Consider the following 72,089-nt stretch of genomic DNA (forward strand, 5'->3'; position numbering starts at 1 on the left):
CATTGAACAGCAAATCACTAGGTCTCCATGGCTCCCATTCCTAGAGCTCGCTGCCCTGCCAAAGCCTCTTCCAGAGAATAAGCACAGCACCCGGCCCTGGAGAGGCGTTGTGCCCTGACTGAGACTATGCCCACTTGGTCCATCAGTCCCTTTGGCATCAAGCCATCGGTCCGCTTAAATCCAGTCCCTTTGGCATTAAGGCAGCCGGTGCCCTTACCTGTATTTGATGGCATCAACAGAGCAACAGCAACATTTGGCAAAGAGAGAGCACTCAAGGGGATGAAAGAAGGGCAACCTGGAGAGATGTTCTTTTTATCCCCACTCAGACCTATCAGAATGTATACTACATCTAGGAGCACAATGAATCAGGGACAGCCCAAGGTATTGCAGCTGCGGAGGTGAGGCACAAAATGCTGCCTTGCCCCACACTCCCTGGTGAGGGCCAGACCCTTTTCAAAGCTGACCCTTCCAAACATTGAAAGTGAATGGGGAATTGGGAAGGGTGCTACGGTAGCAGTCTCTTTTCCTGTCCTCATTCTTCTTGGATATGAGGAAAGGTGCTCCTTGCAAAATCTGCATGGGTCAGATTGGTCCCAAAGAGTTGCTCTGATATTGTAGAACTGGAAAAGGTGCAGAAGAGGGCGACCAAGATGATCAGGGGCCTAGAGAACCTTCCTTATGAAGCTAGGCTACAGCATCTGGGGCTCTTTACCTTGGGAAAGAGGCGACGAAGGGGAGACATAAAATTATGATGTATAAAGTTATGAATTGTATAATTTATAAATTAAGGTGTATAAAATTATGCATGGAGTGGAGAGGGTGGACAGGGAGAAGTTTTTCTCCCTGTCTCACAACACTAGAACCAGGGGTCACCCCATGACACTGAAGTTCAGGAAATTTAGGACCGACAAGAGGAAGTACTTTTTCACACAGTGTACAATTAATCTGTGGAATTCTTTGTCATGGAACGTGATGATGGCCACCAGCTTGGATAGCTTTAAAAGGGCCTTAGACAAATTCATGGTGGACAGTTCTATCAATGGTTACTAATCTGATGGCTGTGGGTCACTTCCAGCCTCAGAGGCACGATGCCTCTCAATACCAGTTGCAGGGGAGCAACAGCAGGAAAGAGGGCATGCACATATCTCTTGGCTGTGGGCTCCCCAGAGGCATCTGGTGGGCCACTGTGTGAAACAGGATGTTAGACAGGCCTCGGGCACACTGCTGGTGCCCCAGTAATCTGCCACCTGAGGCAACTGCCTCACTTTGCCTCTTGAAAGGGCCACCCCTGCAGTGAAACCAAGGCTGAGCCAAGTATCGTTGGGCAATGACAATAAGGATGGTTGTCACAGTGTCCCAGAATTGGTTTGTGGGCCAAATGAGGTTATTGGCCACTTCCTCTGGGTAATGCAGGAGTTGACTCCAAAAGAGAAGTATCAGACTTAAGCAAGGAGATCTGAGCTTCATTTTGAGATCCTACTGAGGGCCAGTGTTCCCCATAAGAGGGATCCCCTGATGTTGTTGACTACAACTCCCATCATCCCCAGTTGCAATGGCCTTTGGTTGGGGATTATGGGAGTTGTAGTCCACAACATGTGGGGATCCCTTTTACAGGGAACACTTTACTCTTTAAAGTGTAAAGTCAGGCTTACTTTAAAGAGTAAACCCTGTTGCTCTTTATTTCTTCCCCGAGAGAGAAGTCTCTTGTGTCTCTTCTGAGCAGGTTCAGCAATAAGAAGGTGCTCCTAATCCCATTCACAGATGCAACTTCACTGAGCCACAGTGGAAAGGCAAAGTCAAAAACAGCAAATAAATCTCTTCAGCATAAGGGAGGTGCTCTCGTATTACGGGGTGCTGCAGTACTAAGGAGCAGAGAAAAGGCTTGAAACACACATTGATTAGAGCAGAACAAACACTGCCAGCCCCCAGCTATCAGCTCCATTGGCAGACAGCTCTCAGGCTCCCAGCTGCTCACTCCAGCTTGGTAAATGTGCCAGCATGCATCACTGTGAGCCCTAATGGATAGAGCAAATGGAAACTTGCCTGTCTGGGACAAATTGCAAATCGTATTATGGGACCACGTCCAGATCTCCAACATACTAATCGTTCCCCAGCTCAATTAGACAGTGACATATACACACGGCCCCAATGGTCCCCAAGCGAAGGCTTAAACAGTCGGAAGCTGCCGCTGGCTAATTTGCATGGGAGCAGAACAGGAGGGTGGCTCTCTCAGCTGTGCAATGAAAGGGTGGGAGGGTTTGGGAACTGTCAGTCCACACCTCTAATTGCCCAGGACGAAAAGCATTGGCACGAGGCCTAAGGGGCATGCACAACCAACGGGACCAGGAGGATGGAAATAATTACTGGGATAGAGAGGGAAATGGTGAGGACTTCAGAGATGTTCCGTATGATCTGATGTATGAAATTAATGTAGAAAACTGTGAAATGGAATTTCCATAACACAAAGCCACATAACAACGTCTCACTTCATCAAATTTCAGAGGGAACCTCTGAAGCCAAAAAATCATAGTGTGGAGGAGAATATTAATTGAAATGTAAATGTCAAGGGGGAAACTAGAATTTGTGAATGTCTGGAGCAGAGATATTCTCCTCAGGTTGTGACCACTGAGAGGGATAGGCTCACGATCAGAAAACAATCCTAGCACTGGTAAAACGCATACGGGCTGTTCTCACGACCCTAAACAGGGCAGGAAGAGCACTCCTAATTGGCGGCTGTGTGTTTGCAAAGATCAAGGTAGGAGAAGGGGGGAGTGATTATATGGGAGCCGGGAGCTGGGTAGGATGGCTTTTTGTCCACCCTTGATACATTGCTGGAGAGAGAATGTGGGTTGGCCCCACCCATCTGAACTAGTTCTCAGCAACCACACCATCACTCCCCCCTACTCCTACCTCAATCTTTGCATTCACACAACTGCTGATAGGGAGCACACACCGCTCTCCTTCTTGGGGTGGGCACTCCTCCTACCCTCTTTAGGGTCAACATAGGAAGCTGCCATATACTGAGTCAGACCATTGGTCTATCTAGCTTAGTATTGTCTACACAGACTGGCAGCAGCTTCTCCAAGGTTTCAGGCAGGAATCTCTCTCAGCCCTATCTTGGAGAAGCCAGGGAGGGAACTTGAAACCTTCTGCTCTTCCCAGAGCAGCTCCATCTCCTGAGGGGAATATGTTACAGTGCTTACATGTGGTCTCCCATTCAAATGCAACCAGGGCAGAACCTGCTTAGGGTATGTAGGGTTTAAAAAACAAAACCAAATAGTACAGATGAAGGAGGAAGAACTCCAAAATATGGTCTAGTCCGCAATCTGCATAAGAACATAAGAACATAAGAATAGCCCTGCTGGATCAGGCCCAAGGCCCGTGTCCAGCATCCTGTTTCACACAGTGGCCCACCAGAGGCCACTGGAAGCCTACAGGCAGGAGTTGAGGGCGTGCCCTTTCTCCTGCTGTTACTCCCCTGCAACTCAGAGGCATCCTGCCTTTGAAGATGGAGGTGGCCTATAGCCCTCCAGCTGGTCATAATAATCAAATATCTTTTTAATCAAAAATATAAATTAGATCATAGACTAAACAATGTTGATCCCCAATCTATGAATCCACTACACAGAAGGATATATCACATGTAGTCATAAATGCATCCCATATGCTCCATATATATCCAATTTGTAAGCTCCACTCCCAAACATGAAAATTAAAGCCATATACTAAAATATATGAATGAATAGAAAGTCATTTTTGTTGTAAATTCCTAGAAGAATCCCAAAGGATTCTTCTCATAGAGTTCCAAAGAAAAATATTAGCTCCAAGGGAATTCTTCACAATTCGTTATCATAGATGAACAACTAGATGTTCCTCTTGAAGCTTGACATATCATAATATAGTCCAAGGAGATTCTAAGTAATCGTTTACCATAAGCCAGATGTGTTTCGACTATAGTGTTGTCTTCACCAGTGGCATTAACTTAAAAAATCAAACTCGTATTCCAGTGCAATTCTATCACTTAAAAGTATTTAATGTTTAAATGTCATTATAAAAGAACGACATCAGCAAACATCTTTCCCTCTTATAACTTATATGTCAGGGAGCTAGATCACTCTAGTCCATGTCTATAGAACACTGAGCACCCAAGTGGGAACCTGGCGATGGAGAACTTGCGTGCAAATGAGCAGTTTGCACAACAGAGAGTATACAATCTAACAACAAAGCAGGAAATGCAGGTGTGTTCTCAGATCCTTTGCAGGTCCTCTGCCTCAGGACTCCACAAATAAACGCTCACCAAGGACCTCCGCTTTGTCTGAAGGCAGGGGCAGTGTCAAAGGTAGCTGGGTTGTACAATGGCCAAGGACTAACATCTATTAGAGGAACCAGCCAGGCTGGCTGTCCCTTTTCTTCCCACTCCAGTATCCATAGCAGCATTGTGTGAGTCAGCCATGAGACTTGTGCTGATGCTGTTCTCAGCAACCATGCACAGGAGAAGAAGGCAATGGGGAGCATATAGTCACCTTTTTTGGTAAACATCAAGCATCCCACTGCACTCACTGAACTTACTTACTCTTCTGACCCATCCCTTCTTGGAGGATCAAAGCATGGGAGCAAAACATGGTATGGCAAAGCAATACATAGCAGTAAAACATATGGTAGCTGGAGATGGAATTCCAGGGCTGCTCCTTACATTGAGTACCAACAGTGTATTGTCTCATTAGCAGCATTAAGTGAATGCACACTCCCTGGGAGAAGTGAGTGCACACTCACCTGGCTGAGGTATCCCACATGCCTCAGCCAGGTGAGTGTGCACTCACTTCTCCCAGGGAGTGTGCATTCACTTAATGCTGCTAATGAGAAAATGAAGCCATTCTTACCTCAGATCTTTTCATGAAGGGATGTGCAATGGGAAGGGATAGTAGGTTCTCCACTACAATATGGCTGTTAAGCCTGACAATCCGTATCCTGAGGCAAACCCCAAGACCAGTTCCATGGAATCAGGGATGAAGTTGAACAAGGGTGCGGGGAGTAGGGACAGATGTCCCTGGGCCCGGTCTACCGGCTGGGTGACACCTTGCTTTTTACTCTTCTCCTCCCAGGAGGGGAGCAACAGCAGAAGAGGGGGCATGCCTTCATCTCCTGGTTATGTGGCTTCCCAGGGCCTCTGGTGGGCCTCTGGGTGAAACAGGGTGCTGGAGCAGATAGGCCTTAGGCCTGATCCAGCAAGGCTCTTCTTGTCCCACTCCAGCCTTGCTACTCCCCTGCCTAGAATGATTTGTTCCCCAACAGCAGTGTTATACTAGCTTAAGGGGAGGTTTTGATTGGGGGAACAGCTACTAGGGGGGAGGGGTCCAACGGAGGGGGCTGCAGGGGTTGCCTGCAGCTGCTTCTAAGCCTCTCTCTTTTTTTTTAATTCAGGAGATCTAATGGCAGCTCTCTTGTGTCAGGTTTAGCTTGGCCCCCACAGTAGATAGTACTGGGACAGATGGACCAATGCTCTGAATCAATATATGGCAGTGTCATATAAAGCCTTCACTGGAGGGCTTATAAAGGGATCAGTTCATTTGGACATGGGCTGACGATTCTAATGGACTTTGAAGGGAGATCATGCCCTTCTTGAGCCTCAGCACATAGCACCCGAGAGCCCTTCTAGCCTACCATGAGACAGGAGGAATGCACAGCAGTGGCTCTTTTGGTGGTCTTTCAGCTTTCTTCCAGCACTCGCCATATGTGCAGCTGACAGTTTAGCAATATGTTCGTGCTAGCAAATGCTGCAGTCAGATGTGTCACAGAGCAACCCCCTCCATTAATATTTCAGTACCAGGCAGCAGCAGCAGCAGCCCTCCAACAAAGCTTCAGCCCAGATAGACACATAGTCCTGGCCTCTGGGGCTGCACGGCTATGATTGCAATGGAGTCAGGCACAGGAAGTTCATTCTAACACAGAGACTATCAGGAACACTGGACAATAAAACGGGAAATAAAGGCTCTTGAGCACTTGTTTGTAGTCGGCACGATCCAGGCCCTACTTTATCCCCTGCCAGGGGCTTCAGGTGCAACTGCACACAGGGCTGATTCTCATGAGCAAAATCAGGGCTGGAGAGGGTCACCCAGCCAGGCTCCAAGGTCTCTGCGCACTCCCAAGAAATGGTTGTGTGTCGGCAAACATCACAGTAGGAGGTGGAGGAGGAAGTGATAGTATCTAGCCGTGATCTGGGTAGGGTGGCAGCAGGGGTACCAGCCTTGGACCAGACCTCTGATCCAAGGTCTGGTCCTCCACCTGGGCAGGGCTCCAAATGTCCCCCCAGGGGCCTCGACACTTCCCGTAGCATTGGTGCCGGCCCAAACTGCACCGCCACAACCGGCGGGGTGGCCACGTGTGTGGGCGGCCATGTGTTTGCCTGGCAAGAACCACTGCAGGGCCCCCACCAGCCAGCCCCAATCTCTCTTCCACCGGGGGGGGGGGCATGGCCAGCTGGTTCTGACCAATCCAGTGCTGGGGATCACTGGATCCCTGAGGGAGGAGAGCACACACGAGGGGGCTGAAAGTTTTCTGCTCTGCATTCTTGGCCTTGGCGTAGTGGGCTGCACAGGAACTGGAAACTTGCCTTTAAGGAGGCTTGCTTACTCTCAGGTAACTGTGTAGTGGATTGCACCCTAAATCAGTAGTCCTTTGCATGTGTCTCATGTTTGTGCTCAGAATGCAGTGGTGGTGGTGGTGGCTGTAGCAGCAGGCAGCAGCATGGATTCATCCCAGCTTCTTCAGACACCTTTTTCCAGAGAGGAGGTGGAACCTAGTCTTTCGGGGCGCTGGATTCATTGAGGAGGGAGAGTGTGGGGCTGGGCGGGGGCGGGAGCACACAACAGGGACTTGTGCTTCTTCCATGCAGTTAAGCGGTAGATTGGTGCCCCCAACCCCAGGCACAGGCAGCAGGCTCTCCTTGGTCCCTTCCCAATGCTCACTTATTTATTTATTTACTTGTTTATTATTATTGTGTTTATATCCTGGTCTTCCTCCAAGGAGCCCAGAGCGGTGTACTACATACTTAAGTTTCTCTTTCACAACAACCCTGTGATGTAGGTTAGGCTGAGACAGAAGTGACTGGCCCAGAGTCACCCAGCTAGTTTCATGGCTGAATGGGGATCTGAACTCCGCTCTCCCCAGTCCTAGTCCAGCACTCTAACTACTACACCACGCTGGCTCACTCTTTATTTATGTATTTGAAATACTTATACCCCACTCCTCCAGTACACTACTGCTCGGGGTGGCTCACAACAATAAAATAGATACAATATACAATAAAGGTAATAAAATTAACCAAATTAAGTAAACAAGTTAAAAATTCAGGCTAAAAACCACAATCAGTATTAAGTTGCAAATTAAACATTATTTTAAAAGCTAAAAATTAAGAGTTATGAAAACTAAAGAATCTACCAGATATAACCAAAGATGGAGCATTAAAAAAGCCTCTTTTAAAAGATGTGTTTTTAGTTATTTTTAAAAAAACACTGAGAGGGGGAGCATGGTGAAGCTCGTCAGGGAGGGTGTTCCAAAGCCGAGGGGCCTCAACCGAAAAGGCCCTGTCTCTAGTCCCTGCCAAATGGATCTATGTTAGTGGTGGAGCCATGAGCAGGGCCTGAGACAATGAGCATAGGGCCCTGGCAGGTTCATATGGGTGAATATGGTCCGACAGGTACCCCGGCCCCAAGCTGTGTAGAGCTTTAAAGGTCAAGACTAGTACCTTGAATCTAGCCTGGAAGTGGACTGGTAACCAATGAAGCTGCTACAGGATAGGTGTGATACACTTGAAGCGACTTGTGCCCACGAGTATCCTTCTGGACCTTCTGGAGCAGCATTCTGGACCAGCTGAAACTTCCAAACAGTCTTCAAGGGCAGCCCCATGTAGAGCGCATTGAAGTAGTCCAATCTGGATGTTACCAACACATGAGTGACTGAGGTAAGCTCCGCCAGCACGTGGGGATCTGTTCCGGAGATCTCTGATCCCTTTCTTGGAGATAGAGGAGGGATGCCTTGCATAGGAGGCTGCAGGGCTTAGCCTTAATAGGAGGAGGGTGCACTCCCCAGTGGCGACCTCTGTAAGAGAAATGGGTGGGTGGTTAGGTGGTGTGTATGTATGTCAGAGAGAGAGAGAGAGAGAGAGAGAGAGAGATTCACAGGCACATAACCCTCTCTCTGGCGGGGAGTGTGTGTGTGGGTTTTATTTATTTATTTATTTATTTACAGAGTCAGACAGGTGTTATTGACTGGTTTGTTTTATCCAGATATCGAGTCCTTCCCAAGGACCTGGGATGCCAGAATTTTATTGTCAATGTTGCTGTTGTTCTAGATATCGTCGCAGAATATAGGCTGTTCCCAGTAAAGTTGCTTTTTGTAATTGGCTGATGGTGATTTCTGTGGCCCCTATGGTGTTGAGGTGCTCTTCAAGGTCTTTTGGAACCGCACCGTGGGTGGTTAGGTGGGGTGTGTGTGTGTGTGTGTGAGAGAGAGAGAGAGAGAGAGAGAGAGAGAGAGAGAGAGAGAGAGAGAGAGAGAGAGAGATTCACAGGCACATAACCCTCTCTCTGGGGGGGAGTGTGTGTGTGGGGGTATTATTATTATTATTATTATTATTATTATTATTAATTCGATTTCTATAACGCCCTTCAAAAAATGGCTCCACGCGGTTTACATAGAGAAATAACAAACAAACAAGATGGAACCCTGTCCCCAAAGGGCTCACATTCTAAAAAAAAACATAAGATAGACACCAGCAACAGTCATTGGAGGTACTGTGCTGGGGGTGGATTGGGCCAGTTACTCTCCCCCTGCTAAATAAAGAGAAACACCACGGTAAAAGGTGCCTCTTTGCCCAGTTAGCAGGGGTTATCCTTATCTTGCGGGGGGGGGGTGGCCTTTAGGTCCAGCCTCCCAAATTACCTTGGTGGACCTCTGGGTGGCAGCAGCAGCCAACCCACATTGTGTGCCCAGCCCTGTATGGAGGGTGGAGGAAAAGCACCTCCTGCACCTCCTGCCCAAACTGAGGCTGGCACACAATCACTTCCCCTTCTCCCTACTCTGAAGTTTGCTGACACATGACCATTTCTCAGGAGCACACACAGGACCTGGAGCCTAGCTGGACATTCCTCCTACCCTGATTTTGCTCTTGAGAACCAGCCTACAATGTGGCAGATCAATGATCAGAATATCCTGCGATTTAAAAAATAACTAGCTGATCAGGCACAGAGCCTCGGTGCCCCTAGTTCTCCCTGTCTCCCCCACCTTCAGGCCTATTTCATTCTCTCCCCAGCCCCAATTTATTCTCCCCCTGCACCAGCTCATTCTCCCTCCTCAGCTGGCTGGCCTGGCTGCCACTTGTGCTCTGTGGCTGGCCGCCACTTCCCCTCCTCCGCTGCCTCCTTCTGCCTGCTGCCATTTCCTCCCCCATCCCTGTGGCTAATCGACAGCTGCTCATGAACTCTCGTGAGAGCTGCCACACATGGGATTAGCCACGGGTACGTCTTAGATAAATAAATATAGAGATAATAGCAGCAGTGGGATAGGGGAATCAGTCAAGCACATGGCAATGGGGGAGGGGATCAGATCTCCCCCCTCTGCCATTTTCTCAAATGCCCCCCCCCCCGCTATTTGCCCCAGAGATAGTTGCTGTTTGCCTAAAAAGTGGAAACTTCCAGGTATCACAGGGGAACTTGTAATTTTTCCCACCAGGAAGCAAATAACTGCTTGGGGGGTGATTTTAATGAGGAAAAGAGCATTGTGGAAAGGGTTAAATGCACTCCCCCCTCACCACAGTCCCAGTCCAATCCACCCTGCACAGCTGCTCTTCTTTTCTTTTTTTAATTGCAGGAGGAATGTATCACAGGTTCTTCTGTGTTAAATCTAGTTGGGCTCTTAAAACTCAGCATTTTTTATTTTATTTTTTTACTTCAAGCATTACTAGAGGAGAAGCTGGGAGGGAGGCAATCTATCATTTTCCTCTACTAGCTCATTGTGACCCTTCCTGACCAGGGTGCACCTCCCCAGGGCCAAAACAGTGACCTTGAGCTGCCCACACTGTGCCCTTACCTGAAGTGAAATTGGCCTTTGGGCCCCTTTCTGGACACAAGGGGAAGAAGTATGTACTGATGTCATCCCTCCTTCTTTCCCCCTCCATCGCTGGCTACCAAATCAGACCTTCCTCATCTACTGAGCGGGATGAATGCAACTGACGGTGATTCATCCCTGCATATGTCGTGGGCTCGAGACGTTTTGTGTTTTGATTGTTTCTTGAATTACTAGTGAATATTTTATTGTAGGGATCAGGAGACTGTCACATTTCTATTATCACTCTTTAGTCATTTCCTCGGCATCCTTGGCAAGCTTCAGAGCCCATCAAAGAATGACAAATGACATTAAGTATAGGGATCACTTCACTGCACCCACTGCTGAAATGAAATCTCGCTGAGTGTGGGAAGGAGCAGGCACAGAACAACCCACCACAGGCTCACTGTGCTTCCTAGGACCAAACTATACAAGATGCAGAACTCCCAATGTCTCTCTTTTTTCCAAAAAGCAAGAAGTGAGGGTTTCCATTTGGGCTATAGTGCAGGCAGAGGGGGCAATTCCCCATGTTTGTTTGTTTAACACATTTTTATACCACCCTATACGCAAGTCCCTGGGTGGTTCACAATCTAAAAACACAACAATTAAAACATTAACACAATTAAAACTGTTCAAAATATAGATAAAACTCTAAAATCTAAAACTTTAAAACGATCAACTAAAAGCCGAACTAAACAGGTATGTTTTCAGGTCCTTCTTAAAAACATCCAGAGAAGGGGAGGCTCTAATTTCGTTAGGGAGCATGTTCCAAAGTCCCAGGGCAATCCAAGAAAAGGCCTGATTCTGAGTCACCACCAACCAAGCCAGTGGCAACCACAACTGGACCTCCCCAGATGATCTTAATAGGCAGCAGGGTGCATGAAGAAGACGGCATTCTCTTAAATACCGTGGACCCAAACCATTCAGGGCTTTTATAGGTAATAACCAGCACTTTGTTTTTATCCCAGAAACTTATTGGCAGCCAGTGTAGTTCTTTTAAAATTGATGTAATATGATCTCTTTGTGTAGCCCCAGAGACCAACATGGCTGCTGCATTCTGTAGCAACTGCAGTTTCCAGACTACATACAAAGGCAGCCCAACATAGAGAGCATTTCAGTAGTCCAGTCTGGATGTTATCAGCATATGCAACACTGTTTTAAGGTCAAAAATGGATGTAGCTGGCATATCAGCTAATCCTGGCCACTGCCTCAAACTGAGAGACCACGAAGAAGTTTGGGTCCAGAAGTACTCTCAGACTACATACCTGCTCTTTCTGGAGGAGTGTAACTCCATCCAGTACAGGCAGATCTAAGCCACTCCCTAAGTTCCAACCTCCCACAATCAGTACCTCCATTTTGCTTGGATTCAGCCTCAGTTTGTTCTCCCTCATCCAGTCCATTACCACCTCCAGGTAGGCATTTAGGGAAGTGAGGCCATTTCCTGATGAAGTTGACATGGATAAATAGATTTGGGTGTCATCAGCATATTGTTAATACCCTGCACCAAATCCCCTGATGATCTCTCCCAGTGGTTTCATGTAGATGTTAAAATGCATTGGAGATAGAATGGAGCGGGACCCCATACAATAGTTTTGAAGAACAACTATCTCCAAGAAACACCATCTGGAACCTATCCAATAGGGAGGACCTGAACTCTTGCAAAACAGTGTGTCCCATTCCCAACTCCTTCAGGCATTCCAGGAGGATAACTTGGTCAATGGTATCGAAAGCCTCCAAGAGATCCAAGAGGACCAGCAGGGTCACACTCCCCTAATCAATTCCTAATTGGAGATCATCCAATTAATCAGGGATGTTGTTGCTCTGACTCAGATTTCCCTCTTAGCCGCAGAGGTGGAAATCATGGGCACAACATTTGTGCTTGTAAGTTTTCCATCCTTTCACTAATTGCGGGAGGGGGAAAATTTGGATCTGGGGTGAGACAAGGAGGAAAGGGTTAAACCTCCTTCCCCTTGCCACAGCCCTGATCCAAATTGGAGCCCCATTTGGATATTTTATGAAAAATGAGAAAGACACGAGTTTCAGTCATAGAACCCGCACATTATGCTTCATTTGGACCTTTGGCTTGTTTCACAAAAGATGCATTTTCAATGTGTTGAAAATTACATGAATCCCACATGATGAGCTACATGCAGTGGCTGACATCATCTACAGCCACCGGTGGGAGAGAAGGGCTGTTCTTGTGATAGTAAGCTTGAATTGTCCCATTTGCTAAGCAGGGTCCACCTTGGTTTGCATTTGAATGGGAGACTACCTGTATGAGCACTGTAAGGTATTCCCCTTAGGGGATGGAACCACTCTGGGAAGATCACCTGCATGCAGAAGGTCCCAGTTTCCCTCCCTGGCTTCTCCAAGATAGGTCTGCACCTCTCCAAGGCCCTGCCTGCATCTTGGAGAAGACACTGCCAGTCGATATAGACAATACCAAGCTAGATAGACCAATGGTCTGACTCAATATAAGGCAGCTTCTTACGTTCCCATGTTCTTATGTCCACAAGAAGCCTCCAGCATCCCTGCACTGAAGGCTTCTTTGCACAGCAGTCAAGGCACAGGGAGCGGAGCAATTTTCACATCTCTCCCCTCCCTCCAAAAGTCCCTTCCACTCATATAAATTTGTTCCTGAATGTCACACAGCTCTCAAGAACAGATGTATACAAGAGGAAAGGGGGTTCGCAGGGAGGGGAGAGATATGAAATAACTCCCCTCAGTACCCAGACTGCTAAGCAAAGAAGCCTGCGGTAAAGGCTCCGTGCAGACCCACAGCCCTCCTTCTATTGTGGAAGCTGGATTTATGAGTGTTTATATGTGAACTGAGATCTAGAAAGTGTGTTTTCCAAGAAACCCCTTCCAGGAAAGGGTTCCTAAAGTCAGTGGGTGGGACTAGAAGTTTGGGGCCTGAAGATGAGCAAGCCAGAGTGGAATGTATTACTCAGTTGGCCAAGCAAAGACAAAAGGCCAGGTTCCTAGTGTTTATATCAGTACTGAACAATGCAAAAGCTTTCAGGGGCCAATGCTGCAAACTGGTATCATCTTCTGTGCGAGGACTGAGTGTACAAAGTCCATGGTAGTTTGCAAGGCTGGCTGAACCACCACCTAGTGGAGAAAGGTACAAGCTGCCGTGATGGAATGGGGTACAGTGGCAAAAATCCTCTTTGACTATGGGCAGCAAAGAGGTTAATCCGCCCATGCTGGCCAGCCTGTCAAGCGGCTGTCAAACTGCTCAGCCGCTCAGGGACAGCAGCGACAAGCACAAACATCCGAAGTAGAAGCACAAGCAGGGCACCCCATCACGGTGCGGGGAAGGGAGAGTCCAAAGGCAGACCCAAGCAGGGAAGCTAGAGCAGCCAGCTATTTTTCACACAGAAAGTGTGAGGAAGGGGGATCCAGCCCCTTCCCCAGGTGGGAAGATTTGCTCCCACAGTCTTCTTCATGAGAAGAACCATCTGTGGGGCATGAATACAAAATGTATGAGTTGGTACTCATGTTGTACAAGCTGGTGCTCTCATTGCATGCTGCAACTTTAGCCCATAACCTCACGGACCACTCTCTCACAAGAGTGGAAGGCTAAGGGGAGTGAGGGAGGATGCTTCATTCAGGAAAGCTGCAGGGATGGGCACTTGGGCAAGTGCTTTTCTGGTCTTGGCAGCCGCCTCCAAGCCACTGTCGAACACTGCGCCCTGCCAACCCACCCACCAATGTGGAGATGTGCATCCCAATGGGCGACTCAGCCATCCCGGGGTGGCTGGAGCTCTCTACTCCCGGGAATCATCGTGCCTCCAGATCTACATACGCCGCACCGCAATGCCAGCCCTGGCTGGGAGTTTTGAATGGCTGGAAGGGTCCGCTCCACAGCCCACTCTCCGCACCGTCCATGCAAATGGTTTTTGTGGGGGTGTTTTTTGCAGGGTCTGGAAGGCAGACCCCCAGAAGGGATTCCAGAGCAACCAAGTTCTATTTTTCACCAAAAAAGAGTGGATCTCCAAGCTGCTTTCGACTCTATACCTAGAGAGCTATTATGGGCCAAAATCGCAACAACATCTATTGATAGAAGACTTTTATTTCTGATAAAACAACTCTATGCTGACTCCTCTATTTGAGTCAGGTTTGACCTGAAAAGGGCCCTGATAGACTCCATTGTCACGTCTAGAGGAGTCAAGCAAGGTTGTCTTTTGGCCCCAGCCCTCTTTAATTTATTCATTAATGACCTGGCCTCTGAGTTGAATAAGGTAGACGCTCACTCCCCTAAGCTGGCAGACCATCGGGTTCCGGTACTCCTATATGCTGATGATTCGATCCTCTTGTCCCAGACTCGAATTGGTCTCCTCAGACTTTTGAAAGTGTTTGCCCAATATTGTAATGATAACCTTCTTTCCATTAACTTTGCTAAATCTAAGGTGTTGGTGTTCTCGAACGCCAGGAAGGTTTACAGCTGGAGTATCAACCATATTAAGATCGACCAGGTTTTTAAGTTTAAATATCTTGGTATTTATTTCCAATCAAACCTTAATTGGAAATCACAACGTTTGCATGTGATCCATACTGCACATTCCACATTATATGCTTTTCTCCGTTTTTTCTTCACTGGGGTGGCCAGTACATACCTATGGCTCTCAGGGTGTTCCGAGTCAAAATTATAGCTCTAATGCTCTTTGGGGTTCCACTATGGATTCAGGGGATACAGTCGGAGATGGATTCTATTCAGTCCAGATTTCTCAGAGCTATTTTTAGAGTGCCGAAATGTGTTTCCTATGGTGCTTTGTGTCTGGAGTCAGGCTCCTATTCCATTGCCTGTCCGGCTTGGGAGCTTACACTAACTCACTGGCTTAATTTTTGCCTTGGGTCTCAGGGTTAATTGTATATTCAATTTATGTGGAGGGACAACTTCCCTAACCCTTGGTTATCTGTGGTTACCAAAAAAGTGCTGAGTTTGGGGCTTTCCCCCTCCAGTTTATTGTCCCTGTGTTTTACCAGCGCCAAGGCGATTATGATCCAAATTCTTGAGACACTGAGTATCAACACCTTGTCTCCTTAGCGAATAGATGATGTTCTCCCATATATCTTGGTATTTCCCTCCCTATTCGAAATCATCCTGCCAAATATCTTTCCATGCTTCATCTGGTTAAACTGAGGTCAGCCTTTGCAAGAGCTAGGCTGAATGTCCTACCCTCTGCCTTGCTCCTTAGAAGGTTTTATAAGGATTCCCCAGTTTCGGGGCTATGTTCTTGTGGAGAGGACTGCTTAGAAACAGTTGCTCATGTGCTTTTGTACTGCCCTCTGTTCCGCGACTCAAGGAAAGAATTATTGACCCCTCTATTTGATAAGTTCCCAGGCGGGCCTGACTCCTTTAATCTTAATTTATGTCTTGCTGATGTTAATGTGGGTATTACTAAACTGGTTGCTAAATTTTTATATGGGGCTATGAAACTGACCTCTCGTCATGATTTTTTATGAGGCTGATTGTGTATCTTTTAGTTATTTTATGCTGTTTTTTTGATCTATGGTAATTGTCTAGGGTTTTAATTTTGTTTGGCATACGGCTGTAAATAAAATGATTGATTGATTGATTGACCAAGAAAGAGTGGGGAAGATGTTCGCTCCCTGAATTTCACTCATGAGTAGGGCAGTCAACAGATGAAGTCACTGTGGCAGCAATGGTTCGGAGTGCGAGACAATCGCCTGTTTGCCCATGGGCTGCACTCTCATGCTATGGCGGATTAGGAATATAAGAACATAAGAACAGCCCTGCTGGATCAGGCCCAAGGCCCATCTAGTCCAGCATCCTGTTTCGCACAGTGGCCCACCAGATGCTGCTGGAAGCCTACAGGCAGGAGTTGAGGGCGTGCCCTCTTTCCTGCCATTACTCCCTGCAACTGGTTCTCAGAGCCATCCTGCCTTTGAGACTGGAGGTGGCCCACAGCCCTCCGACTAGTAGCCATTGATGGACCTCTCCTCCATGTAGTTATCCAAACCCCTCTTAAAGCCATCCAGGTTGTTGGCTGTCACTACGTCCTGTGGCAGAGAGTTCCACAAGTGGATCATGTGTTGTGTGAAAAAGTACTCCCATTTGTTGGTCCTAGACCTCCTAGCAATCAATTTCATGGAGTGACCCCTGGTTCTAGTGTTGTGTGAGAGGGAAAAGAATTTCTCTCTCTCCACTTTCTCCAAACCATGCATGATTTTATAGACCTCTATCATGTCTCCCCGCAATTGTCTTTTTTCTAAACTAAAAAGCCCCAGGTGTTGTAGTCTTGCCTCATAAGGAAGGTGCTCTAGGCCCCTGATCATCTTGGTTGCCCTCTTCTGCACCTTCTCCAGTTCAACAATGTCCTTTTTAAGATGTGGTGACCAGAATTGTATGCAGTACTCCAAGTGTGGTCACATCATAGTTTTGTATAAGGGCATTATAATATTAGCCGTTTCATTTTCAGTCCCCTTCCTAATGATCCCTAGCATTGGATTTGCCTTTTTCACAGCTGCTGCACACTGAGTTGACACTTTCAACGAGCTGTCTTCCACGACCCCAAGATCTCTCTCCTGGTCAGTCACCAACAGCTCGGATCCCATCAGCATACACTTAAAGTTGGGGTTTTTCGCCCCAATGTGCATCACTTTACACTTGCTAACACTGAACTGCATTTGCCATTTTGTCACCCACTCCCCCAGTTTGGAGAGATCGTTTTGGAGCTGCTCACAATCTGTTTTGGATTTCACTACCTGGAAGAGTTTGCTATCATCTGCAAATCTGGCCACCTTGCTACTTACCCCTGCATCTAGATCATTGATGAATAAATTAAAAAGCACCGGTCCCAGTACAGATCCCTGGGGGACCCCACTTCTTACTTCCCTCCATTGTGAAAACTCTCCATTTATACCTACCCTCTGTTTCCTGTCTTTCAACCGGATTAATGTAGTAGCAAATGCAGCATTTGCTACGGGCCCCGCATTTTCAAGAGCCCCGCACGCCCGGCTTCCAACTGGAAATTAAAGTTAAAACTTTGCCTGTTTTAGTTGGTCCATGTTAGATAAAATATCCCTTTTCTGCTAAATGTGCCTTTTAAGAGAAGGCCCAGCACAGCATTTGTCCAGTGGCTGTTGCCGGTGCCTACCAAATTTTTCTTTTTAGAGTGTGAGCCCCTTGGAGACAGAGAATCATCTATCCACTCTTTATTTTTATATGTAAACCACTTTGAGAATTTTAATTGAAAAATGGTATATAAATGTTCATTATTGTTGTAGTAAGTGTGAGTTTGTGGCTTGGTCTCCCATACTCCGAAATATAGCAAATGAAAAAATTGAATTACTTTACTATGTAAGTAAATAATTTATGTTTTAATATTTATGTGCGTTTTAAAAAAATTTAGGGCCCCTTTATAACATATGCTACAGGCCCTGCACTAGCTTAATCCGGCCCTGCTCTCATGAGAGTGGCAGACTACGGGGAGAGAGGGAAGAGGCTCCATACAGGAAAGCTGCAGGGACAGGCCCTCAGGCAAGTGCAGTCCTGGTCTTGGTGACTGCCACCAGGCCACTGTCAAACCCTGAGCCCTGTCAACCCATCCGCCAATGTGGAGATGTGCACCCCTACCCACACACCCCAAAGGGCGATGCAGCCATTCCAGGATTGTTGGAAACCGAGGCTCTCTACTCCCGGGAATCACCACGCATCGAGTTCTACATGCAAGCGTCGAAATGCTGGCCCTGGCCTGGGAATTTTGAATGGCTGGAAGGATCAGCTCCACAGCCTACTGCCTGCACCATCCATGCAGATGGTTTGTGTGGAGGTGCTATTGGAAGGGTCTGAAAGGGAAATACCCAGAAGGGAACCCAGAGCAGCCAAGTTTTATTTTTCACCTAGAAAGTGTGGAGAAGGGGGTCCCAGCCTCTTCCCCTTTGTGTGTGTGAGGGGGGTTCATACCCATAGAGACTAGCTCATGAGGAGGAAAGGTCACTGAGGACAGTCTTGGGTCAGCTGAGATCCTTTTTCAAGGAAACCACTGCCCAACCCAGGGCTCGATGGCAAGGCATGAGAGGCATGAGAGTGGCTGGACAGCTCATGAGAGGGACCATCAGAGTAGAGAGCAAAGAAGTAATGTGCATAGCTGATTAAAGAGGACAATACATCCCCTTCTCTACCTAACACCTCCCTCATGAGAGTATCAGGCATGCATGCTCTGAATAGAGCAAGGATGCTTTCTGGGTCACAGCCTTGGGGGTGGTGTTATCCTGGAGAACACATTCCTGGTTTTGGGGACCGCGGACAAGCTGCTGCGATAACGTCTCCCCTGCCTGCCCACACATCCATGGGCACAGGTATACTCTTTCCAGAACCCCAAAATGGCCACCCCAATCTCCAGCGGTGTCCTGAGAATGGGGGCTCCCCTCTTCCATCCATCCCCATGCCTGCAGATCTGCATATAACGGGAGGGCGGACCAGGAACTGGGAGTTCTAAATGCTAAGTGGGCAAAGAGACACCTTTTTAACATGGTGATTCTCTTTATTTAGCAGTGGGGAAGTAACTGGCCCTATCCATCCCCAGCACAGTATCTCTAGTGACTGTTGCTGGTGTCTATTTTATGTTTCTTTTTAGATTGTGAGCCCTTTGGGGACAGGGATCCACCTTATTACTTCTCTATGTAAACCGCTTTGGAAACTTTTGTTGAAAAGCAGTATATAAATATTTGTTGTTGTTGTTGAATGGATGGATGGAAAGGTCCATGCCTGTATTCAGCCCTCCACCAACACCATACACGCACCAGGTGAGGGGAAAGGGGGCATCTAGATGTCCTTTAGGTGCTTACAGGTACTCACAGAGGAAGCGTGTGGGAAGGTTTCAGGGGATTTGCTCTATTCTTCACAAAGATAGGTTGGAGAATTGGGGCCCAGTCACTTTCAGGGGGGCTGTTAGAACCCCTGGTTACTCATGAGCAAGACCTTGGTTACTCTTCATCAAAATATGATGATGAGCGTGGTCCCTAAATGGCCACGTGGACTACACCCGCTCTGAAGAGTGTCAGTCCATGGGTGCTCTGAGTACAGCTGTGTAGGGAAGTGGTGGGCAGGGGTATTTATTATTTTATTTATTTATTGTCTTATTTATTAAACTTCTATACCGCCCAAACTTTAGTCTCTGGGTGGTTAACATAAAAGCAATTAAAACACATATAAAAGTTAAAACAATGCAACAATTTAAAAACAGCCATAAAATTAAAAACAGACAATTTTTAAAAGCTGGGAAAGCTTGGGTGAAAAGATGGGTTTTCAGGTGTTTTTAAAAAATTGCCAGAGATGGGGAGGATCGTATCTCAGCAGGGAGCACACTCCACAATCTCGGGGCAGCAACCTAGAAGGCCCGTTTCTGTGTAGCCACCAGACGAGTTGATGGTAACTGGAGATGGGCCTCCTCAGATGACCTCAGTGGGCGGTGTGAGTCATAGTGAAGAAGATACTCTCTTAAATACCCAGGGCCTAAGCCGTTTAGGGCTTTATAAGTTACAGCTAGCTATTTGTATTTTACCTGGAAACCTATTGGCAGCCAGTGAAGCTCCATCAGCAGAGGAGTAATGTGGTCTCTCCGAGATGACCCAGAGACCAGCCTGGCTTCCGCATTCTGAACCAACTGGAGTTTCTGGACTACATACAAAGGCAGCCCCACGTAGAGCGCATTACAAAAGTCAAGTCTGGACGTCACAAATGTACCACTGTTTTGAGGTCATTGATCTTGAGAAACTGGCGCAGCTGGCATATCAGCCGAAGCTGATAGAAAGCACCCCTGGCCACCGCCTCAACCTGAGAAATCAAGGAGAGGTGTGGATCCAGAAGTACTCCCAGACTGCGAACCTGATCCTTTTGGGAAGTGTGACCCCATCTAGAACAGGCAGATCAAAATTGTCTCTAGAGTTCTGACCCCGCACAATAAGTACCTCCGTCTTATCTGGATTCAGCTTCCATTTATTCTCCCTCATCCAGCCCATTACTGCTTCCAGGAAGGCATTTAGAGAGGATATGCCAGCCCCTGAAGAAGTTGGCATGGAGATGTAGATCCTGGTGTCATCAATGTACTGGTAATACCCAGCTCCAAATCTCCTGATGATCTCTCCCAGCAGTTTCATGTAGATGTTAAAAAGCATCTCAGAGACTGCTTTCCTTCTCCTGGGAACAGCAGATGAGGTGCCTGGGAAACCAGCCCCCTGCCTGGCTATTCGCACCTGTGCACAGGTGCGCCATTGCCAGCGGCCCCTGCAGTCTATCCAGCTGCCCTGGGGTCGGGGGAGCAGAGGAAAGTGCCCTTTCCCTAGATTCCCCATGCCTGCTCTGCCTGCTCATCTGCATGCAGTGCACAGATGGACCAGGCCCGGATCTTTAAAATTTGACTGGATGTACTGTCCCGTGGGCCCACCCTATGGCTGTGTGCGCAACCAGACTATGGCACACAGGGAGTGGAGATGTCCTCTGGGTTATGTGCAAGGCTGAAGAGTAATTTGGGGAGAGGGATGTTTCCCCTTATTTTTCAACAAAGATAGTCAGAGGTCCCACTAGAGAGAGGCCTCCTGGTGGTTAAGTGGGTGGCTCAGCTTGTGAGGGGGATCATGCCTTAGCAGGCACAGGCATATCACCAATAGACTGGCCCTCTCATAAGAGTGTTAGCCTATTGGGCAGCAAGCTGCTTGTAGTGGCTTAGTGATGGGTATAGCTGGAGTGCTCTGCCATACCCTCCCACACTGACAGCAATATTCCATCCCCCTCAGCCCCCGCTGGGAACTGGAGTTTGCATGGTGCTTTTGGGATGTAGGACCACCTGGGGGAGGCAGTTCCATGGCTGCCAGAGGTGGTGCTGGCTGGGTATTTAAAAGGCTTGCAATGCACTTCCCCTGCTGAGAGCAGGCGGGACACTCTAAAAATGCATGACCTTGCTCAGCACACCCCACTGGAAATCGTAGCCAAGCACAACCCAGCAGCTGACGCAGTGATGCTTTGCCCACAGTTTGGCCACGGAGCTGCCTGGGATCGGGCTGGGAGGCCGAGTGGCAGGAAAGGGCTCCCCTCTCTTTCTACTTCAGTTAGGCTAACAGCAATTAACTGTACATCTGCAGCACAAATTGGAGTTAGGAATTATAACTCTGGTTAGCGTTAATTGCAGTTAATGTGTATGTCTGAATGCGGTCGGAATGTTAAACGAGATTCTAGACAGTTTTCAGTGGACCAGAAGCTCAAAGTTTCCTTCCTTGTAGGCACATGCACATAAGTTATGCGCTCTCAGAGAAACACTTGTTGATTGTGTGGAACTATGTGAACTTTTTAAAAGAGCAAATAATTTACAAAACAATGCCATGCTGTGTGAACAAAGAAACGGAGGGAATGTTCAAGCCATGGCATTGCAGCATCTTTATTCTCTGCAACTTCAATTATGCACGTGGTACCAAACCACAGTTCCTAGGGGGCAATGCAATAGTGTGCATGTGCAGGAAAGCTCTCAGAAAACAGATTAGCTTTTTGTGAATTCCCACTGAGAAAGCTAGTAAATACTGAGCCAATTTCAAGTCAAACCAAGAAGAAGTCACCCACTGCTTCATGCAACAGTAAGCAAACAACAACAGGCCAGGTATGGGCACTCCCCGAATTACAAGCACCCGAGTTGCAAAACATCTATATATAGAAAGCACCATAACATATTAAATTCATGAAGTCTCCAACTTACAAATGCCAACTCACACGCACAAACAAGTTGTCCCTCTTGGGAACTACATGCGTTTCGAATTATGAACATCTGACTTACAAATGAACTTTTGGAACATAGTGTGTTTGTAAGTTGGGGACTTCCTGTATTCAAGCACAACTATTTTCACCATTTGGCCTACTCTGGTATTAAGCTGGGCAGTGTTGTTTAATTTCAGAGTTAAGTGCTGAATCTCAGTACTATCTACAAATAAGATAGTGTTTCTCTTTATATATGGGGGCTGGGTTTGTGGATTCTCAGTGTTAAGGAAAACCCACTTTGTTGATATTCCAAAGCACTTTCAGTCCCAATACTCCACGGCTGAGCCCTGGCATTGAAAACAATTTTTCGGGACTGAATCCTGGCTTCATTCACTCCTTCCTCCATTCAGAACATGACTGTGACTCCTTTCCAAGGCTCAAGGAAGCTTATGAGAAATAAAAGATTGAAATATGTTAAAACACATTTATAACATCCAATAGAAAAAAACAAACACAGTATCTTCCAAAAAAATCAGCTCAAAAAGTACCAGCTGGCAGGACCAACGGCTAGTGAAAACAACATGGCAGCCAAGTCCTCCAAAAAGTCAGTAGTGAGAAAGACCTATGAACTTCTGTGAGGAGGAGAACATTTCACCGTCTCAAGGAAATTCCTCAGCCTGTAAAGGCCTTGTTTCTGGGCCAGGCCAGTTCTTATGCAGAGCTGGGGTATCAAGTAGGGCCTGGTTACATGACCATAGCGGATGTGGGGGTTCATATAAGGAGAGGCAGTTTCCATGGGGCCTAGGTTGTGAAAAGAAAAATTGGCACCCCCAAAGAAGCCCAAAAGCATATTGGTGTAATGTCCCCAGAATCAGTGCCTCCCCGTGGTTGTAGCCACCTTCAGTGGAGGCTAGAACCATTGATGGGTGGGGGGTGCAAATGCCCAGGGCCATGGGTCTCCAGGGGTGGCCAATGACCTCTTCCTGCTGCCCCCTGTCCACTCCAAAGGCATGGAGATACTTCATTCCATCAAGAACAGACAACCCCTTTAAGGCAGACTGCACCTGCTCCCTGTCATCATCAGGCCATGCCAACACAGCCAGCATGGAGTTGCAACCAAGCCTCAACAGATAGGCACTGCCCTGTGAAAACAATCCAGCGGTGGTGGCAGCTGATCATGGCCAGGCAAGGGGCCAGGTGGTAGGCTGAGAAGGTAATTGGTGGGCAGCCCCATCCTCAAACCTTGCTCCAAGGCTGCCTCCAACCTTCCTACCCCCTTCCCACCCCCCCATCTGTAGCTGAAGCAAAAGACTCAGGGGATGAGCCAGAGTAGGAAGCCCCCATGACCCATACCTCAGGAGCCCCCACACTGCCATAATTCTATTCACTAGAGGAAACCCGGGGGCAAGCTCCAGCAACCTGTTGTATTCTATCTTGCAATCTTTTAGGTTTTGTTGATTAGAAGTTTGTCCCCATGTGGATCCTGTAGAGCAGGGTTTCTCAATGTGTGGGTCCCCAGATGTGATTGGACTTCAGCTCCCATAATCCCCAGCCCCAGTGGCCTTTGGTAGGAATTATGGGAGTTGAAGTCCAATTACATCTGGGGACCCACACGTTGAGAATCCCTGCTGTAGAGAGTGTGGGGGATGGCATCGGTAATAAAAGGGAGAGAAAGGAGAAGGAAAAAATGGAGTTGTTTCTGAATAAAGCTTAGTTAATCAAACATAAAATTGCTTTGTGTTTACAAAGGAAGCAGCTATAAAACATTTGGAGATGAGATTTTGAACCACCTATGCGTGTGAGCCTGCAAAACTTGCGAAGGTTCCTGCATCTTTATTTCATTGCATTCCTGGGCCTACAATCCTGAACTGCTGCATTCTACTACTGCTGCTGCTGATTGTTTCTCCAGCTTCCTGACCTGCACAACCCTTGAAGGTACTTTTTCCTTATCCATCCTGGACTCTGTGGTTCACTAGATGCCCACTGCAGCATGGCTCAGATCCCACCACCATCTTTTTTTCTTGTCCATCCCTGGAGAACCTGCTTTCCCTGGAAACAACTGAGGTCCTGTTTCTGCAATTATCTCCTTACTACACAGACCCCTGACTTTACTCCAGCAAAGCAGAAGGCTATATTGCTTCACAGGATATTTAAGTGTATGGCAAAAGCATTGAGGAGCATGATGCTAAACTGACAAAAGTCTTAAGAAAACTCTGGCAACACGGACTAACTATCTCTGCAGAGCAATGTCAGTTTTCCACAACACATTGATGTACCTTGGATACACAATGAGGCTATTCCCACGATCAACAGAAAGTGGGCTAAGGGAGCTTAGCCTGCTTTCTGTTGATCATAGGAACCACTGGACCCGTGGGCAAGCCCGGTACTCCCAAGGCAGCTAGCCCGCCTAAAACACCCTCCCCTTAAATGAGGTTAATGGAGTGAGCCTTCCATTGACCTCATTTTGTTGCTCGTGTGTCACCGCGGCTCATGGCAACACACGAGTAGATCGGGAGTCTCTCCAGGATGCCCCGCGCTCTCATGGTTGCATATAAATGGTTGCATATAAATGGAAGACTAGAAGTGTGAGCACTGTAAGATATTCCCCTCAGGGGATGGAGCTGCTCTGGGAAGAGCAGAAGTTTCCAAATTCCCTCCCTGGCTTCTCCAAGATAGGGCTGAGAGAGTTTCCTGCCTGCAACCTTGGAGAAGCCGCTGCCAGTCTGTGAAGACAATACTGAGCTAGATAGACCAATGGTCTGACTCAGTATATGGCAGCTTCCTTTGTTTCCTATGTTGTGTAGGCAAAAAGAAAAAGGAGGGAAAGGAGGAGAAAAACTGAGTTGTTTCTGAATAAAGCTTACTTAAACAAGCATAAGATTGCTTTGTGTTTACGAGGGAAGCAGCTATAAAACACATCCCCTCCATCATAACCAGAGCCCTGAGAAGTAACATGGAATTGAACCCTGAGGAGCAGGGAGCACATGGGTCAGAGGAGACAGCCCCAGTCTTAGCCATAAGCCTGGCACTAGGGTGGAGCCTGCCAGCGGGTAGACCCTGCTACCAGGGTCTCCATAACTGCCACTCACTAAACATGAGCCTGAGCCCCTTAGTGAACAGTTCTCTTCTTCACCAAATCCCTCGCTCTTCCCCAAGCCTGCAGAACACTACTGACAACAGGCCAGGAGGGACTTGATGGAGCGAAGAAATGCCAAGCCTGAGGACTGCCCCTTTAAATATCTCTGCTCTTCAGACAGAGAGGCAGAACCTGGGAAGATCAGTCTGGACCTGCACACCTCCACATGGGCGAGCGGGCTGGCGGGGCATAGGGTTTGACAGCAGATTGGCAGCAGTCGCCGAGACCAGGACAGCACTCACCCAAGTACCCCTCCCTGCGGCTTTGCTGCATGGAGCATCCGCGCTCGGTATCAAGTCCCCATAGGCCGCCACTCTCTCTCATGAGTGAGCAGTCCATGGGCTAATGGGCTAAATTGGCAGCATGCAACGGGAGTCCCACCTAGTACAACTAGAGTGCCACCGCGTGAATTTGCAGTTAGTCCTCCCAGATGGCTCTTCTCATGAGTAAGCCTAGGGACTGATAAGTCCCAAGGGGAAGTGGCTGGGCCCCCCTTCCCCAACCTGTATGTGGAAAAAATAGAACGTTGCTGATACACCTCCCCTGTTTGGGTCTGCCTCTTATACCTGACCCCGGATGCCACTTGGAGTGTTTATACTTGTGAACATACATCACTGTTGCTCTCTTCTTGGGGAGCAAAGCACTTAGTGCCCGTCCTGTCATCCCGTGCCCTTTCCCTACCGCTTGCCAGGTGGAGGGAGCAAGGGACAGGGTGGGAAGTGGGGATGCCACCACGTGACAATGCAGCTTGACAGGCTAAGTCCTGGATGGGGCATGCAGCGTCCCGGTAGCCTGGCAACTCCATTGCTGCATAGCTGACAGGAAGGGTGGGGCTTATTCTCTGAGAGGTCGCCAGCGAGAAGTGCTGAAGGCTTGGAGCAGTCACATCCTCGGGCGGGTCTGCACCACTGCCTCTATGATTGCGGTTTAAATTAAAAATCAGCACAAAACCGCAATTATAGCTGCACCAGGAATCAAACATAACGCTTCAGCGGCCCAACCTTAGGTCTCGGCAGCAAACCCTAGAGATAACTGAAGCTTAAATTTGGAGTTTGCCAAGGCAAACGGTAGGTTGCTTTCCACTCATAACTGCAGTTTCACACATTCGAATGTACTTGAGTTCCAACCTTGGCCACTTTTAACTCCAGTTTGGCGTTATGTCTGAATGCAGCCATAGGAGCTATTCTGACGATCAGTGGAAAGCGGGATAAAGGTGCTTAGCCCACTTTCCACTGATTGTGAGACTCACTGGGCTAGCAGCCGAGCCCGGTTGAGTCAAAGCGCCTCACCCGTTGATGTAGCCCTCCCCTAAGCCCTGGTTACTGAGTGCTCCGCTAACCCGGGCTTCCCGATCATGAGTTGCTGTGACTACTCATGAGTAAACCCCCGGAGGGGAGGCAAAAAGCCACCCCCCAGCTCCGGGAGTCTCTCCAGCATGCCCTGTGCGCTTGCACAGGGCATGATGGAGCTTCTGGGGGTCAATCGACCCTTGCTCCCCCCAGCACCTGTTGGCTCCGTTATGGAGCCGGCGGTCGTGTGGGCAGCCGGTTTGGCTGCCCAGAGCAGACTGTCTGCTTGTGTGAAGGGAGAGCGGGCTAAGCCCGCTCACCCCGCCCACCCTTACAAAGCGGGTCTCTCTGATCGTGAGACCTGCCTCGTTGTCTGTGGTTGTCCCTGGCTGACATGATGAGGAAAATTACTCAGAGTAGTCCCATGCCCACTGAAACTAAAAGGACGTGTTAAAAATAGTTAGGTTCTACTTTGAGTAATTTTCGTCATCATGTCAGCCAGTGAGTCTCCTCCTACCTAAGTTCTCTGGTACACCAAAGGACTCAGAGGGTCTGTCTCAGTTTATGTCGGGCTTTGCAGAAACAGGCACAGTAGGGAAGACGTTGCTACTTCTGCCTTTTTCAAGAGCCCTGTGTGATGAGAAACAAGACCCAGCCTCTCCCCCAAATCCTCAGACATCTTCAAAGGGTTTGGGAGAAGGACATTATATTCTTTCACTTCACACCAGTCTTCAGAGAAGGAAAGAAGCGATGCAAGCCCCTCCACCCACTCCCCCTGCCCTTCTCCATTGCCTCTGGGTACCTCTCAGGCTGCTTCTGCTTTCTGCAGAGTCAGCACTGAGTGAGAGACTGATCCATCCCCTCCCCTGAGAGAACTCACAGAGAACTCCTCGGGGGCGGTGGGGGTTGGGGGTTTGATGCTAACCAGAAAGGGAGGCATTGTTTCCCTTGGCAACCTGGTGACTGAACTTGTGACTTTCTGGTTTCTTGCCAGAACTGCTCCTACCACCCTCCTGTGGCATCTGGTAACCGCAGGGACTAGTAACCTCCAGCACGACCATGTAGGGCGGCTGTTCTATCAGCTGCTATGGATTGGGTAACCCGGCACATATTTCACATGCAGTCTGTTCAAGGCCCAGGTGTTTGCTGGCATTGCTCACTGCTTTCGTTCCTGGCTTTCCTCCTGCCTCTGCCAGAAATGCTGATAGAGTCACAACTGAAGCTGCAGCAGTAGCAGTAGTAGCAGCAGCCTTCCGGACTCAAGCAAGTTCATCCTCAGATGAACTGTCCTGCCAGCTTCCCATTTCACCCTAATGTGCACATGGTCACTGCTCAGCTCTGAGGAGAATTGCTGCCTCTCCAGCACTCCCAGGCACTGGGCATCTTGGACAAATGATACAGTCTCTGCCGCGGTGCATTCAATCAATTGCAGCAGCCCCCCCCCAATCCTGCCAGATGCCCCCATGCCCTGTTAGAGGGAAGAGACATCATTTCCTAGCAGCTGGGGGCCGCAGGGGAATATGCACACTGAAGAGTAATGATGAACACTAAAGGACAGTACAGAGCTCTGGTGCCTAGGACTAAGAGTTATTATTCATATAGCACAATTAGCGGGCATGGTACATTACATACAGTTGTAGCATAAGCAAGAAAAGACACAAGATGCTTACAATCCAAATTTTGACAGGGTGTGCGTGGACAGACAACAGAAGGAAGAGAAAGGCAAGGGTAACAAAGGGATGGGAAAGGCAGGGAGAGCCAGGTACGAGAGATGGGTTAAAAGGATGGAAACAAGCATGTACAACAACCCAGGTTTTGTTTCAGTTGGTGAGGTGGGCTGAAGGTTTAAGCTAAAGTAAAGACTTTGCAGAAGGGGTGGAGGAGATCTGTAGGAAGAGTGAGCAGTGGTGCCACACAGGTGTTTGGGGAGTTTGAAATCTGAGATTGACATTTGAGTGGTTTTCCTCATTATGTCAGCCAGTGTCTATGGACACTGGCTGGCTGGACTATTTATGGACTATGGCATTTTGTGAAGGAGAACCCTGTGCCAACATGACACCTCCAGGTATTCTAACCGGTGGACCAGCTCAGGCTGCACAGTTTGGCTGTGAGAGTCAGATGTGCAACCGACATTCACCCAAACCTCTTTCCTTCACACCCAGCCAGACACTCATGACAAAGTCTTATACTGTTATGAGAAAGAGTTGAGGTGTTTATGATATACCACAACTGCCATACCTGGGTTAGGCTGACCAGCAATAACCCAGCACAGAGCTGGGTCTGATCCTCATCCATGCTCAGCCCTGAAAACAGATTGAAATGGGCCTCTCAGCACTATAAGCAGTGCACTGATGCACCATATGCACTGGCGCAGAATATAATTGGGACACACACTAAGTGGGATCAGTTTGTAGGCAGTGATGGCACCGGGCAGGGGTTGGGATGGAGAAGGGCAAAGAAAGGACTAAGTGCATGTCTTGGTTGGCAAGCTGTGCCCCATGTGTCAGATTTCTGAAACAGAAATGGGAGGCAAGTGGAGGGACAACTACTTGTCTGATGGGTAACTTGACCACCTTTTGGAACCGCCTTTTTGGTAGAGTTTGCTCTGCAGATACCACACAGCTGCCTACACTACTTTTTCTCTACCTTCACTTTACTTTCCTAGTTAGTTCTTTCTTGCTCCCGCTGTAACACAGATCCCTGGACCCAGCAGATCTGCTGGTTGCTATGGCAATAGCCACAGTCCCAAAATTCAGGAAGAAAGGAGACCCTCCATGGGCTTTAGTTTAGCAAGCAATCTTCCTCCCATTGATACAATTGCTGGAGAAGGACAGTGACAGTCTGATCCTTCTTGAATCTGCCCAGCGGAACCACTGAGAATCTGGCAAGAACTTAGTCCAAACCGCAGGTTATTTTCCAGGGATAAAAACTAATAACAAAATCCCTAATTTAAATTTATACAGGGTCATCAATTACCACAGCAGTATCTGGAAATGCTGCTGGCAGTGTCAAATTGCCAGTCATGATGATTTTATTGGGATTTCATAATTTCTGGATTATTATGCAGACAGGAAATTTCCTTTCATTAATTAAAGAAACAAGCTAACAAATTAATCATGTTGCTCTCTTTCCAGGTCCCCAGTTGTGTCCTGCTCAGCTTGCAAGAGACCCAACAGCTCAGAACCTCAGCCTTATTCAGGCGTTCAAAAACCACCTTCAATGAATGTGTGGAAGGAGGTAACATCACCCCTGCTCTCCTTGCTTCTGACCTCCATGTATTCATTGCTCCTCTGTGAATGTAGTCTACGCTCACAAAGGAACTCCCTCCACCCCCGCTTGATGTACCTCCTTTTTGCCCAATCTGGAATCTTACATTTTGCAGTCTCTCGGATAGTTTCTAGTGCCCTAGGCAAAGTATAACTTTGTGACCCCTCCCATATTCAGTTAAAATTATATTCTGTAATGTACAGTTATTCAGTAAAATAATTTTAACTGAACATTGGGGCGGGGGGGGGAGCAAAGTCATATACTTGATAGCTGGGACTGGTTGAGGAAGGTGGAGTGGTAAGGAAGGAAATTATGCCTTTTAAAATCTGTAAGACCACCACCGCCACCCTATGCCACTACCCAGACATTTGAAGGATCAGCCCGGCACCCCACAAATATTGGTGCCCTAGGTGACCACCTAGGTTTGCCTAGTGGATGGGCCAGCCCAGGGACAGGGGCAGAAACAGCAGGCACAATCCTGCTTCCCCTCCATGCTTTCATTGTATGTGGTTCCCAAACATCTGAAAAAGGCTCTTGTGATCTCAGTGAGAATTTCAGGGCCATTAGCAACTGAGGACTTAGAGCTGTTTCCAGACCTGCATCAGGGCCAGGATCAAGCAATTGTTGTTCTCCAACAGACCTGACTGAGCACTGAGCTTCACTGCATCCCGCACCATACAGTCTAGAGTCAACCTACATCTTCACAAAAAGCATATAGGACATCCTCCTGGAACTCTAACGCTACAGTACGAAAGCAGAGGATTACAAGTTTGAATGCATTCTCACATTTAAGATAAACAATTCTTCCTTGCACATAGAAAGCTAGCTTGTCAGATGGGTGGTGAAGCTATCCTTCTCCCTGACATGTTATTTCCATCAGCAAGCTGTTTTTGACATGGTAAAGGTAAAATGTGCCATCGAGTCGATTTCGACTCCTGGCTTTCTTTGGTAGAATACAGGAGGGGTTTACCATTGCCTCCTCCCACTCAGTATGAGATGATGCCTTTCAGCATCTTCCTATATTGCTACTGCCTGATATAGTACCAGCAGAGATTCGAACCAGCAACCTTCTGCTTGTTAGTCAAGCATTTCCCCGCAAACGCCACCTGCATTCTACCAAAGAAAACCATATGGCTCTGTGGTCACCAAGAGTTGACGACGACTCAATGGTGCACTTTACCTTACCTTTTTGACATGTAAAGTAAAGTGTGCCATGAAGTCGATTTCGACTCCTGGTGCCAACAGAGCCCTGTGGTTTTCTTTGGTAGAATACAGGAGCGGTTTACCATTGCCACCTCCCATGCAGTATGAGATGATGCCTTTCAGCATTTTCCTATATTGCTGCTGCCCGATATAGGTGTTTCAGCAGGAATTCGTTCGAACCGGCAACCTACTGCTTGTTAGTCATGCATTTTCCCACTGCGCCACTTAAGTATTAAATTAGGAGAACTTTACTGCATGCTTTTTGGGAAAGTATAGACCAGTCAGTTAGGGTATAGATTGCTCTGTTCCTTGTGAGTTGAATCCATAACTCACTATGTAATTATTTTCCATTGCTTTGTACCACAAATGGAACTATTCACACAACTATTCAGGAAGGCGGGAGGGCAGACAGGGGGAAAGGCTGCAAAACCTTTCCTTCCCCGCAGACAATCCTTGCTGGACATTGCTGGGAGTGTGGAGCCTGGGCTAGACTGCTCGTGAGAACAGCTTCCTTGTCTCTGCATCTTCCTACTGTAAGGCTGCAATCCAAAACACACTTACTAGGGAGTTAAGCTCCACTGAAGGCAGTGTTATGAATATTATGTCTACGGCATGCAGACAATGCTAAGCATATCTTGTGTTCTTGTGCTTTCCATGCTACAACATAATTCCAGCTTGTTCTATTCTAAATGCAGCAGTCTGTCAATTCAAAATTGGAAAATGATGAAGTTGGCATGTACTCCAAAGGCCGCCTAATGCAATTGACTGATGTAAGGAAAGTCACCCTACATGCAAAACATCCCTGCTGGGTCCTTGGCCACCTAACCTTGAAAACCTCCAAGGAGATTTGTCGAGGATATTTCATTGTTGGCCTGCTTTTATAGTTTGACTTTTTATTAGGTATATCTTAAATCTAATGTTTAAGCTAAATTTAATTTCCTGTCCTTTAAATGAATTGCAACTAATGTTCTTCTGTCCTCAGTGAATACAATGAATAACTGTATTCTTTCTGATGTCTCTCTAAGCAGCTGAAAATGGCCTTTCCCTTCATTTTCTTTTGTCCTGGCTAAACGTATCCCATTGCTTCAGTCTTTCCTCATATGACAAACCTTCTACAGTGGACCCTTCATCGCCCACATAGTTTTCCTCTGAATCCTTTCCAGTTTGTTGACAGCCTTCCTGAGTAATTAATTCAGAGGCTGTTCTATCAAAAGACATTGTCCTTTAGTGCTACAGCATTACATTGATGTTGAGGCAAGTAAGATGCTGATGCCTGGGATGGGGGCAAACTCTGACTATACAACATGTGAAGGGTGAATCAGGAGGGCACTTACCATGACACACAGGTGCCTGTCAGTAGCAGCTGAGACAGCAGGCGTGTCTGTCTGATCTCCCACCCCCCAACATCCATGCAGCTGGCAGGGCAAGCTGACAATGAAAAGTAGGCAAGGAACATGGGCCTCATGAGTGCTCTCCAGCTCCATATCTCAACCAATGTAGAAGGCTGCAGCACACACCTAATTAGGGTTAATGTGGCTCGAAAGGATTTCAGCACCATTAGCATTATTGAGGCGGGAAGTGCATGGCACCACCAGGGACAATTGGGGTAATCTTGGACATGGACCACTTGGCTAATCTACTTCTTGTCAAAGCCGAGCATTGACTTTCTGTGAAGGTGCCCAGCCTGTGAAGGTGCCCAGCCTATTCATCCCCATCATTTCTCTTTTGAAGCCTGCAAGCCAGATACGTTATCCTAGCCAGGATCCACAGGAACAACCAGCAGACATCAAGCACTGCTCTGTTCCCCTGCAATGCCTGGCTAAGCCAGACCATGGAGACACAGGCACTGGGTGCGGGAAGCTCTTCTCAATTAAGGGCTCTTGGTCCAGCTGCTTTCCCTGGAGGGCATCTCCGACCCTCCTCTTGCATCCTGCAGGGAAGCTAAGGTCAAAGCCTCAACAATGCCCTGGAGGCTTTCACCAGCTGCTGGAGCTGGAGGCATTGGCAGTCAGCAGCTAAGGGACAATGTCCCCTGTTTTACTCATGCAGCAGTACATTGTGGCAGTCCAGTGGCAGCAAAGAAAAGGAGAACAACAGTCAGGACGAAAACCTCTGCTAACTGGGCAAAGAGTGTTAGAGGTTGTTAATTTTTACTCCCAGTAGGTAAAACAGCAGAGCACTAAGGAATGAGCACACACTCCAATTACAGAGTAGGTAGCAGAGGATGGTTTAGTTGTTGCAGCTATTTAGAGAAAGCACATGGAGAGCTTTATAGAACTAAATACTAAGTATTGATTGGTTAAGTACACTTGGATAGGAAAGACCTAAACCTAATCTAAAGGACTGCATAATGAATAGGTAAGGAGGGAGAGATATGTTTCCATCTTCTCTCTAGGAGGAAAGGAAGGATTGTGACACAGGAAGTGCGGAAGAGTCAGATCAGGGGTCATAGAGTAGAGACAGGTAGAACAGTCAGGGAGACCCTGACTCACTATCTCTACTCCCAATGTCACTCCCTAGTGCTCATTAGGATAGTTGGTGCAAAAGGTCGATGCACTGGAACTCCACCTCCAACAAAGAGAACCGCCATTCAAGTGGTGGTTCTCTTATACTGAATGGGGGTGGGGGGGACTGCTTCTCAGGGCTGACCTTAGGGCATGGCAAGCAGGACGACTGCCCCGGGCCCCACTCTTTTCACCCCCATTAGAATTAACTGGAAGGGGGGCCCACACTGGCTGATTTGCCCCGGGCCCCACATCCTGCCAGGACTCTCTAAGGACTCTCCTTGCTGCTCCTGTTCATCCCAGCACAGTGTCTTTTCCAGTGGCTGTTTGCGGGTGTCTCTCTTGGGTCTTTTTATTTTGTTTTTAGATTGTGAGCTGAGCTCCTTTGGGACAGGGAACCATTATTTCATTTCTTTTGCTGTGTGCTTTAGGAACTCTTTTTGTTGTTTTTGAAAAGTGCTACATAAGTGTTAACAGCAAGAGGGCTCAGAAATACAACAATGAGATAACACTGTGCACTGGATGTATATCTCTCATGGAATTAGTGAGCAACGGCATTCTATCCAAATCTATCCAGGCCTTCAGTCTTGACTCTACAGGGCACAGAGAGCAAGTTATCCTAGGAAATCCTTAACTCTAGAAGGAATTCTCTTATTCCATCCCTATCCGAGCAGCTGGACTCCTGTTTCCCTGACTCAGTTCTCATGCAGTATAACAGCATAAGCCCAATGTTTTAAAATACCCTGAGCTCCTTGGAGGAACAGTGAGATTAAAATTTTAATAATACACCCACCCATCTCCCTGGGGACTTATACGTTGTCTCTATATATCCTATAAAGGTTTTCCAGCAGGCAGTGACTGGAACAAGGTAGCAGTTACATAGGAACATAGGAAGCTGCCATATACTGAGTCAGACTATTGGTCTATCTAGCTCAGTATTGTCTTCACAGACTGGCAGCGGCTTCTCCAAGGTTGCAGGCAGGAATCTCTGTCAACCCCATCTTTGAGAAGCCAGGGAGGGAACTTGAAACCTTCTGCTCTTCCCAGAGCGGCTCCATCCCTTAAGGAGAATATCTTAACAATGCTCACACATGTAGTCTCCCATTTATATGCAACCTGGGCGAACCCAGCTTAGCTAAGGGGACAAGTCATGCTTGCTACCACAAGACCAGCTCTCCTCAGTTCCTGTGAGATCTGTGCTGAAAGTGCCAATGTAACTGTAGAAAGCCCAGAACTGCTTCAGATGATTCTGCAATGTGATCCTGAAAGAGGAAGAGGGATCCTGCAGGCATGGAGATCAGGAAGCCCAATATGTTTCCAGGCAAAGTACAAAGTGCTGGTTATTACCTGCTTTAAAACACTGAATGGAGATCATCAGGAGGGGTCCATCTTTGGGTGCCATCAATTCATCTGGTGACAACCTGGGATCAGGCCTTCTCGATCGGGCCTTCTCTGGAGGTTGTGGGACACACCCTGTGGATATATGAGGATTATCTTCCTTGGAGGCCTTCAGGAGAGCCTTAAAGACCCATCTTTTTAGCCTGGCTTTTAATGCTATATAGTTTTAGTTTTAATTTTAATCTGGTTTAAATTGTGTGTTTTTAAAAATAAAATAAAAATTGAATTGTTTTATTATGTGTTTTTTATTTTATTATAAACTGCCCTGAGCCCCTTTAGGAAGAGAATGAATAAATTGAACAAACAAACAAATAATATAAAAGGGTGCCTTCCCAGCCACACATAGAAGAGGAAAAGCCTCAAACTGAAATCATTTGCTGCATCTTCTCTCCATGGGTGTGTGACTTCAAATACCCCTCAGCACAAGCAAGAAGGAATTGCTATCTCGTTGATCCAGCCAAGTTCACAACCCCCGAAGGCATGGACGGTCTGATCCCATCCTATTTTTATGTTTCATCTCATTCCCATTGGCATCTCAGTGCCCAGGCTGCTTCAACTTGAGAGGGAAAGCCTTAACAGTACGCTGACACAGCTAAAAGGTTAATGGAGGATCTCCTATGTGCTTCCTGACAAAAGGAAAACTCTCTTCCCTCCCTGAGAGCTGAATCGTGGACTCACTTGCTATATCATACTCATGTATTTTGAAAGTTCCTGGTCCCTAGGAACTTACAATGGCCAAGACTCCTTATGGGATTAAGCTGGTCTGGCAGTAGTGTCCCCTTTGCTAAGCAGGGTTTGCTTTGGTTTGCATTTGAATGAGTGACTACATGTCACTCATTCAAATGCAGAGAGCCAGCGTGGTGTAGTGGTTAGAGTGCTGGACTAGGACCGGGAAGACCCGAGTTCAAATCCCCATTCAGCCATGATACTAGCTGGGTGACTCTGGGCCAGTCACTTCTCTCTCAGCCCAACCTACTTCACAGGGTTGTTGTGAGGAGAAACTCAAGTATGTAGTACACCACTCTGGGCTCCTTGGAGGAAGAGCGGGATATAAATGTAAAATAATAATAATAATAATAATAATAATAATAATAATAATAATAGCATTAGAAGAGGCATTTTCCAAGGGGACTCACTATCCCCTCTGTTGTTTGTAATCGCCATGACCCCGCTTTCACAAATACTAAACAAAAACAGGCCTCAGATACCAAATATCTAAAACATCAAGTAAAATCAGCCATCTGCTGTACATGGACGATCTGAAGTTGTATGGAGAGTCCCAGTCAGAAATCAAATCACTGCTAAACACCGTCCGTATATTCAGTAGTGATATAGCAATGAAGTTAGGACAAGACAAGTGTGCTGCATTAATAATGAACAGAGGGAAAATAACAAAAACAGAACTGCCCAATGGAAGCAAGATCAAGAACCTGGAAGAGAAAGAACATTACAAATACTTGGGCATTCTCCAGGCTGATAACATCAAACACACACTGAAGTTAAAAGAAAAATAGGAAGTGAATACATCAGGAGAGTTAGAAAAATCCTAAAGTCCAAACTCAATGGCGGGAACACCATACAAGCCATAAACACCTGGGCTATACCTGTTATCAGATACACTGCAGGAATAATAGACTGGACCCAGGCAGAGCTAGAGACGCTAGATCGTAAGACCAGGAAAATCATGACCATCAATCATGCTCTGCACCCCCGCAGTGATGTCAATAGGCTATACCTCCCTCGCAGCTCAGGTGGAAGAGGAATGCTGCAAGTCCATCAAACAGTAAAGGAGGAGAAAAGAGGCCTTGAAGAATATATCATGGACAGTGAAGAAGATGCACTTCAAATGGTCAATAATGCGAAACTATTCAACACCAATGAAACAAAGCAGGCCTACAAGAAAGAACAAGTCAAGAACCGAGCAGAAAAATGGAAAAACAAGCCACTGCATGGTCAATATTTGCACAATATAAGTGGAAAATCAGACATCACCAAGACCTGGCAAAGGCTTAAGAATGGCAACTTGAAGAAAGAAACAGAGGGTTTAATACTGGCTGCACAAGAACAGGCACTAAGAACAAATGCAGTAAGAGCAAAAGTCGAAAAATCAACCACAAACAGCAAGTGCCATCTTTGTAAAGAAGCAGATGAAACCGTGGACCACCTAATCAGCTGTTGTAAAAAGATCGCACAGACTGACTACAAACAAAGGCATGACAAAGTAGCAGGGATGATACACTGGAAAATCTGCAAAAAAATACAGCTACCTGTAGCCAAAGATTGGTGGGACCATAAAATTGAAAAAGTTGAAGAAAATGATGATGTAAAAATATTATGGGACTTCCGACTACAAACAGACACACATCTGCCACACAATACACCAGATATAACTGTAGTCGAGAAGAAAGAAAAACTAGTCAAAATAATCGACATAGCAATACCAGGGGATAGCAGAATAGAAGAAAAAGAAATAGAAAAAATCACCAAATACAAAGATCTACAAATTGAAATTGAAAGGCTGTTGCAGAAAAAGACCAAAATAATCCCAGTGGTAATTGGCGTCCTGGGTGCAGTTCCAAAAGACCTTGAAGAGCACCTCAACACCATAGGGGCCACAGAAATCACCATCAGCCAATTACAAAAAGCAGCTTTACTGGGAACAGCCTATATTCTGCGACAATATCTATAACAACAGCAACATTGACAATAAAATTCTGGCATCCCAGGTCCTTGGGAAGGACTCGATGTCTGGATAAAACAAACCAGTCAATAATACCTGTCTGACTTTGTAAAATAAAAATAATAATGTGAACGCTGTCTGCTGTAAGATATTCCCCTAAAGGGATGAAGCTGTAGCTCAGTAGGAGTGCATCTGCTTTGCATGCCAAAAGACTCAGTACCTGTCCTATTCAGGTAGGGGTAGGAAAGACTCCAGTCTGAAACCACGGAGAGCCACTGACAGTTATTGTAGACAACACTGAGCCGAATGGACCAAGGGTCCAAGCAACCTTCCTGTGTTCCTCCTATATGTGCAGAGATTCTATTCCGAGGTCCCATTTTGTCTGGATTGTATTAGCTGCCTTCACAGAAAGTGTCACCAGTTGCTGTTTGCATTGCCACTGCCAGAAATCATTTTAGTCAAATCCCTTCCATGCATGTTCCTGCATCCCTTCCTGCCAGCCACTTTAGTTAAATCCCTTCCAATGCCAAAGCAGGCATTAATGATGATCCCTTGACGTGCACCTGCAAGCCTTAGGCAAACACTGTCTGTATATGCAAGAGAGCCTCAGGGTCTGGCTCAGCACAGTGTGGCTCCTAGAGCAGAGAGGAGAGCCGTACTGCTCGCCAGTTCAGTGGGCTTCTGCATCGCTCCGCTGACAAACACAACAAGCCAAAAGGACTCCTTGCATGGTTATGGCAAACACCACAGAAATTAAGTGAGTGAACCACTTTTTCTCTATGGAGCTAGTAGCAAGGCATGATGGGGAAATTAGTGTGTTAGAACAGGCATTCCTTCCTGTTCAACTCCAGATGTTGCTGAACTACAACTCCCATCATCCTCAGCCACAATAAAATGTAGCGGGGGTGATGGGAGTTGCACTTCAGCAACATCTGGAGTTCCACAGGTTGGGAACCCCTGTGTTAGAAGAATGAGGGCATGCTGTACAGCTGCAAAGCAAGGAGGGTGTATTTTAAAGTGGAGCAGCAGGAGGAGGTGGGAAAGGGGCGCTGAGCACTTACCCTGCCAGCCACTTTTGCCCCTGCAACCCCTCCTCCCCAGGTGCATTTCTCCCAGCCAGAATCTGAGGACTGAAGTAAGCTCAGTCACGAGAAATAAAACAGGGGGCGGGAGCAGTTTCAGGGGCAAAAGCAGCAGGCAGGGGAAGGGGTCAGCTGTATCCTATTTACAGTTATCTTTTGCAGTTTGTTTGTTTGGACATTGCCCAAGGGGGATGCTGTAGAGAGTGTGGGGGGAGGAGTCAGAAAGGAAAAGGGAAGGGAAGGAGAAGGAGAAAATGGAGCTGAATAAACCTTTAGTTAAATCCACGCAAGCTTTCCTTGTGTGTATGAGGGAAGCAGCTCTAAAACAGGTCCCATGGACCTCTCTCTCTCCCCCTCTCCTGACCATCACTCTTCTATTTCAAATTGTCCCATCCTGCTTTACAGCTGTGTGGCTTAAACCAACACAAGCCATGTCACTGTCACTTCTAGTTAGTCCCTTGGTCAGGATGAGCATCGTTGCTACATTTCTGGGGGTCAAGTTGCTGTTAAAGGCATGGAGAACACTGGCAACTCTAAGATGGTATCCATTGTGGCAGGGTGTCATGTCCTGTCTCACTGATGGGCTGCTCTTCCTATGTGCCCTCACCATGGTTTATGCACATGTAGGCCAAGAACAGGGCAGCCCTGCTCCTCCTCCACACACTGGGCAGGCAGAGAGCTCTTAGCTAAGTGTTGATGGATGGCGCTGCCAGCCCAGGAAGTAGATCGCTGCCCTGTTGCTGCGGGCAGCCGCCTGCTTCATAAAGTATCCATACTTGCATCTCTGCAAAAGGAAGACAGACGTGGCACTGGGGGTGTGGAGTGTGTGCCCTTTCCATGCTCTTGCACACCACACAGATGCACCATGCCATGGCCCCAGCTGGATGAGGCAGTCCCTGCTGTCGGTTGCAGGCCTGCTGGGTGAGATTGCTTTGACCCTAGCAGGTGTGTCAGGTTGTCACTCTGCTTCAGGCAGCAGATGCCTTCTGGTCAGGCTTCTCTGAACACGACAGGTTACTTGTATGAGAATCAATGCTCTGCCACGCAGAACATGTATCGGAATGAGTACGAACAATGCGCTCTTGTAGACAAGCTTGCTATCTTTTGTTGCACTACACATCCATCCTGAGCTCTGCCTCAGTGCCGGGCTGCACAGAGCACGCTTGCTAGGAAGGTAGGAGTGTTATGGTGTGGAACGGATTCTCAGTTATTGCCAGATGAGGAATGAACCAGCCAGTGATGAAAATGAATTACATGTTTTTCTGGAACTCCTATAAGGTTATACTGGTTCCCTATACCTTGGGACCAAACCAGATGTGATGCGGACAGCTATGGAGATGCATACACATACTTGCCCCATTCATCCTGTATAAAGTAGGGGGAGGAGGGTTTTTTGTTTTTTAAAAAAGAAGCATATGGGTGAGGGGACCAAATTCTCCTCCCGTCGCCTGATTTACCTTGCTACACTCCATTGCTTCAAGCAATTTTCTGCACAACCCAGCTCCCTTCCAGTATCAGAACTGGGCTGGAAGAAAAGTGCTTCAAGCAGGGTTGCTGTATTCAATGGAGAGAATTCATGGATATAACTGTCAAATGGGGCGGCAAGTGCAAATTACAAAACCCTTTAAAAAAAACAAACAGGATTGGAAAGAGTGCTCGCAGTGGAGTTTAGCAGCCATTTCATACTCCCCCCCCCCCATAGCATTCTTTGTACAGTTTTCACCACAATAAATACAATCAAATATCAGAAATAAATATGACAGTAACACACGTGCAGATGAGAAATGAGAGAAACCTGTATTAAATGTTTAAGGACAATTTAGAAAATGACTGTCGTTTAAATACAGTTCGACTTGGAATGGCTTTTTTCTCCTATACTTGGTGTCCCCTATTACTGCATTCAGCAGATTTTTTTATGCATGCTGAAAGGCAGCAAATTCTGAACAGGTTTTGCTGAAGTTCAGCCTGCCTTCACTAAATCTACAGTTATTCTGTTTCTTTCTCTCAACCACAAGCTTGTCATATGGCTGAAAACCCTTTCCAGATACGCAGTGCTGACTCTCTGTCCATATACTCCACAGTTAAACCCAGAGGCCCACTACCATCCTTGCTAATGTAACCCCCACCTAGAGTGTAGTACTTGGTTCAGGCTGGTGAGTAAGATCAAACAGCTACTCTGCTGTGAGTAGACCCAGAAGGTGATAATGGATGGATGTCTGATGCATCAGGAAGAAGTTGAATCAGCCCTAACATCTTTCTTAGGGGGGAGTTATTTTGTTTGGCTGTTATCCTATGCATGCATTATTTAATTACAAGAATTACAGCTGTAATTCTTGAGTTTGTCTTGTGGGCCTTCATGGAAAGCTACAAGTAGAGTGCTTGAAAACAGAAGATCTGGATTAAGGCAGGAGTTCAAGATGGACTCTTATTTTACTTTCCTTCTTCCCAAAGTGGATTGGATCAGTTGAACACTGGACTTTTTAAAGACAAAAGAGGGGAGTGGGAAAGAGGTTAAGTTAAATGTATCACTTGTTTTACCTTTAATGTTCTCTCTTACAAATTCTATTGCTCTTTGGGCCCTTCAGAACTCACATGTTACACTAACTCTAGAAGTTATCCAGAAAGGAGAGGAAGGGGTTTACTGAGCTCTATACAAAGAGTCAACCTAGCCAGTCGGCAGAGAAAAGGTAAGAATATGGAGCTTTTAAGCACTGACACCATGCAGCTACAATGCCTGGAGAGAAGCACCAGAAAAATGAGTAAAATTCAGTAAAGCAATCTTCTCACTCACATTATTGGATGTTTCATATCCAAGATGACACTTTTCCTACATCCTGGACAGGATGTCAAATATTTGGACTGTCCAAGCCAATCCTGGACATATGGCAACCCTTGCTCCTTGGAATGCAGAGAAGTTAGGTGTGGGGGGCAGGTTTGTGAGACAGACACACAAATACACACACCCATCACTTCATACATGAAGAAGGCAGACACATTCATACAGTCACATGCCTAATTTGGTCCTTGGTGTTGAATTTGGGTGAAAACCTTTGCCTGTGCTCCATTCCTATTCATTCCTATTCTCCTTTTGAACCAGTCAGATAAGTGACTGGCACAGAGAAGGCATAGCAGCTCACACTCTGGCAAGGATGGGCTCTATCGTGGCAAATGTAATTTCTAATTAGATTTGGAGTTTCCAAGGTCACAAAGCCTTCAGCATGGCAAGCTGTTCTCCCTTGTTGATCACCAGAAGACTTTTATTCTCAGTTGTAAGTGATCTTGTTTCTCTGAGACTACGCCTCTCAGAATTCCCTCTATTCTGCTGGCATGCTTTCTCATTTTTTTCTCATCAGCAGCTACTGAGCCTAAACCTCAGCTCTCAGCTTTGCACTTGGACAGCAGTCATTGGCTGTTGTTTTTCCTGCTGCCACTCAAACTTCTTGGTCCGCCACAATTCCAATATAACAAATAGCTTTTCCAGAAAATTATTGTGTAGGGCCTGCTGTCTTCTGAAGCTCCCAGATCAAGGTAGCTGTTGCTGTCTAGCCAGACAACACTCCTCCTCTCAACAATCAGTGCCTAGCCATATGTTATTAAGGAGGTTTGTCCCTTGTGGAAACCTCATGGTCATGAGAAACAGGATGTGCTGAGATAAGAAGGCACCAACCAACCAAGACTCTCTTTGATCATTAACCAATGGAAGGCACGAAAGTCCAGTAAGATAGCCAGCAGGACTCCTGAAGCAACTCAGCAGTGCACAGGTCTTGTCTCAAAGTTTCAGGAATGTCTTATCATGCAGATATCATGTCTGAGCAACTTTGTTTAATGTGGAAGTGACTTGTGGGATTGTTTCCATGTCTTGAAAACATTACTTGAGAATCTGCTTTCATGTTCAAAGAGCAAGAGATGAGGAATTGCTAGTCTGGGTTTTTCAAAAGTAAAAATATCCCACCAAATATTGGTCTGTCACAAACCTGATATCTCACTCTTTCAACCCTGTCTCAGCTGCAGAAGCTAGAATGTGACAAGACACCATTCTAGAGGAACCCAGCATCAGAAGAACTCATCAATGGACCGGGAACAGAGGAAAGGGCAATGGAATCCCTCTATGTCTTGTGCAAAACTTTAAATCCAATTTACTTCATAGCGTGTGTTTAAACATACAGTGGGTATAGGAAAGAATCACCCGCTTTGATAGACCTTAAATTCTGGTTCCCTTACATCCTGAAATGAAAACACAAAGAAAATTCCCTTCACCAGCAGTACTTATCCAATGCAACCTATAACATCCAACTGAAAAACATCACAATTACAGTCCAGAAAAAGTGTCAGAAATAAAAAACAAGAATTACTGAGATTGAAAAAGGATCACCCCCCCCCCAATGTCAATATTTTGTTGAACCACCTTTTGCTTTAATAACAGACTTGAGTCTGTTGGGATACTTCTCTATCAACCTTGCACATCTAGATGGAGCAATATTTGCCCACTCCTCCATACAGAACTGTTCAAGTTCGGTCACATTGGATGGTAGGCGTTGGTGGACTGCTATCCTCCCTGGATCCAGTCGGCCCTCCAAACTGGATGGAAGAGCAAGGAGGAAACTGGTAAGAGAGGTTACCAAGAGGCCAATGGCCACTCTGAAGGAATTAAAGGACTTCATGGCAAAGAGTGGTTGTTCTGTGCATGTGACAACAATTTCACGAGTGCTCCACAGATGTGGCTTGTTCGGGAGGGTCGCAAGGAGAAAGCCACTTCTCAAGAAAGGCCACATTAAAGCTCGTTTGAGCTTTGCCAGAAGGCACCTTGAAGATTCTGATGCCAAATGGAAAAAGGTCTTATGGTCAGATGAGACCAAGATTGAACTATTTGGCCTCAACACCAAACAGTACACCTGGCGTAAATCCAACGCAGCTCACCATCCACAATACACCATACCTTCAGTGAAGCATAGAGGTGGCAGCATCCTGTTGTGGGGGTGTTTCTCTGCCTCAGGGACTGGGGCTCTCGTTAGGGTAGAAGGAAAAATGGATGGGGCAAAATACCGTCAGATTCTGGAAGAAAACCTGCTACCCTCTGCCAGACAGTTGAGGATGGGCAGAAGATTCACCTTTCAACATGACAACGATCCGAAGCACACAGCAAAATTGACCACACAGTGGCTGAAGGAGAAAAAAGTGAACGTCCTCATGTGGCCCAGTCAGAGCCCAGACCTAAATCCCATAGAAAATCTGTGGAGAGATTTGAAGATAGCAGTCCACCAACACCTACCATCCAATGTGACCGAACTTGAACAGTTCTGTATGGAGGAGTGGGCAAATATTGCTCCGTCTAGATGTGCAAGGTTGATAGAGAAGTATCCCAACAGACTCAAGTCTGTTATTAAAGCAAAAGGTGGTTCAACAAAATATTGACATTGGGGGGGGGGTGATCCTTTTTCAATCTCAGTAATTCTTGTTTTTTATTTCTGACACTTTTTCTGGACTGTAATTGTGATGTTTTTCAGTTGGATGTTATAGGTTGCATTGGATAAGTACTGCTGGTGAAGGGAATTTTCTTTGTGTTTTCATTTCAGGATGTAAGGGAACCAGAATTTAAGGTCTATCAAAGCGGGTGATTCTTTCCTATACCCACTGTAGGAAGGTGCTGTATACTGAGTCAGCCCATTGGTCCATCTTACTCAGTATTGTCTATACTGACTGGCAGTGGCTCTCCAAGGTTTCAGGCACAGGGGTCTTTCCCAGCCCAACCTGAAGATGCCAAGAAGTGAACCTTGGGACCTCAGATGCTCTTCAACTGAGCTATGGACCCACAAGAAGAATATCTTACAGTGCTCACAAGTAGTCTCCCTTCTAAATACAAACCAAGGTGGTCCCTGCTTAACAATGGGGACAATTCTTGCTCACTACCAGAAGACCAGCTCTCCTCACTAATTAATTCCCTAATAGTTCTGTCTAATGGTCCAATATCATATTTATCAGCACTGAGAACTAGGAAGGAGCCCAGAAGCATGCTCTGCTGCCTCCCACTTTCTTATTATTGCTATTCTGTATGCTGCTGGTTTGCTGCTGCTGCAGCAAGTGCTGTTATTTTTATAGTGTTGATTTTATACTTACTCATTGTGTTATTTTCATTGTAAACTGCCTTAGAAAAGTTGAAAGGCAGATTATAAATAAAGATAGGAGGAGGGTGGAGGGAAACTGTATTGTAGGAGAAAGTAGACATGGTAGCACCTTCCAGAGGGATAGTCATGTTCATTTATTGCAACAAAACCAATGAAAAGTCTTCATCAGAGTCCTGTCACCATTGTTCACCTGATGGAGGTGGCAGGCACCAGTGACAGGCCCCTTCCTTGGCATCTGGAGGCTGCCGCTTTGCCTCTGATCACTGCAATAAGCCCTCTGCCGGCTCGTTCTGCCCCCTCTGGCTCCCCTCCTTGCCTGATGGAGCATCAGGCTCAAATGGTAAAATCTTGTGAGACCCAGGAGTGGGCTTCTGAGATCTTGCACCGACGTCTCACAGGAGTTCCGGTGGGACAGAGAACTCTCACGAGACTACCCATGGAATTTCGACGGTGTATAAAGACTGGCTGGCCGATGATGAGGGTTGCCCAGAGAGTGGGAGCTCAAGGAACCAAAGGCCGAGGGGCAAGAGCACTAGGACGGGTGGCCTGTGTCGCAAATAGGTGTCCAAAGGGAGTTTAGCTCAATGGCCTGACCTCTGTGGCTGGAACCAAGCTCTCTGTGATCACAAGAACTAATCTGCCTACTTTCCTTTCACTGTTCCTATGAATGGACTAAATTTAGTCCAAATCGGTTAGGCACACAAGTTAGCCCACTTGTGTCTCAAATGTCCACACATCCGCCATCTTGAATTGGGGTGGATGACATCATCACAAACTATGTGTTTGAGGTATCCCTATGTATCCCTACAACTGTACCCCATTTGTTTCTTATTGGTCCAGGCATTGCGAAGTTTTATTTATTTATTTATCATATTTTTATACCGCCTGATATGTACATCTCTAGGCAGTGTTGTAGATCTCTAGGCGGTGTTGGTGGTGGAAGGAACACACATGCACACACGAAATGCTGGGTGATCTCATAAGCCTACTGGAAAGTAGCCTAAAAAGAATATGACCTCCTTGATGCTTCAGATGAAGGCAGAGCTACATATTCCAGTCAGGGCCCAGCTGGGGGACAGCTGGTTTAAAACAGCTGGGGAGGGGCATCTGACTGGGGAATCACTGGAGAGGTGAAAGTTAACCCTCTTACCCTCTGATTCTTTCCCCCTATAATGCCTCCTCCCCATGCCTGCAGACAGAGGCGTATCTAGGGAAAACAGCGCCTAGGGCAAGCACTGAAATTGCGCCCACCCCACCCCGCCAAATATCTGACACCCATCTTTCAGTTAACTTCACCATAATATCAGCTCAAAAATAAAAGTCAAGCTTGTTAATCTTTTAATTAACAAATTATGGCACTACCTGAAAATTATAACTGCACCTTACTTGCTTTCACTAATGCAAATTGCTGAGGCAGCACAGATACAGCCTTCTTCAGAAAGCAGGAATCACACTTATCAGCTATTCAGAGAGGTACTGGAGACTGGATGTAGTCCTTACACTCCCTGATCAGCATGTTCATTGCATTCCAAATCCAGCAGTGTGTATGAGCAACCCCCCTGCCCCACCCCCAGCTGCTATCTGCCAGCAAGCAGTAAAATTCACATTTTTTATATCCCGTTCTTCCTCCAAGGAGCCCAGAGCAGTGTACATATTTAAGTTTCTCCTCACAACTACCCTGTGGAGTAGGTTAGGCTGAGAGAAAAGTGACTGGCCCAGAGTCACCCAGCAAGTCTCATGGCTGAATGGGGATTTGAACTAGGGTCTCTCTGGTCCTAGTCCAGCACTCTAACCACTATCAAGGCAGTGTGTGCACACCTGCATTCAGAGTGGGGCCTTAAAGCCTCAGCGCCTCCTCCAAAACACGTCAGCCTACATGCACATACAGCTACAACATGCAATAAAAACAAACAAAAAACCCACTCCATCTTAAGAGTAAGATACACAAAATGAGCAGGCAGGGCTATTGCTGAGGAATCTCAAGGTTAGGGCAAGGAAGAGAGAGAAACTAATAAATTAATTCTTAAGGGGTACACTTATGAACAATTCTGGAATGTTAATCAAACTGTCCCCTCCTTTCCCCTTCCAATACATCAGAGCAAACAGCATAGGAAGAGAGATTTTGTTTATCCATGTGCCCATTTTTTAAAATTTATATTTACGCTTATATCCCTCTCTTCTTCCAAGGAGCTCAGAGTGGTGTACATGGGGTTTTTTTATCCTCACAACAGCCCTGTGAGGTAGGTTAGGTTGAGAGATACATGACTGGCCCAAAGGCACCCAGTGAGATTTATGGTTGAATGAGGATTCAAACTCAGGTCTTCCCGGTCCTAGTCCAACACTCTAACCACTACACTATGCTGGCTCTCAGGAAAAGTCACAAAGAAATCCATCAGTTACACTTGTATTCATCCACTTCATAGAAGGGGTCTCTGCATATTAAGCTTTTTAAGGTTTCTTTTGGTGACTGCATTGTTTATACACATTAATACAAGTCTATTTCTACATAGTGTGCATGCTTGGCAGTAAATGAAAAACTTATTGTAAGTTCTAGAAACTGGCTTCAAATTTCAGATGTAAAACAATCTTTTTCAGTAACATTTACAATTACAAGCCTTTTTCAATTACACATGATTTACTGCACATTTTAATAGTCAACTCTTCTAAAAGACAAGACTTAAATCACAAAATCAATTTTTAACAAACTGGTGCTGCTGGAAGGGCAAGCCAGCACAGCTAAGTACCTACTCTGCTCCCCTCCCCACCCCTCTAACAACAGAGCACAGAGAAAAGCCCATCCAAAGAAAGGAAGATGGGATTTGAGCAGGATGGGGAGAGGGGTTGCCTGCAGAATGTTGCTTACTGAATAAGGACCACACCTTCCAGTGAAGAGTGCAGCAAGCCTGCTCTGAAAAAAGACTGAAAAGCTACCTCCGGCTTTTTAGAGCTTGAGGTCACGCCCCCTTTGCATGTGATATCTCATGTGATGATATCACATGCCTAAAGGGGCGTGGCCTAAAGCTCTAAAGAGCTGGAGCAAGCTCTTCAGTCTCATTTCAGGGCAGGCTTGCTGCCGGAAAGCATCTGTTTCCCCTTTTTCTCCCTCTCTAGAGGGAGAGAAAGGGGAATAGAGGCTTGCAAACACTCCCTGAAAATAACCGGAAAGTCAGTGCTGGGGGAGGCTGGGGGCAGGGCGCAGGCTCTCCACGCAGGACTCAAATCTCTGTCTTTGCGGCTGTGTGAGTGGAGGCGGCAGTGGGTGCCCGTCCGGGTGGGATTTAAAAAAAAAACACCCTAAAAAAACACACACAACTGTGGTGAATGGGGGTGGGGCATGGCAGGCACTTGGCGCCCTCCTGCAACTGGCGCCTAGGGCACGTGCCCTGCCTACCCCACCCTGGTTAAGCGTCTGCCTGCAGAAAAGCATTGGAAAGCAAACATGAGGTTTGCGATCATATATTGCCTCACCACAAGTAATTCTTCCCAGGAGCCAGTGGAGTCAAGTGATTACTGGTGAGCTTCAAGCCAGGAAGTCCTCTGTTCAGATGCCATCTTAGCCATGAACTCAATAGCCAGCCTCAAGCAAGCTGTTATTTTCTCAGCCTCAGCCTTCCATCAGCAGTATGGTGACAATACTGGTCTACCTTACAGGGCTGGTAAAAGGATAGTAATGAGAGGATAGCAAAAACAACACTTAGCATTGAAAGAGCTCTTTAGGGTCCTTAAAGCGTTTCCTATTGATAGTCTCAGGAATCTATAGGAAGTACTTCAAGAACCCCAAAACGCTATGAGAATGCTGTATTATTCACCCCCCCAACTCCTTCTTAGTCTTGCTCTTCTGCTTCGAACTGCCTCCCAGAACACCTTCATAATGCCTCCTCTCTGAATTCCTCCAAATCTCTTCTTAAAACCCCAATTTCCCTGAAACCTTTTGCAGAAGGCCCTTGTTCCCATTAGCTACTCTAAGCTTAAGTATGTAACAAACAATTACATCTTCTTCCCAGTTTATTTCCACCTCTTCCCTTTCTCTGTTGTTGACCTTGTGGTAATAACTAAATTTTAAGCCCCTGGGGCAGGGGCCTGTCTTCTCATTTTTTTGGTACAGCACCATGTACATGCATTGTGCTATATAAATAACTCCAACTCCTACTCCTACTCCTCATCATCATTTGATTATTATTTATTTCTACCTCTTCTTCAAGGCTCTGGCTCCTCTCAGACAGCAAGAGGGCAGGTGGGGTGTTAAATGAGACTATTTGCCTGCTAGTTGTTTTCTCTCACAGGTGCAGTTACACAGCTCTGTGGGAGTCTCTCTCTTAGTTTTGGGCACCTTCCTCATCAGTCATTCTCTTGTTTAATGGGATATGGGGCCAGGGGGAAATGTCCCGAGGCTGACCCCTGCTCAGGCGCTCACTCCCAGCCAAGAACAGCCCTCACACTCTGAGCTGGGAATGGCATGTGAAGGAGAGATGAGGAGGAGGAGGAGGAGGAGGGGCAGAGATAAGCACTGTGGAATGCAGACACTCCTGACAAAAGCACCAGCATCCCAGCCGTTTGTGCAAATTCCTGCTGTGCCTTCTCCCGAGGAATGTTTGCTGTACCCATCAAGAGTGCTCAAGCTGTGAGGAGCCCAAGGGGGAAACTATCTTCCTGATGGTACCATTACACCTAAACACTGCAGAAAAGCAGAAAAGCACTGTAATTCTGCCAACACGGGGAAGGACAGATGCTAGGCACCCAAGGAGATTTGCATCCCTCCCGTGCTCAGGAACTAGCAGTGCCGGCTTTGATCAGCCTGGTAATCTTCTAGATGGACACCTTTGTGCTAAATCCTAGCTGTCTCATGACACCCGAGTAGACAAGCTGCCCACAAGCATCAGCAAAGCTACCTCCATTTTTGCAATTGCCACATAATTCAACACCTGAGGCAATTGCCTCAGGTGGTGAATTAACAGGGTCCCATGTCTGCCATCCACTACATACGGTTTCTGATCAGTGTATTTTAAGTCACGTTGCCAGATATTTTGGCAGGAAAAACCTGATGGTAACACCATCACCACCTTCTGTAGGTGCCTCCAGCCAGGTTTGAAAAGGATGATGAAGTGCAGTGGCTGGCTGGAGGATGAAATCCAGGGCTGACCCATCCTTGAGATAGACTGAAGCAATTGTCTCAGATGGTGAACTAGCAGTGTCTATCTCTGTGTCTGCCATCTGATGCCATCCCTCATTCTTCCTGCACTCCCTGCATTTAAAAAGGAAGAGGAGGACAGGGCAGAAAAAGAAGTCTGGAGAAGTCTGCTAGAGCACTTCTAAGGAGACACTAGTTCTCTTCTCTCCTCCCCACATACTAGTCTACTCCATTTCTCTCTTCCTTTTCAAATCCAAGGAGTACAGAAGGAGCAGCAATAGCTCTTCCTCCCTTGTAGGGATGTGCATGAATCAAATTCTTCAATTCGATTCAGATTCGAATCCAATCTGCCTGGTTTGATTCAGATTTGAATTGAATCGGTTCAAAACAGGGTTGATTTGATTCAAAATTGAATCGATTCAACCCTGTTTGAGCACGTTTTTTTAACCAAACAGGGTGCCTGAATGGTTTTTTTAAAGCGCAAAAATAATTGTCCAATCAATTTGAAACTATTCAAATTTGAATAGAATTACTCTTTTTAGGGGTGACAAGGCATGCTGCAAGGCCAGCCTCAGTTAGCAGATCAGAGTTCAGGCAACTCAAGAAGCCTCAGGGAGTAAGGCAGGATTCAGACATCCAAGCAGGAGTCATGCAGCAGGGCAGGAATTCAGGCAACTGGGGCAAAGGCTCACACGAGGAGCTGTTGAACTAACAACAGGGGCAAGCTGGATCTGGAAGCTTTTGTAGCTTGCAGAGAGTCTACCTTTTCTTGCCCTTTCTAGCAAAGCCCCACTTCTGAGGAGACCTCCCAGTTGGCTTCCCCCACCTCTGGAGGAGACCCATCACAGAGCAAGCTCCAAGTGGTCAAATGTGTGCTCCACCTCTAAAGCTGGAGCTCAGTTTGGGCTCAGCACTCTCTCCTCTCCTGGAGACGCAGGGGCGAGGAGAGTGATTATAGGGCACCCCAATTAGGGCTGCTAGATTTTCACTGCTCCAAAAGATCTCAGGAGGAGTAGCAGGCTCTTCTTGGCAGAGCCAGTGGGCATAATCCCACACACTCTTCCATGCACTGACTGAATGTGCACACTGATGGTGCGGAAAGGACTATTGTGTGTAAGGTTTCCCATGGGAAGACATTCTCTTTCCGTCTAAACTTCTGTTTCATGTGGTTTCACAAAAGAAATCAACAATCTAGAAATTTGTTTATAAATATACATTTATTAAGAACTATAAAAGTAAACTATATCAACAAGCAAAACACAGAGCATGCATATAATAAAATTAAACAGAAAATTTAAAAACCATTCCAGTTACAAGAGATATTTTCCCAAAATTTAATTAAAGACATAAAGAAAATCATTAACTGAGCAATTCTAACCTCAAGGCACCCCTGCTGATGGAAATCAAATACTGATGGAACACAAAGATATTCTAGGGAAGGGCACATCTCAGTGTGTGGCCCGAGAGTAAGATCATGCTAGGAAGGAGCACAGAAGCCTATGTGAGGGTGTGGACTGTGAGGAAAATGGCATTTGGAGTTTGTGTGGAAGCTTTCAAATTTCTCCTCTATTGTGTTGGCAATCGCCTCTTGCACATAAAACCTTATAGCAGACGGATAGCAGGGCGATCCATTGGTGTCAGAATATGGTGGAGAGAAGCAAAGTTTTATAGGAATCCTTTGTTTTTTTCAGGGGTGCTTAGTTCTGACTGCTGTGTAGCATAATGTTATGCCAACGAGATGGGTGCATAACTAAATACAATGTTAATGGAGTAACACACATACCAACACACACCTACTACATCAGAAAAGAGCTTTCCTCTAACTCAATCTTGGTGGAGGAAAGGAGTATAAAACTCCAGTAAGGGAACAAAACTCTTATTTTAAAAAACCACATGACGTGTTTGTATATCACTCTGCCCTTGAATCTTTTGCCACATTAACAAAGAAGTGTCAAATGTTGATAGAGAACTTGATCCCGATTATTAAGGATTAGTGTACAGATGTCTGTACACTTGCACATGTTCGTGTATGAATGACTGTACCTATGCTCATTGTAAAAGTTAACCTGGGTACAGGTACTGCGAATGCATGGTAGAGATGGGAAGTGTGATGCTATGCCTGTGCTCAGCATAATGCGTGAATAACTGTACCAATACAAATATGAATATGGCGAATATTTATATACCGCTTTTCAACAAAAAGTTCCCAAAGCAGTTTACACAGATATAGATAAAATGATGCCCTGTATCTAAAAAAGAAACAAAAGATAGATGCCAGCAACAGCCACTGGAGAGATGCAGTGCTAGGGATGGATAGGGCCAATTGCTCTCCCCCTGCTAAATAAAGATAATAATCACTTTTTAAGGTGCCTCTTTGCTCAGTTAGCAGGGGATTGTACCTGTGTACACTGTACACTCGTACAAGTGTTCAACATGATTTCTGAGCAGTGCTTTGGAGAAAGGGGATTAGGACCAAGGCATCACTTTGCACAAGGGGGAGAAACTAACCAAGGCTAAAACAACAAATATAGTAAGGGAGATAGACAACACTTGTATTCTCGGAAGCCCTTCAAGCCCTCTGCCTCAGGACTCCACATAAACACCCACCAGGAATCTCAGCCCTACTGCTGCAACTAGGACTGCAGCTCAAGGCACCATAAACAGGTAAGCAAGCGGCAGGGAGACTCACCTGGGAGGCATATGCCTCCAAATAGGTCATGAGCATCTTCCATCCCTCCACCTTTCACGTTTCATACAACACTCATGATAGCACTAGATATACTAGCTGAGGCTAAAACTGCATTTTCCTGAGGAACTATTGCAGTCTGAGGGTTGGAAAAACGCAACTTTCTCACAATAGCACTAGCTTGAGAAAATACATCAGGAATCACACTAACAGCTGCACACAATGGTTACACACAAAAAATCATCTGGAAAGGCCCCAAAGAATCCACTGAACTAGACATGAATAGCGACCAGGTTATGAAACACCTTGAATCTGCCATGAGTTAACTGGCATATATCAGTGCCATCTTGTTTCAGCTGCCACAGGTCAGAGATCTGTTGATATGGCAACACTCTTCTTCACAGCAAAACTCCCAGTGTGTATTCTTCACTCTGTGTACTCCCAAGAAAAAAGAAGGGGTCACTATCCAGGAGCTCTGGTTGCGCTGCACTTGATAGGGCCTTTTCCAATCAGAGTTTTTACTCAGGGATTAGTTAAACAGCTCGTGGACAACAGCCCCTCTCTCCAAAATCCATCTAATGGGCTGTGGGATAGGAGATCTCTGGCTTTTAATAAACCAACAGGAGTTTGTTTTGCTGGTTTGAGAGCACATAGAATGGTAAGAAAGACAAAGTTAAGTAAAAGCTCCAGCAAAATCCAGGTCTTCAAGGGTCTGGAGGGCCCTGTCCATGTCATTCAACATTATTGTATTCCATGCCGGGGGGGAGGTTTGCTGGGGACACCCAAGCTTCCAGAGCAGAGCTAGCTGTCAGCACTTTAGATAACACTTTGGGAGCCTGCATGGAGCCGCCTGCACAATTGTTTGGGAACATTCAGGATTCGTTATAGAAATGAATAGCTAACACAGCTTGACGTGGCACGAGGGAACAGTGGAGTCTGTATTGCTGAGAAGGGAGGTATTGCTAATTCAGGAGGAGCGCTCATGGATCCAGGCACCAGGTGCATTTGGGCCTGATCTGGCAAGCAGCCTGCCGAACACATGCCTGCTTGCATGCAGCCTCGCACCCCCCTCCCCATGAAACCTCTGCTATATGGTTGGCACAAACATGCCCAACACTTCACCTTACATCCTCCTCCCTGCAAATGCCGAAGCCTTAAGGTATCAGGTGAGCTACCTCCCCAGGAATTAGGGGCTGAGTTTTTAAAAAAACCACCAAAACCCAGTTGTTTTTCTCCCACTAGTACAACTGTGTGTGTGTGTGTGTGTGTGTGTGAGAGAGAGAGAGAGAGAGAGAGTTTCCACACCAGCGGCTGTCAGGAAGCTGAACTGAGAGCAGGGCTCCACCATTTCAAGCACTTCAGAACGGGGTGGGGGAAGGGAAGAGCAGGAAAGGCAGCAGCCTAATAGCAGACTCTCAGCTCTCAATCATCTGCTTCTAAAAAGCTGCATTTGCACTCTATTCAGAATCTCTTGTGGCAGCAGGCTGCAGCTCTTTAAAATCAAATGGTGCTTAAAATTAATTCTGTTAACTGATGAAAGAATTCTGATTGATGAATTAAATCTCTTCGCTTTTCTCAAGGAACGTTTGCCGACGTCTCCCCCGTGATGTCCTCACCAGCCTTCCTCTGTGACCTCATCATTCATGCTCTTTCCAGAAACATGGAATGACATCAGAGAGTCCAGATGTGGGAGCTCTCCAGGCAAGAGGAGGCAAGTTGGGAGATATGGAACTCATCCCAGGGAAGAGGGAGGTGCCTCAATTAGTGACGAGCATCAGTCAAGATAAGAACAGTGAGCATAGTCCCAGAAGCAAAACACATCCCTGCTACTCAGATAAAGGTGGGCGGAAACTACCATACTGCAGGTCTCCTGAACCCCTTTGGTTGGGCTTGGGGGAAGGAAGGCCTGACATCAGGGGCTGGCATCACTGGGCATCTGCCAAGGCACAGGCCCCTCAGAAAGGCTCAGGTCTGATCCCCAAGTGTTGATCCATGGACTGCCTCTGGCCCATAGTCTTTGTATGAAGTTGTCTGAGCTGTTCACTTGGGGCTCACCCAGACAGAGGGCAGCCCAAAGGAGGGTAGGAGGCTGAGGGACCCCTCGGAACTGGAACCAGGCCTGTTTGGGGGCCATTCGTCTCCCAACTTTGCTTTCTTCTTGTGGAATGCTTTATTACCAAGATGTCCCAAGTGAAGTAGGAGGAAGATCTTGTTCTTACCAGAGCTCTATTGCTATAGCCCAGAATCTTAGAGTAGAAGAAATTATTGTGGACATTTGGAATTTTGTATGGATTCCTTAGATCTGTATTTTGTTTGTTTGTTTGCCAAAGATTCATATTGACAAAACACTATTTGCAAACATCCTTGTATGAACTCGGTGGGGTAGGTATTGATCTTTCTAGTTTCACAAGAAATTGGTGAGCACAAGGCACTTTTAAAGTTTCATTTATTAAAATTACATTTGCTGAAAAGCAACAATCAACTGGGTCACTGCTTAGCACACAACAGTTCACATTATAGTCAAGGGACAGGGTGACCCAGGAAAGAGAACACACGCTGTCACTTTTATAGCTTTGTTGCTTATGTAAATGCAATGAGACTGTGACCTCTCAGCAATCACTGCCTCAGTCAAAACCAAAGGACATTGATCCTGGATCAAGAACCATTAATACACTTGCTAATTTCACTGGGTCTCGTGTGAGTTGCAAAATCAATGCTGTCTGCATATCCTAAAACCTTCAAGTGTCAGATCTTAGAATGCGGAACCCTAACAACATTGCCATAGGATTGCTCTGTCTAAATGAAAGACTGAATCTCCAAGTCAGGCCTTGTTCCCACCTACACACACACACACACACACACACACACACACACACACACACACACCTCCCTGCCACACCAAATCTTCAGTAACTTGGTGGCCTCTTTCTCTTCCACAAGAGAGAAGGACTCAAAGAGCAGCTCTGCTGCCCACCTACTTCACTCTTGGTCCATGGTTCACCACCCTGCCATGTAAACTGTCACCTTTCCTTGGAGCTCATTGCCAGCTATCTGGTTTCCAGCATATCCTCTGGCCACAGTTTTCAGTTTGACTGCTCCTGCTCTTTTTATTTTATTTTTATTTTTTGGCCATGGTGCTGACACAAAGCACTCTTGATAATCATCTACCACAGGTAGACATCTGAATGATCAGACCTAACTGCTGCCCCAGTATCCCCTCACAACCTTTGTGATTCTTGCACTCCTATCATCACTTTCGAGTCAATGACCCATTCCCTACATCTGTCCCACTATAGTCACCATTTTACCTTCTAATCCCATCTTCCTTTCTGTGGGCTACCCCAGTTCTGATGCCTATTGAGATTTATGCACTGATTCAAAGCACAGATTGGGCACCTTTAAAAGTTAGGAGAGCAGGTCCGTACCTGCTCCTCTGTCGCTCCATGCAGCTTCCTGCAGTGATGGCACAGCCCTCAGCACCCCTCATGCTGCAGCAGTGTGGCAGCAGCACATACATGGCCTCTGTGCATGCACAGGAGCCATTTGCATGGTCAGCAACCATGCTGACCACGCAGATGGCCACTGTGCATTCACAGAGGCCATGTGCATGCCACCACGGCACCACCACCATGCAAGGGGTGCTGGGGGGGGGGCACACCACCACAGCAGGAAGTGGCGTGGAGCAGTGGAGAAGCAGGTATGGACCTGCTCTCCACACTTATAAAGGTGCCTGATCTGTGCTTTGAATCAGTGCACACATCTTGATGCATGCACATCCCTGCCTATAACTTGTGGAGCAAGGGAAGTTTTCTAATTAGTATCAATATTCTTAGGGAGATAAGAAGAAAATGGAAATAGATGTAGAACTATTTTCCCCTGCCCACAGGGGTGTAGCTACAAACAAACAAGGGGAAACAAATACCCCCGGCCCCCTGAGGGAGGGGTATCCAGGCAACATGTATGCTGCTTGGATGACAGCTTGCTCTTTGCTCCCCCATCCCTTGTGCCTCTCTGAAGGCAGTGGGGGGGTATCTTTACTTTTTGTCCTAGGGCCCACTCCAACTTTGCTATGCTCCTGCTTCCCCCACTCTAATCTTCTAGACATATGAGATGGTGTCAGGAAGGCTCACCAGGATCTAGTCTTATACTCGGTTTTTAATATCAGGACTGTGCTCTAAACTGTGTAAAGCAAAAATGAAAATTAGTGCCTCTGAACATGTGCAGAAAACCTTCCACATGCCACTGAGAGATTAGGGGTAGGACTTCCAGATGTTTTTCTTTCATTGCTTCTGGTCCCTACACAGTCCAGTTGTGTGTGGTGTTTCTGCAGTTGCTGATTCTCTCCCAATCTATATGACTAACAGGGAGTGGCATGGGCATTGCAGTCCACATACCTGGCTTCCTGAAATGAGCACAGGAGCATCTGAGGGTGGGTAAGTCCCTCTTCTTGTTCCAGGGACAACGTGTGTGCTCCAAGTTCTGCTTTTCAGTGCGCCAATCATGTGGTATTGCCTGCATAGCAGGTTTTCCTCAGCACACATATTCCCATTCAAGATGCTAATTTCCCATAAAAATCATTACAGGTTTCTCAGTTTTCACCTTAAATTCTTCGGCATCTGCCCTTCAGCATAGAACATCCCCCTGCAATGTGCAAATTAACCAGATGTGGCTGTCAGAGTTATAGACAGACTGACAGATGCCTTTGCATTTTGAATTAGGTATAACCAACAGCCGTTGCCTACCTTGTTGTAAATGCCGAGTTGGCTCCTTTTGGAGAAAGCTCATGATTGACAGAAACATGTATGCAGCTAACACCTGGAAAGGTAAGTTCTCTCTCAGCCAGGCACTAGCTCATGCTGTAAGTAACAGTCAGGCAGCCACGGGGCTTTATCAAGCCAAAGCCGTGGTCTATCCCCTTATCCCCCACAGCCTTGCTGTCATATCATGAGCTCTCTATTCACATCAAGTAATAACTGTGGGAATTGACATCTCCCCAATGCTCAGTGAGGCACGACTGCAACCCATCCTTGCTGTGGCAAAAACATGGCATGTCTACTGATCAGCAAAAGGAAATAGCAGGTTTTCAAGAATGACACTGCAAACGTGACTCTCTAGAGCAGGGTTTCTCAACGTTGGGTCCCCAGATGTTATTGGACTTCAACTCCCATAACCCCTAGTCCCAGTGGCCTTTGGTTGGGGATTATGGGAGTTGAAGTCCAACAACATCTGGGGACCCAGTGTTGAGAACCCCTGCTCTAGAGGACCTGCAGGTACTGAAGAAGAGTGGCTGGCAAGGCTAGGTGGGTGCACAGAGGGTTCTCTCCAGATCCCATTAGTCCCCACAGCTGACTATGTCCATGCATACATAGTGGTGGACTCCAGTTGCACTATGCAATTTCAATGAAATAAAGATACACAGGACATAAATGATGATGCCTGCTTTTGAGATCATGACCTGCAGGTCCACAGTGGAAGAGGAGCCGTTGCTGGAAGACAGCACACTGAGAGGAGCCATGGCGATGCCATCCCGCACTATGGGTATATCCATACAGCTCTAAATAAGAGCCCAGGACTACTGCTCCAGTCTCTAGTCTTCAAATGTGCAAAGTGAGTCGGACCATGCTACCTTTTCACCAGCTCAAACAGTGCTTGAACTACAGTGATCAGAGGAGCCCCAGCCCTCCTACCTTTTGTGATGGCCCCCTTAGCTACTATTTTTAGAAGACCAATGAGGGGCATGGTTTAGTTAAAACTAGGGGAGACAAGGGTGGGGCTCGTGGATTCAATTAAGGGCTCCTCTACCATAATCTGAATAGGGGTGTGCACAAAATCTCCTGGCCTGGTTTGGTTTGAGTTCAAGCCAGTCCTGGACCAGGCCAGTTTGGTTTTGCTCCCCATTGAAAGCCCCACTCCCGATTTGGTTCGGTTTAAGGGGGTCATCAATTTTTTAAAAAAATTTCTTTTAACTTACCCCCTCTGGGGGTAATGACCTGGCTATGCAGGGTCCCACTGCACATGCATGGCAACCTGCAAAATGGTGCCAGGGAATAGGCCCGGAAAGGGCCGAAGACCGCCCAAACCAGGCAATGTTTGCATAAAGGAAGGCCGGAGGGGGGAGGGGAAACCTCTGTGGACCCCCTGCCACTTCAGAGAAGACCCCCGGAGGGGGTAAGTTTTTAAAAGGGGGGGTATTTAATGGTTTGTTGAATCCCCGAACCAGGGGTGTGTGTTTGGTCTGGGGCCAAGCCGAACTGAGAGTGGTTTAGCTTGACCCAGAACCTTTGAACTGAACTTGTTCAGTATCAAACCAGTTCAGATTCAAACCTGTTTGCACACCGCTAAATCTGAAGACCACAACAGTTAGTTTAGATTTATGAATGCTGGCCAGGGAGATGCAGAGATAAGGCTGGCTTGATCATGAGTTGAGCTGAAAGGTCCACACCAGGCAGAACCTATGAGAAATAATTTTGGGGCACAAATCTTGGGAACACTGTATTCAAAACAAGCCAATCCTGGACTCTAGCCACAGCAGGCGTCTTATAGCAGTGGCTCCTGAAGAGGATATTTCTGAGATAGTTCTGAATATATGCAGCACACACAGAATAGTCACTTGCTCGGGGTAGGTAACCTTGGCTCTCCAGCTATTGACAACAAGTTGTGACTGGGGATGGTGGGAGTTGTAGTTTAGCAGCAGCTGGAGAGCCAAGGTTGCCTACCCCTGCTCTAGGATCAGTTTGAATCTGAATCTTTACAAGTCCATATCAGAGATTGCAAACAGCTATCACTGCCCATCAAGCCCACAAAAGACCATGAAAGCACTGTTTCCCCCCAACCACCACCCATGGCTCCAAATTGGCTAAGATGGTCAGGCCAGGCCAGGCAATGGCTCAAGTTAAAACCAGGGCTCCAGACTTCTTAGCTGGGGCAGAAGGTATGACAAAGTCAAACTTCACCTAGGGCACCAAAAACCCAAAGGCCAGCCCTGTGATTGCTCCTTCCTGGTCAAGCACTCAGACTATGACAAAGCCTGAGCAGCATGCATGCCTGGCACTCTCTTGGAAGTGTTGCCTTCCTTGATGTACACTCCCTTGCTGCTGCTGCTGCTGCTGCTGCTGCTGCTGCTGCTGCTGCTGGTAGTGGTGGTGGTGGTGGTGGTGGTAATGGAGCAGGGGAGGAGTAATAGGTTGATGGGGTGGGGAAGAATGTCTTTAGCACAAAGGCTAGGGTCAGCACTGCTTGAGATGAAGACGTGTCTTTTTGCAAAGAATACTCTTATGATACATCGTCCACCTGGGAACATGAGAAACTGCCACCTGGATTAGCCGTAATGGCCAAGCAATTACTGCTCCTGGCTTGCTCTGTCGCATTGTTGAAAGAAACATGAGTGGGAATAACCAGCAAGCCTCAGAAACTCTTAGCTAGAGCAAATCTTCCTCACTAGCAAGATTATGTTTTCCATGGGAACAAATGCCCCCTGTCACAGATACCAGATAAGAACTGTGGAAGTTCATGAAACATGCACAGATATAATCAAGCATTAGGAAATATGCTCAGAATGTACTTACTAATGTTGAGGATTCTCCCAAACCTTCAAACTATCAGATAGTGGTAATGAACCATAGAGAGAGTGGAGTACTGTACTCCTAAGCAGTGTTCCCTCTAACAGGGATTCCCAGATGTTGTTGACTACAACTCCCAGCATCCTCATCTGCTACAGCCTTTGGCTGGCATTTATGGGAGTTGTAGTCAACAACTTCTGGGAATCCCTGTTAGAGGGAACACTGCATCTAAGGACGATGTGCTATTATACATGTAAGCGTCTGGATCAGGTATCCCCAAACTGCGGCCCTCCAGATGTTGCTGAACTACAACTCCCAGCATCCCTAGACACAATTTTTTATGGCTGGGTATTCTGGAAGTTGTAGTTCAGCAACATCTGGAGGGCCGCAGTTTGGAGATGCCTGGTCTGGATTAACCATTAAACAAACCAAGCCACAGGGTCCTTGTGCGATTATTACTTGGGTTCAGGAATAGACAAAGAAGCCAGTCAAAACAGTGTTGCATTTGGGATGTGAGAGAACCAAGGTCAAATCAATGCTCAGCTGTAAAGCTCAGTGGCTTACATACTGCACAGTGCTCCACTGATCCAAGAGCAGGCTACATGCACAGCTGCCACACCACTGAACAGCCCATCCTCACAGCTTATGAACGCAGAGCTGTTCCATGCCTCCTAAGGAGTGTGTCATCCTGGGGCATAGCAAGCTTGCTGGAGGCCTGGGGATGGGCTCTAGCTGGCAGCCCCTTGCCCCAGTGCTGGGTCAAGTGCAGGGGGCGTAGCCAGCACCTAGAAGGGGCTGTGTAGCCCCTCTCATACTCCTTTCCAGTTGGAGCTTCTTTGCTGGCTGGGTCCTCTTTTTTTATTGCTCTCACTCTCTCCCAACCAGTGGGTACTTCATTCACCTGCTGGGTGTGGGAGAGGACAAGAGGTGCCCTGGGTGGGAGGGATTCCATGGCATCCCCCTTACCTCAGTGGCCCAGGGACATTTGTCCCCCCCGTCCAATAGTAGCTACGCCATTGGCATCATCACTGCTGCATGGTTAATTTCATTATTCCCTGTGGACATAGCAGCACAGCAGTGATGATGCATTCCTTAGGAGGCATGGAACAGCCGAGTATTCACAAAGCTGTGAGGATGGGTTGTTTAGTGGCACAGAAGCCACTAAAGCCCACTCAGTATGTAAGCCGCTGAGTGGCCTTGAACATGATACTCTCAGTCTATCCCTACCTTTCAGGTTTGTTGTGAAAATAACTCTCAGAAGAAATGTGTAGCATTACATACTGAAAAGGATGGTAGGAATGTAAGAATCTATTTAGACCAGAAAATGGATGCAAACATTCTCACACCTCAATCTGTTTCTCAAAGCATTCTATCCTGCTCTTTTTACAAAAGGAAAAGATTAGCCAGCTTCTGCTGGAAGGGTACCATCTACATCAGCTTTGTCCCATCGCTGCTTGGGACTTGAGCCTGTAACATGTGTGGGAATAATAAAAAGAGGGCATGTAAACACATGCAACATAACTTTCTCTCTCCCATAAATAACCACAGCAAGCTACACACATGGATTCAATGAGCTTAGTTTTCACTGCTGTTTATGTAGTATATTTGATTTATGGCCATTTAACTGAGGTTTTATGGATGATTGTTTTTATATCTTGTAAGCTATTTTAAGCTAGTGGGGGGAAATGGGGCAAAATGTCTAAAACAAATAACTAAATACATCTGGGATTTAGGGCAAATGCTACAAGTCAAAAGGATAAGACTTCCAGACAAAGAGCCCTTTCTTACAATTGGTGAGAAGAGCTTGAGGGCGTGTGGGGAGGAAGGCTTGAAAAGCTTACCTCCCCCACAGACAATCGGTTTTGTGCTGCCTCTTCTGGCAGTGTGGAGGGTTGGGTGGAGGGGGCAATACGCATCATTCTGGTCCCCAGAAATCCCATAATGCACCACGTGAGTGTGCAGTGCATTGTAGGCATCCCTCCAGCAATGGATGGGAGCACTGTTCCTTCTAACAGGGATCTCCAGATGCTGTTCACTACAACTCCCAGCATCCCCAGCTGCAATGGCCTTTGGCTGTGGATTATGGGATTATGGGAGAGCCAGCGTAGTGTAGTGGTTAGAGTGCTGGACTAGGACCGGGGAGACCGGAGTTCAAATCCCCATTCAGCCATGATACTAGCTGGGTGACTCTGGGCCAGTCACTTCTCTCTCAGCCTAACCTACTTCACAGGGTTGTTGTGTGGAGAAACTTACCTATGTACCTCTGGGCTCCTTGGAGGAAGAGCGGGATATAATGTAGTAATAATAATAATAGTCAACAACATCTGGGAATCCCTGTAAGACAGAACACTGGGTGGGAACCTGATAGTTTCCCATCCCCGGCTACAAGCAGCTGTTGCAGGCAGATGATCCAGAAAATGGGGCTAAGGGAGCAATTACTCTCTTAACCCCGTTTAAGAGGCTGGCCTCTTTGGCGGGTTTGCCACCAAAGTGCTGCCGGGATCGGGCACAATCCCACCAGTTCTTACGATCAGCCAAGACTAGGCTTGGTTTCCTTAGCCTGGATTTTGCTGATTGTAAGAACAACCTCAAAATCTAAGATGCGGTTTTTAGAAACTTACCACTAGTTGATGACGAGGGGGTGAGGGAGATGCCCCAGAAGAGCCTAGCACAGAGCTACAGCTCTATTTCCCAAACCCTGAAATGAACACATAAGAGGGGCTTCCCCCCACCCCCGCCTTGACACTGTTGCAATGTTTTTCTGGATACCTCATGCAAAATCCCATTTGTCTCCAGTCCGCTTTCCTAATATTTACAGGTTTTCCTCACTTTCAATTTCAGGAAACAGCCTTCTTCTGCTCCCCTCGCTGCCTGTGTGTGACAGGCCCCAGAGCTATTTATATGGTAATTGATTTGTCCTGTCCGTTTCTGTATCATGACCACAGGGTCAAGTCATTATTTGCATTATCCCAGGTGGGGCATGACTGATGGCCTGTTCTCATGACCCCTGAGTGCTTGATTTTGAGGCAACCTGTGTTGACCTTAGCTGTGCTGCCACAAACTGAGCTGTTTGTGTGAATGCTGAGGCCACATGCAAAATCCGGCACACACTGGCTGTTGCGCACAGCTTGCAGAGCACTAAAACATTATGTACAGCTGATCAATGTGGATCACTGGCATTCATATGAGTGGCTCAGCAGCATCAAAAGTCAGTTTGCATGTCACTTTGCAGATAAAGTCGCTCACATCCATGCTGATTTGGACTCCAGAGTTTTTGTAGTTCCGGCAAATGTGTCTCTGGTACCATCTGGTCCTATTGTGTGGGATTCTTTTCAGTTGGTGCAGCCTGAGAATGTGGACAAGATCCTGGGCAGTGTGCGGGTGACATCGTGCGCTCTTGACCCTTGCCCTTCATGGCTAATAAAAGCTGCCAGGGAGAGTACGGGCAGATGGTTGGAGGTGATTATAAATGCTTCATTGAGGGAGGGCAGGATGCCATCATACCTTAAGGAGGCGATGGTAAGACCATTATTAAAAAAGCCCTCCCTTGATCCCTCCAACCTGGACAACTATAGAACTGTCTCTAACTTTCCCTTTTGGGGCAAGGTGATAGAGCGTGTGGTGTCATCCCAGCTGCAGAGGATTTTGGATGATAAAGATCATCTAGACCCTTTTCGATCTGGCTTCCGATATGAGACTGGCTTCTGATATGAGACTGAAACTGCCTTCATCACTCTAGTGGATGACCCACGCTGGAAACTAGACAGGGGGAGTATCCCTTTGGTTCTGCTGGACCTCTCAGCCGCATTTGATACCATCGACCATGGTATCCTTCTGGATCACCTCTCAAGTTTGGGAATCGGAGGTTCTGCTTTGAGTGGCTCCAGTCCTTTCTTGGGGGGAGGGTCCAGAAGGTGATGCAGGGGGACTATTGCTCAGCTCTGTGGCCATTGGCCTATGAGGTCCCGCAGGGTTTGGTTTTGTCCCCCATGCTGTTTAACATCTACATGAAACTGCTGGGAGAGGCGATCCGGGAACTTGGATTGAGTTGTCAGCAATATGCAGAATACACTCAGGTCTCTCTCCTTGTCACCTGATCTTAGGGAGGCAGTGGATGTCCTGAATCAGGGGCTGGAGGCCATGATAGGTTGGATGTGGGCTAATAAACTGAGACTGAATCTGGACAAGATGGAGGTAGGGATGTGCGTTTCGTTTCATACCCACATACCTGATGGTGCGGCGGCGCCCCCCAGGCGGCAAATCGCCGGCAGTGGCGGCGATTCGGCGGTGGCGTGCGGCAGTGGGTTGCCCGCCCAGTGTGGCGGCGGGCATGTGGCGGTGGCGGGCGGCGACGGCAGGTCGTCCGCGGCCCGCCGAGTGCGGCAGTGGCTGGCGGCTGGCGTGGCAGCGATGGGCTGTAGCGCGGCCCGAGCGGCGGTGGCGGATCGCCCGCCGAGGACGGAGTGCAGGCTGCAGAGCGACGCCGAGCCTGCCTCCTGGCCCAGTGTCGCTTCCCAACTGCGCAGGTGCGGAAGCGACGCCGGGCCAGGAGGCAGGCTCGGCGTCGCTCTGAGGCCTGCACTCCGTCCTCGGCGGGCGATCCGCCGCTGCTGCTCGGGCCGTGCTACAGCCCATCGCCGCCACGCCAGCCACCAGCCACTGCCGCACTCGGCGGGCCGCGGGCGACCCGCCACCACCAAATCACCGCATGCACGCCGCCACACTCGGCAGGCGATCCAGGGGGGGCAGGGGGGAAGCCACTTTTTGGCACCCCCCACGTGACCCGCCGGGGTGGCACCCAGGGCATGTGCCCCCCCGCCGCCCCTATCGTTACGCCCCTGGATGGGGTTGCACTCCCCTTGAAGGAGCAAGTACGCAGCTTGGTGGTATTGCTGGACCGGGCTCTGCTTTTGGAAGCTCAGGTGGAGGCGGTGGCCAGGCCTGCCTTTGCACAGCTTTGGCTAGAGCGCCAGCTGCAACTCTTTCTCAAGAAGGCAGATCTGGCCACAGATACCCATGCCTTAGTCATGTCACAGCTGGATTACTGTAACACGCTCTGTGTGGGGCTGCTCTTGAAAAATATTCGGAAACTTCAGCTAGTGAAAAATGTGGCAGCTAGGATTTTATCTGGAGCTGCCCGTTGGGATCACATCACACCCATTTTGAAAGAGCTGCACCGGCTACCAGTTTGTTTCCAGGTCCAATTCAAGGTCCTGGTTTTGACCTTTAAAGCCTTTAACAGTTTGGGCTCTGGATACCTAAGGGACCACCTGTTCCCAAGGGTTGCTGCCCACTTGACTAGGTCATCTGAGGGGGCTCTGCTCCTGGTGCCAATGAAGGATGCTTGGCTGTCATGTGCTTCGGACCGGGCCTTCTCTATTGCTGCCCCCAGACTCTGGAATGTTCTCCTGATGGCTATTCACTCCTCAGTCTCCATCACAGTTTTTAGAAAGTGTGTTAAATCATGGCTTTTAACCCAGGCAACCCAGGCTGTTATATAATTGTCTCTACTGCTGCTTCTTTGTATATTGTATTTTTTATGGTTATTTTATGCTTGTATTAAAAATCTTTAGTCAGATTCATGTTTTTATATTTTAGCTTAATATTTTAATTGTGTATTTTTATAGTCTTGTTTTAATTTTTCTATGAAACTCCTTGGGGTTGTTTTAATGAAAGGTGGTATATAAAGTTAACAATTAAATAAAGTAAGTAAGTAAGTAAGTAAGTAATAGACTGACTCAGCTTTGCAGCGGCTTTGCCCCAAATGGGTTGTGCAAATAGGCCTGTCAGAAAGTTGTGTCGGATTTGGGTGAGGCACCAAGGAGAGATGCTAAGCAGCAGCACCCAAATAACTCAACACTTGTGACTGGTCAAATGCAAGCATCTCAGTGGCCAGTTTATCCATTTCAGAATGGGACTCACTGCTTCACTTTGCACATGCGTGAAATGAATTCTCCATTTTGCCAAGTCAAAATCCACATATGCCTAGCATGGCTGGAAGCTTTCACTCCAATGTGCTATTTTTGCACATGCAAGGATATTTTAATGTGCAGACACTTTCAGACTTGCAGCCCCCCCCAAGGTCTGCAATGCATGCCACTGGTAAACATTTCAACAACAGCCTCTCCCCACTATTCTGCAACAGGCAAAAGTAAAGTTTAAGACATCAATATTCAGTGTAAGGCTCACAGTTACTTTTGTTGTCCCTTCCAGGGGGCCTAATAGATCCCTTTCTCTGTCGGAGGTTCTTTTCTTGCCTCCCCCCACTCCAAGCAACAATGTCCTGTCCTGTCCTGTCCTGTCCTGTCCGTGTTCCCTCCCTTCCCTTCCCTTTTAATCCTCTGCCCTCACTCCCTTCACTCCCACATGTAACATGAGTCTCAAAAGACTGGGAAATTACCTCCTAGCTACTGCGGCAGTAGCAGCAGGGAATAAAGAAAGGACTGTGGCTGCAGGCATTTAAGGAGACCAGAGGCATCAGGGATGGAGCTGGGAAGCTGCGAAAGGACACTCTAGTGGCTGATGAAGCATCACTCAGAGATGCAGAGATGGCATGGGGGCCAACCCCAGGGCCTCAGCAGGCAGATGCCTCCTTGGAGCTTTGAGGCAATGGAGAAAAGCAACAGGAAAAGTAGGATTTTAATTGTAACTTAATTGCAAAGCAGAAATGCATAAAAGGGTGGCAGGGGCTGTGGAGATGATGGGGTTTCTCAGGACACCACAGACCCTAATGATAAGGATGGTAAGAGAGAGGGGAGGGGGCTCTGGTGGTGTTGGAGTAGGAGATGGGGATATTTAACAGCAGATAAGAGGAAGAGGCAGGCTTGCAATTGCCAAAGGAAAGGAAGGAATTGGTAATGGGTGAGGGAAGTTAACATAATAAGCCTTTAGTGTTTCTTGGCTGCCCCCAACCCCAGGAGAAACATTTCAGCATGCTCTAAAACTGCAGTAATTGCTTATTTTTAGTTATATTTGCATCCCCCTTTCCTCTTACAAGCTCAGAGCAACATTTCAGCCTCACAACAATCTTGTAAGGTAGGTTAATCATGAGGCTGAGTGACTGTGATTTGCCCAAGCTACCCAGTGATCTTTATAGCATTTGAAATAGTTTCCCACTTCCCAACTTCAGCCACCGCTCCACAATGGCTATGTGTGTCACATCTGTTGAATGTCTGCCTATTGTGCAGCTATTAAGACAAGAGGCCTCACCTCACCCCCAGGTGCTAAGCTTATTCTAAGAATGCTTACAAGGGTATTATTTATTTATTCGATTTCTATACCACCCTTCCAAAAATGGCTCAGGGCAGTTTACACAGAGAAATAACAAACAAATAAGATGGATCCCTGTCCCCAAAGGGCTCACAATCTAAAAAGAACGATAAGATAGATACCAACAACAGTCACTGGTGGGACTGTGTTGGGGGTGGAGAGGGCCAGTTACTCTCCCCCTGCTAAATAAAGAGAACCACCACTTTAAAAGGTGTCTCTTTGCCAAGTTAGCAGGGGCTGAGATGAACACAGCAAGGCAGAGCTGCAGGATGCTTTCCAGAGACAGCAAACCAATCTGTCAGTGACTTGGCATGGACAAACAGGTTAGGCTACACAGCCAAGTAGAAAGTAAAGGAGGGTGTCCCAAAGTTCCAGAAGGTCAATGTGGCACCTGCCTCTTGTTGCCCTGTATGAGAACCATCTGCCTCAACATTTTGAGCAGGCTGATTATGGCAGGTAGGATTGCAACCCGATTTCTCGCTTTGAGAATATATCAAAAAATTAAAAGGTTGATTAAAAAAAAAAAATACACCCTGCATGACAGGCAGAAATTCAACAAGTACAACTTGTATTATTACATGCCCATGCCAAAGAAAAATGGCACCTGCTTCTGCTGACAGGCAGATGTTTAAGGCAGAGAGCCTGTCTTCAGAGTAAAGGTCACTGAGGTAGCAAGGAATAACGTAAACTGATAGCACGTAGAATCATCAATTATTAATTGAATTGAATTGAATTTATTTATTTAAAATATTGATACCCCACCCCTCCAGTGCACTACTGCTTGGGGTGGCTCACAACAATAAAATGATACAAGACACAATAAAAGTAAAGCAAAGTGGTGGGGTTAGAAGATGAGACACTGGGGTAGGTGGACCAGAGTTAAGATTGTTAGACTAGATGGCAACATTACAGACAAACCTCGAAAGAGGCCACATTTGCACATAATACAAAACCACAGTTAAACGGGGCAGAGGTTTCAACTGTGGTTTCGTGGCAAAAGTGACCTGAGGTTTGCCTTACCAAACACCAGTTTGAACCTTGAGTTTGTAATGAGTTTTGCCACTGTAATCTGAGGCTTTTCGGCAACAGCATTATATCCGAAGAGGCCATAACCATGGTATCATTCTCTTTCTGGAAATGCAGTCAGAGAGATGGTGGTGCAGACCTGCCTGGGATCATGCCTGCTCCATGCTTGTGGTGCTTCTTGCTGGCTGCCTATCCGAGCACTTGCCCCACCCCCATCTCCTATCCAACAAAGCAGTTGCCCAGCAACAGTTGCCCACCACTTCCTGTCCCACGTCTCACAAGAGTGTCAGGCCATGGGGGCCAGACAGCAGATGCTGCCCAGCCAGGTTACTCTATATAAGTGAGCCACAATGACAGGTACCCCAGCAACAGCTCTCCCTGTCTTGGCAACTGTTGCAAAGAAGCTGTCAAAGAATGCCCTCTGCTAGCCTGTCCACCTATTTGCACATGTCCATTTTTGGTTTTGCCCAGAATGGTGGCCCTACTCTGCTGAGGTTGCTGAAAATCGGAGCTCCCCTCTCCCTCAATTCCCTGCAGTGGCAGATCTGCATATGTCACGATGCCAGCCTGAACCCAGGAAATTTGAATGAGAGTAAAGCTCTGTCCCTGGTGCTGGTGTTTCCCCAGTATGCCTACCCGGCCAAGCCTGGACACATGGAGCATCAATATCTCCTTTGGGTACGGGAAAGGAATCCCTGGAGTGGAGGAGGTTACTGTGCAAAAGTTATATCATTAACCAGAGAGAACAGGAGCTCCACACAAGTGGCGTCCCATTTTGTTGGATAGCTCAACTCATGAGCATGCGGTCTGATGGAAGATCAAATCTTATTCAGCCAGAGGTTATCCCCAGTAGACTTGTCCTCTCATGAGAGTGCTAGTTCCCCAGTGGCAAGCCACCATTGGGGGAGGAGTGTGGTTTGAGCTCCATGAACTGCTTTGCTGGGGTGAGCCATTTCAAGAGCATCCTGGGTCACAGCAAGCCAGACCCCCGAGATCCTTCGCCCTCCTTACAAGGCTCTTATAAGGCACTGGCGCAATTGCTGTCAGAAGAAGGGCTGGCATGGCATGGCATGGCATGGCATGGCATTTAAAGGAATTTAAATGCCCTTTCCATGCCAAGGGTGGTGGACTACTCCAAAAAGGCAAAATCGCAATTGGAATGCCCCCTTTAAGATTGTGGCCCTGGAGACATGCTGACAGCTTCTGACATCTGTTGTCTGGCCCCCATGGCCTGACACTCTAGTGAGACGGGATGTGGTGGGCAACTGTTGCTGGGCAACTGCTTTGTTGGATAGGAGATGGGGCAGGGCAAGTGCTCAGATAGGCAGCCAGCAAGAAGCACCACAGGCATGGAACAGGCATGATCCCAGGCAGGTCTGCACCACCATCTCTCTGATTGCATTTCCAGAAAGTGAATGAAACCATGGTTATGGCCTCTTCAGATATAATGCTGCTGCCGAAAAGCCTCAGGTTACAGTGACAAAACTCATTACAAACTAAAGGTTCAAAATGGAGTCTGGTGATGTGAGCGCCAAAATTATAAGACAATCCTTGGTCCTTCAGCTGAGGGTAGCTTAATGGAGTAGGGACAGGGAAGATTTTGGGGTGAGGGTAACCTAAAAGGGTCTCTCTGCACACAGCATGAAGGTCTGTTCAGTAGCCTCCGGTAGTGTTTTTGTAGTCTTACTTTTAGACTGTTAGTTCGGGATGTGCATGAAGTGCGATTTGAAGCACAGTTCAAGCACCTTTTGGGAGCAGCACAGAGAAGCTTTAAGAAAGAGGAGAGCAGTGCCAGCATGCACATGGCGTCCGAGCATGTGTGAGTGCCATTTGCGTGGTCAGCAACACCATGGTGGCAACCACACGTGTGTGAATGCCATGTGCATGCTGGCGCTGTGCAGGGGTACTTGGGCTGAGCAGGAAGCTGCATGGAGCAGCAGAGAGCAGGTAAGGACCTGCTCTCCTCTCTCTTAAAGCTCCCCTGCGCAGCTCCCAAACGATGCTTGAACTGCACTTCGAACCGTGGTTCCTGCACATCCCTACTGTTAGTAGTCTAATTTACTTGGGTTGTTGTGCATGCTCAATGGGGTTCTCTTCATCTGGTGGGCTGAGCATGCTCACAGTGTGTGTGTTTTTTCAGTTTGTGAACTGTGAGCCACAAGATGGACGCTGACTGAAGTGTGTGCTCTTGTGAATGCCTTTGTTAATAAAAACAACACAGTTTGGACCAGACATGGTAGCTATACATTACATTGGCAAGGAGGTGAAAGTACATAAGCCTTAGGGAACATGGCTACTTTGGGGGTTATTTGAAGAGTTCCAGCAAGACTGGGTGCAGATTAGTGAGAGACTCTCACAGTATTTTATTGCCAATGATGTTACAGAGGCCAGTAAGAAACATGCAATCCTGCTGAGTGCTTGTGGAGCAAAAACTGATTAGAAGTTTGGTCGCTCCTGAGAACCCTACAGGTAAATCTTTTGAAGACTTGATTGCTGTTTTAACTGATCATTTTCTTCCCAATTTCTTCTGAAATTGTTCAGCATTTTAAGTTCAATAGTTGTGTGCACCAGCCAGGGATGTCCATGGCTGTCTTTGTAACTGAACTGCACCTCCTCTCTGAGCCCTGCAATTTTGGAAATACTCTGAACTCTGTGCTACAAGATTGGCTTGTGTGTGGCATTAATGAAGAAAGGATCCAGAGACGCTTGTTAGCTGAGCCTGCCTTAGATTTTAAAAAGGCCTTGGAGATTGCACAGGGCACGGAAGTGACTGCCTGACATGTTTTGGAGATACAGGGAAGAGGCGCAACCCAGTTCTGAAGGCCCAAGTCCTCACTGCCTCGGTGCACAAGATATCAGATGCTGCATTGCCACCTCAGGTTTCTTCCGGTGATTAGTGCCCTGCTCTCAGTAGGTCACCTTGTTTCCACTGTGGGGGCAATCATGATGGCTGGACATGCCCTCACAAGACCAGTGAGTGCTGGAATTGTACGAAGCAGGGCCACCCCGCCAAAGTTTGTTGCACTAAGCGGGCACCACAAAAAGGGATCCAGAGGAATCAGGACTCCACTAAGCTGAGGAGGAGACTGCTGACCATGTCAAGGAAGTGTACACCATCTTTGACATGGTAGTAGATGGCCATCAAGAGGACCCAATGCTGGTGGAAGTTTTGACTGAGGAGCACAGACTGACACAGGCACTTCATGTTCAGAGACTGTCACATGGGGAGAGACCCTGGATAGAGCGAGATGTGATGGTGTTACTCACTGATTCAGGGCATACAATTCCTGTGCAGGGCAGGATCCATGTTGGTGTGGAACACATGTCACAGATGTCTAAGTTGCTGTTGCTGGTGGCCAAGGGCTGTGGACCTAGTCTCATGGGCTGGGACTGAATATGAGCATTAAATTTAAATTGGACTGTCTCAAATTATGTTGGCTCACCTGGGGCAGAAACAATCCTGGTGAAACTCCAGGAGTTATTTCAGGAGAAACCATACAGGGAGTTGCAGCAAAGATCTGCATGGACCCAGAGGCCACGCCTCTATTCTTCAAGCCTCGTCCAGTACCATATGCCCTGCATGACAAGGTGGACCAAGAATTAGATCGTCTTCAAGTCCAAGGCATTATTGAACCAGTCCTGTTTTCAGAATGGGCCACACCCATTCTTCCAGTTTTGAAATCAGATGGCTGTCTGTGGATCTGTAAAAATCACTATAAAATTACAGTGAATCAAGTGGCCAAGCGTGATATTTACCCAATTCCCAGGACTAAAGATCTCTTTGCTACCCTAGCTGGCAGGGAAACATTCAAGTAGATTTATTATTTCTTGTTTACATGATCAGACAGGTGTTATTGACTGGTTTGTTTTATCCAGACATCGAGTCCTTCCAAAGGACCTGGGAATTGTATTGTCAATGTTGTTAT

The 72,089-nt window shown here is 47.1% G+C and overlaps 1 long non-coding RNA gene across 1 annotated transcript; it reads right to left on the reverse strand.

Annotated features, from left to right (window-relative positions):
* Positions 1-21,559: 21,559 nt before the first annotated feature.
* On the reverse strand, positions 21,560-47,424 carry LOC128324889 (uncharacterized). The gene is made up of 3 exons (XR_008307150.1): positions 47,375-47,424; positions 34,561-34,686; positions 21,560-22,260 (listed from the first exon to the last, which is right to left on the reverse strand). It is a non-coding gene; the product is annotated as an uncharacterized LOC128324889 (long non-coding RNA).
* Positions 47,425-72,089: the final 24,665 nt, after the last annotated feature.

This window comes from Hemicordylus capensis, chromosome 4 (assembly GCF_027244095.1).
Source record: "Hemicordylus capensis ecotype Gifberg chromosome 4, rHemCap1.1.pri, whole genome shotgun sequence".
Taxonomy (NCBI): Eukaryota; Metazoa; Chordata; class Lepidosauria; order Squamata; family Cordylidae; genus Hemicordylus; species Hemicordylus capensis.